Raw genomic sequence first — 68,900 nt, 5'->3', positions numbered from 1 at the left:
GGTCGTGATCGACCGGGCACTTTCGACCCAGGCGGGACGCGCGGCAGGCCGCTTTCGCAGCCCAGGCCCAGGTTGCGGCTGCGCAACGACGCCGCGCGAGAGGCCGGCGCTGAGCCGCGTAGCGGGCCGCCTTTAGTGGGCTGCGTTGGCAGGCCACGGGCGTCGGGCGAGTGGGCCGCGCGCGGGAACGGGCTGTGGGCTGTTTTCGCGGCTGGGCCGTTTTTCGCGTTTTGCACAGTAACTTCTGATATTTTGTTTTTTCTATTTCCAGGGATCAACAGGGCTTAGTGCCGCATAACTGCCGGTCTATATACAAGACCATGCTTATTGTGTCTGCACGCTGTGCCTGCACCTACTATATCCCCATGGTGGCAGCGGCATGCATGCATGTCCATTCTAGGATCAAAAAGCTGCTCAGCCAAGTGTTGAGCTCTAGGCTTGCCAAATGAGGCAGTTCTATGCCAAGGTGCAGCTGTCCAAAGAATATGCCATGCAACGAAGCGCCATCCCGGCCGTGGTGCTTTGTGCGCTGACCGAAACCTGCTGGTATCATCCTCTCCGCAGTCCAGCCTGCAGGCATCCTAGGGCTAGCTCTAGGGCTGTTCGGCCCTTTTCCCAACCTTGCCACGTCACGTTGTTTAGCGTGGCAACCTCTGGACACGAACCAAAATACGTTAATGGTTTTGGTTTGTAACTAATTTTGGTCTGCAAGCAAAACATGACGATGTGCATTCCAGAAAGACGTCGGTTCTCGGTTGGGACTTGGGAGCCAATCTCACAAAGTCCGCTTTGGAGATCAGCATAGCCATAGCGAGGTCATCATAGCCATAGTGAGGTCAGCATAGCCATTTTGAAATCATCAAATCTGTCAACTTCTTATGCGCAGGCGTTTCGGAAAGAAACGGGGAAAGAGCAGAGCTGACCGCAGGCCAGACCGACCAGGTGTTCGGCAGATCCGGTGCTCCATGATTTCTGTGAGGCTAATTTCATCTGACGAACAACAGGAACTTCAGAAATAGAACTGATGGCGCCACAACATGGCAAACGCCGAAACATATTGGGAACACAGAAACATGACATTAATACGACGACAACAACAGAACGGATTACAAGAAAGGATTACAGAACAAGGCTACAACACCTTACACGGAGAAAGAAAACACACATGCTCTTATTAGGCGCATCAGAAACAACAGGTTCCGATCGCTGCTTTCGCTTCTTTACTTCTAGACAAATCGGGCCTCGACCGCACCACCCTTCACAGCACCGCAGATAGGGCATGCCGCGAGACGGACTCCGCATGGATTGCATGCGCAGAGGTGCTGGCACGGCAGTAACAGCATACAAGCAAGACCAAAGTTGCAAACCTTGCAGATGAGATCGATCTTGGTTGTCTCTGCTGCGGTTCTCACCACGCTCGATGCTTCATTTCCAGAGCCTGGAGCATCTGACTGGTTAGATGAGATATGTAAGTTCATTTCCTGCTGCATCGGGGGAGGCCTGTGGATAAGTGACTCATTCGTTTCAAGAACCATCACAGCAAACTGCTGTGCAGCTTCTATATCTCCTTGCTTCCTCTGCAACTCTACATGCAAGCTGGCTACCTCTTCTTTCAAGCTGGCTACCTCTTCAACCTTCTGAATCAGCGCATCAGTTGTCCGAAGGTTCAGTAGAGTTAAGTTCTGTATAGACATTTCCTGCTGCAGAGACACCCGAACCTGCTCGTTCTGTTTTTCCGAAGAAAGAAATCAAAGCAGAAGTTAGACAACATCCGTCAAAAACTTAGAACCAAACCGGTCACAAAAGGTCACTTACGTAGAGTTGGAGGACCTGATCCAACTGCAGCCTGTGCTGCTCAAGGGAGAAGCCAAACGGCACCGGATTTATGCCATCCAAAGGAAGGCCATTTGCTTGTTGCCCCTGAGGTTGATCGGCATGTTCAGAATGGCTATTGAGGTTGTCCATTGCAGATACCAGAGACCAGACTGAAAGGTGTGTTCGATACAGTGCGAAGGAGGAACCTTATATAGGAGCGGAGTCGAGGTGCACAATTAATGCCAGTGAATCCAGAAAGATGTATCTCAAATATACTTATTTAATTCGCAGAAGCGTTTCAGAACGTCATCTGTCCGGGTACTCTTGACTCTTACCTGTCTAATATACATCTCCACTGGAGTTTTGTTCAACACAAAGTTGGTCAAACTTACCGTTGATAATTTAATGACGTATGCTCCATAAATCTTGTCGCATTGTATTTAGTAATATATGCATGGCTTTAATCTAATAAATTTGCTACTTATTTGGTAGAGGATTTGTAGCCCAAAGGCTGGCACTTGCTTAAGCCACGGCGCATGCATGTTTGTTCATTGTTTATATAAATAAACATAGGATATATGCTTTGTTTGGTGTCTATTAAACTTAACTAAAGACTGAAGTTTGAAAATGGTTGAGATTGTTAGCATTCATTGGCAAGCATCTAGTGAAGGAATCTTTTCCGAGCCACCCTCATGCTTACCAAAGTGCAAGCTATATCCAGCAATTGAAGCCAAAAAAAAGGGCAAAAACTTTCTATAAGTAACCGAAGATGGAACCTAGGTCTTGGCAAATGGAGAAACATAGCTCTTTCAACACATTATCTGGAAGTACATGCAGCGAAATATATATCAACAAAGCCAGAGAAATGCCTCAATTTTATCTTAAGTCACCAGGTAAAGTAAAGAACTGTAGGAACAAGATATTGTTATGTTTATACACAATGAAAAGAATACTAAGCACTTGTGAAAGACAATTTCTCAAAGTTGTGAGGGATTCGTATGAGCTGAAACTTAGAGAAATTTAAATAGGTCTACAGGAGGGGATGAATGAGCAAAATTATTCACAATAAAAAATCCAGGATGCTGCCTTACAAAAATGTTTACTGTAGCTAAATTTTTTTTGGGCATAAATTCACCATATACAGAGTTAACAGATCATAGGGGTGCACAAAGGGCATGTGCATGATATAGTTCAAGTTAAGTTCCTATGGAAAATCACATAAGCACCTTGTGAAGAGACCTTTTCAGCATGGCGCTCTGCACTTCATTGGTTCTAGCACTATCACATAAATCATAACACTAATAATAGCATTATTTGATTAAACAACCCATGGTTCTGGGGTAATAAATAATCCGAACACTACAAATTTGAGAATTAATTGTATGGACAAAGTAAAATTGTCTCAATTCTCATTACCTCCAACTCTGTTGCATTCTGTGTACGAAGCAAAGTTGACTTGCGCTCTGATGCCCAGATACATTCCCACATTCCCAACACTACAGTCTTGATATGGATGTCATAGTTTTGGATAAAATTCTTGTTTTAACTATGCCACAAATTCTGCCCGACTGATCCACATGACTGGAAACACACATACATGAAAAAAAATCAGTCACTGGTATGAAGATTCACATAATAATAAGTCAACTGAAAAAAAATGGTCCTGAACAAACTATAGTGAAGAACTGTGACCTGTATGTACAACTTCTCCAAACACGGAAAGCATTTCATCAAGCCAATAGCCAAATCCAGCTCAGTAACCCACGAATTGACAGCCAAAATCTTGACACTGTGCAGTACAGTCATCAAGCTAACAGCATTCAATCCCTTTATCAAGCATTGGACAAATTATCAAGCTGTTTGCAAATGCAGATGCTACAAAAATTCTCTGTAAATGAAATTGAAATTAGCAGCCTGGATAAGAGGCAAAATGGCGCAGCTACCTGAAACTCTGTGCTGCCAAACACAAGTCTGGAGAAATTGGACTGACCAACAGAAAAGCATAATATCTCCAGTTAGCAGTTTAGGTGCAGTGACTGCAGACACATTGAGGCCAAAATATTCAGCGTAGAGCAACCTTTCAAGACAAGGGGCATCGTCGATGATAAGTTCCGAAAAGGCGAAACCGAAGCTCAGACTCTTGATAGCATTCAGCTCGCACTCCGATGCCCCTTAGGCTGCTGGAGGTGATCCGAGCACAACCAAAGCCAGTGCAATTGCTAAGCAGCAAGCACTCCTCAAGATTGGGCGAGACGGGGCAGCTGGAGATCAAGCCGTGCAGTGAGCCCCTCTGAAATGGTTACCTCTTCAAGTGCGAGCTCCTTGAGCTGGGGAAGCTGGAGCGATTGGGCGAGACCGTCGGGGATGTGGCATTTTCTCAAGGCTGCGACGCGGAGGGTGGCCAAGAAGCGGAGCGTAGACGCCGGAGGCAGGATGAAATCAATCTCCTCAAGATTGTCGAGGGCGGGTGACCAGAGCCAGGCGTCCATAGCGGCGGGGCGGTCCTCGAGGTAGCCCGCAGGAACGCAGAAGCGGCGGCACGGGCCCCAGTGGACGGAGAGGATGCGGGAGACGACGCCGGCGAAGGCCTCCCTATTGGAGGGGAGGTCGCTCTGGTCGAGGTTGAGTGGCGCGAAGCACGAGAGGAGCCGCCACCGCGAGGCGAGGTGCGGGCCCTGTCCGTGGAGGGGAGGAGCGAGATGATGCCGCCGATGATGGCGTCGGGGAGGCCGCTAATGCGGTCGACATCACCGGCTCCTCGTTCCCCTCCAGCACCGGGTGGCGGCGCTGGTTCTTGGCTATGGCTGGTCCTCTTTTTCTTTGCTGCAAGTTCGGGATTGGATGCCTCCATGGCCGTCATTGCCGGCGGCGGGGACTCGTCGGCCTCGAGCTAATCCGATCTCTTCTTCTTAGCACTGGATCCAGTCGCCTCCATTCCGTCGCCGGCTGACGGCGGCTTCGGAGCAGCATGCGCCGCCGCTCTGAGGTGTGTGTGTGTGTGAGGAGTGCGAGAGTGGGATGGGCTAGATTTTACGGCCCATCTACAACGCGACCCTTATGACAACAGTATACTCCGTATATCAATCAGGCACCATGTGTCGCGCGTGACGTGCCCGAACTGCATTCTTCCCCTTCCATTGGCGCGCCTGCCTGTAACATCTCTATTTTTGGAGCATTTAAAATTTCACTAAAATTTTGAGCCTTTTCCAATTTATCCAACAAGATAATTTATTTTACTTTATTTTAATAGTTTGGAAACATCAAAACCATTTTTTAATTTAAAACCTCTCATAAACTTCACTCATATGTATCATGCATTTGCTTGCTCGTAGACCCTAACTCCATAACGTGCACAATCCTATTTGAACTCGAATTATATTTGAATTCAAACAAAACTCCAAACCTTCTCGAAAATATGGACCTCTATTCAAACTTGACCAAATTAAACATTCTTTCGAAACTCTATCTCGGCCATAGGCCGAAGGCTAAGCCGGCCGACCATCTTTTTTTTATTTCCATTTCTTTCTTCAGGCTAGCTCGATCTTACTTTGCCCAACTCACACGCCGGCCTAATTCCCATTCAGCCTATTATTCCCTCCTCTTTCTTTTGAATTTTTTTATTTTATATTTTTTTTAACAATTTTGCAAAAATAAATAGTCGAATGAAAAATTTGAAGAAATAGACCTATGCTACCGTACGAAACGGCGGTAAAGAAGCAGCTTGTTGAAACGGCGGTAAAGAAGCCAAGGTTGCTGCACAGGGCTTACACCCATGTCATTGCTGCATGCATCGAGGCAGGGGGACTTCAGCCTTGTCGGTTCATGCCGCATTACTTTCTAAAGGAAACTATATGGCATACTTCGAGGAACGAGATTTATGGATATCGTTTACTAGGAAACTTCGTAAACAATCCTGGTAATGCTACGCGCTATATTCCTGATCCTGATTTAGAAATGTTCCAAGGGGTCGGGCGACGCAACAAAAGATGCATCCGGAACAACATGGATCAACCTGAAGCCGGTCCTGATGTCCGACTCTGCTCCTAGTGCCATGAAATTGGTCACACCTACAAGAACTGCCCTACAACGACATATGGAGGCAGAAGTAGCCAAGCTAGACCATCAAGCGGTGACGCAAATGCTGCATTGCATGGTCGAGGTCAGGGTTGGGGTTGTCATGCATGTAGCAACAATGACGGGCTTTTGCGATTCATGTCTTGGATGTTTGTGAACTCGTTGTGTTTTATGTTTGTGAAGTCATTGTGTTGTATGTTTGTGAACTCGTAACTTAGGCAAACCTTGTCATATGTAATGTCATTTGTGATGTTTGTCGTATGTCGAGAGACTCTTGTATTTCTGAGATTGTGGAATGTAACCTAAGTTGTAGTACTAAGACATTGTAATATTTGCATATTGTGTACTATTTCATTTATGCTGCCTTTGCAATATCTCATGTCTAGTGCATTTTATTTCATTTATGCTTTGCCTCTATTATTATTTTTGGCGCGTACTTATATTTTTCGTGTTCCAGGTATAGCGCAGCAGGTTCCAGAGGGGTATCAGACCCCTGAGTTGCTCGACCCTACCTTGGACTACCTTCACAGGTCATTCATGTAAGTCGTACGGGGTGTGAGGCTGGGCACGCTTCAGGCACATGTCCCGCTTTTGACAATGCCGATCGACACCCGTTGGATTCTGAGGTATATCGTACTTAGTTAAGTAAATGGAAAGTCCTAACATGGCATTGTTTGAACTAATAAATGGTATGCATCCTACAGGTTACGCATTGCAGGCCTCCTCCCTCTAGCGAGGTTGGTTGAGGGAGACGTCGACACGTGGGGGGGGGGGGGGGGGAGGGGGCGGAGAAGTCGACATGGTTCCACTTCGACATGTCATTGCTAGCAACTCTTCTGGACCGTTGGCAGCCTGAGACGCACACTTTCCACCTCATAGTGGGTGAGATGGCCCCAACACTCGAGGATGTCTCCCTCCTACTTGGTCTTCCTTGTGCTGGGCAGGCTGTTGCCGCGGTGGATGTGCTAGTTAGCTGGCGTGAGGAGCTGTTGGCCCGGTTTGCCCCTGTTCAGTGGAACAATTGGGCCGAGCCATACTGGACCTTCAGCACGACACATGGGCCCCCGAAGAAGTGCCTCATGCAGTTCAGTGTGAGTACTTAATTACCTGACTTTCCATATCGTTTTCTCTAACTTTTGTCAATTTGTCAACTAACTTTTATTGTTGTGCAGGTTGAGTACATGAGAGACGACGTCGACGACGCCACAGTTGCGTGGCACTTGGAGGCGTACCTGCTGTGACTCTTCAGGTGGATCATGTTCTGCACGTCATAGGGGAACTCGGCTTAAGAACCTACTTCCTTACGCGAGGGTCATTGTGAAGGCCCCGCTCGATGAGGTTCCGCAGTATAGCTAGGGTTGAGCTATATTGGTGACGACCTACAGGGGCCTTTGCATGGGTTGCTACAAGGTAGACTTGATGGAGCCCATCTTCGTTGGTTTCCCGTTGCTGCTTTAGTTGTGGTCGTACGAGCGCTTCCCAATAGGTCGGTCAGGAATTGACATGGCCCCCCTACCCGGAGCTACCTTTCGACCACGACAACATCGACAGACCCACGATGGGGTCATTGTGGTGTTTGAGGAAGGTACGGTACTACACCTATAATTACTCAATTCATATGGTGCATGCTTTCATGTTTCGATTTGTGAATGTTTTCGTTAATTTGTTTCTTGTAGTGATTGTGGGTTGGGGTCCAAATGAAGAAGTCGTACCCTGACTTTGTCAGTCAGTTCAATGCTCTTGTCGACACCGACATGAGGTGGAGACCGTACCCCGTAGCCGAGGTGCACGCTCGTGCCCCACATGGCCTCTCTTCATTGTGCCATCGGGACATGGAGTACTGGATGATGACGAGGCCACTGGTCTATGACATCCACGTTGAGGATTACGCCTGCACCGTGTGATGAGGCAGTTCGGCCGGTACTAGCACTCCCCGGTCCCTGTTACTCATGTTGTCCCGGCCGCCAATCACAGGCACAGCTTTGATCCAATAAATTTGCTACTTATTTGGTAGAGGATTTTATAGCCCAAAGGCTGGCACTAGCTCAAACCACAGCGCATGCATGTGTGTTCATTGATCTACATAAATAAACATAGGATGTATATGTTTTGTTTGGGGTCTATTAAACTTAACTAAAGGATGATGTTTGAAAATGGTTGAGATTGTTAGCATTCCTTGGTGAACATCTAGTGAAGGAATCTTTTCTGAGCCATCCTCATGCTTACCAAGGTGCAAGCTATCACTACCGGAAAACTTGAATTTGCCGAGTGTTTTTATATTTGCTGAGTGCATTCCTTCAGGCACTCGGCAAACAACACCTTTGCCGAGTGCTGAGTTAAAAACACTCGGCATATAAATTACACTTGGCAAAAAGCATATTTGCCGAGTGTCGGAAATAAAACACTCGGCAAACACCAACGTGACACTCGGCAAAACACCACCACGTGACCACCACGTGCGACGGCCATCAGACTGCGTGTCGACTGTTAGCACTTTGCCGAGTGTCCGTTAGTGACACTTGGTAAAGACACTTGTTTGCTGATTGTCTTGTAGAAACACTCGGCAAAGTCATATGTTTACCGAGTGTTCCTACAAGGCACTCGGTAAAATAATAAGTTTTTTTCACCTCCTGCCATCCAAACTTTTCCTACTCTCCTCATACAACATGTGTTACTATATTTTAAAATTTTGGTATATTTTTCGATCTGTTTGCTATATTTAATTAATTTATTGCACTTAGAGGAATTTTTTGGTATAAGTCAAATTTGAACTGCAAGTGATTGAAATAATGGAATAAAATGAGTGAAAAAATGATATTCATGTTCTTGAGTCGAGTGTGAGGCCTTACTTGGGAAATGAAAGGAAATTTCGAACATCTTGTTGAGGAAACATGACCACGAATGTGTGGCCGAATGGTCTTTAAATTCTATAAAAAGCAAAAAATGTCTGAAAATCATGAGATTTGTCAAGACCTGATGATATCATATGTGGAGGCTGTGGTAAAAAATTGAGAAGATTTCGCACATTTTGCCACGTACGATACTTACAAACGGAAGTATCTTCGAAGAAGAATCATAGTGTTGAGAAGGATCCGGTAAGATTTGGAGTCAAAGTGATGGTCGAATTGGGGTTTGACTTCAAAACTTTTTGTATAAGCAATGTACAACATAGATTGGTTCATGTCAAATTTTGGTAATTTTTTGGATCCATTTGATAATTTTAATTTATTAACTGCAATTATAGAATTTTAATTGATATAAATTGAATTTGAGCTATAATTGCATGAAATAATAGAATAATATTCGTAGAAAAATAAAATATGCATTGTTGAGTGAATTTGACAACGTATTTTCAAAGTACATTGGAACAAATTTAGTAAACCACATTAAGGAAAAGAAGGGAAAATAGTCCATGAAATATAAACTGGGTTTGCTGAGTGTCACCTATACGGCACTCGGCAAAGTCCCTCTTTACCGTTTCAAAAAATTGCAAAGAAAAAAGAAAAGGGGTTTGCCGAGTGCCCTAGATCTAGCACTCAGCAAACCATGACTTTGCCGAGTACTAGATCTAGGGCACTCGACAAAGGTTCGGCACAAGCACCCTGCTGGCCACGCACTCATGCACTCACACACACTCCACTCACGCACTCACACACACAGTCGCACCACCCCGTCGGCGCCCCTTGCCCTGCCACCGGCCCACGTCACCACCACCGCCGCCGTCCGTGCCCGCCCCCGTCGCCGACGCCACCCATGCCTCCGGCCTCCCTTGCCCTCGTTGCCGCCGCCAGCCCCGTGAGCGTCCTCATCGGCCCCCCGGCGCACCGCCCCCACCGCCGGCTCGTCTTGCCCCCACTCCCGCCCGCGCCCCCTCGAGACCCCGCTGCCGACGCTTGCCCGAGGCCGCTGCTGGCCCCACGAGCGGCCTTGCCGGCTCCTCGGCACCCCACCCCTGCTGTCGGCTCGCCTTGCCCCCACTCCCACCCACGCCCCCTCGGGACCCCGCCGCCGGCTCTCCCTACGCCGCCCCTACCCCCCCGGCGGCTAGTGCCCTGCGCCTCCCCTGTTCCTCGGCGGTCGGCGGCCGACGCCCTGCGCCGCCCTTGCCCCCCTCCCCCCGACGGCTGGTACCCTGCCCCCTGCGCCGCCCCTGCTCTCCTGCTGGTAAACATTCTTCAAACAAATTTCTTATAACTAGTAACTGCAACATGTACTTCAAACAAATCATTTTGTTCACTTCATACATCATTTATGCTTGTACTGATTAACTAATTTCTTATGTTCGTATATGCTGCATGTGTACCACTTGATCGTGTTAGCACCATTCATTTATTTATAAAAATAGTTCCCCACTTTCCATTTCCCTAAGTAATTAGTAATTGGTCTGGTCCTATTGCTAATTGATGTGTTAAAATAGGCTCCGCCGCTCGCTGCCCCGCCCTATCGCCGTCGTCCGCCTTGCCCTCCTGCTACCCCAAATCATTGACTTGCCATTGTTTTGCAAGGTATAAGATGTGTATGTGGTTGTCGGCCATCGTGCCATTTGTGTGGTGTGTATGTGGTTGCCGGCCATCGTGCCATTTTATTTGTTGTAGGTTTTGGAAACCTCACCGTGTAGGGGAGGTGCTGCTGAAATTTAGATTTGACACTATAATGTTCCTTAGTTTGCAGGAGAGACTATTGCACCATCCTCGACTCATCACTTTGCATATCTTGTAAGGTGAGCAACAAAAGACCCCTCTTGCCGTATCATGTTCGTATATCACGTAACCTAGGCGTCTCCCGTTCGAAAGAGATACGGTTGGCAGTATGCATATCTATAACCGTATTTGTTTTGAATTGTCCATGTTTCTTGGACAGCCCGAGGATATGTAGATGGGCTTAATTTCCATGGTCTACTCCAATCCGAGATAGAGTTTCAGCAGCATCTCCCTGTTGTTCTCCGGATACACAATCTCCTTGCCAGGACGTGTATTTGGAGAACAGCGGGGAGGTGCTGCCAAAATTCTATCTCAGATACGAGTAGAGCATGGAAACTAACCCCATCTACACATCCTCGGGTGGGATTAGGACCTATCTTCACCTATTAGACAGTATAGGAAACTGTAGATGCAATTGATTTTTATTTTACTCGCTAATATGTTAGAGGATGGATGACCATGAGTGGATGTACACGGGCTGCTCTAGTCAGAGTTCGTTGACTGATGAATGGATTGAGAAGACCAATGGCTTCTTGGAACTAGCATTTGCCAAGGTTAAAGGAACGAGTCTCACTTGGTGTCCCTGCAGCATTTGCGCAAACATGCATCGACAAACAAAGGAGGTCATGGGTAAACATCTTTGCAAGAATGGATTTACGGCAAACTATACCTGATGGATATACCATGGTGAAGCCGATCGTGTGAGAGAGGAGGTCATGAGACAATGCATCAAGGATTATGATGATGATGCCGGGGTAGGAGACATGTTAAATGACTATCATGAAGCACACTTCGATGAAGGACGTAGGGAGGAGGAGCCAGAGGCAACCGCAAAGACGTATTACTGCATGTTGTCTACGGTACAGCAACCCCTTCACGGGCATACCAAGGTTTCTCAATTAGATGCCATTGCACGCCTAATGGCCGTAAAGTCTCAGTTTAGCTGGAGTCGAGAAGCCTTCGATGTTATCCTGACAGTTTTTGGGAGCCTGCTCCCGGATGGTCACATTCTACCAAAGAGCATGTATGAGGCACAGAAAATCCTTCGTGCACTTAAGATGCCATACGAGTAGATACATGCTTGTCTGAAGGGATGCATCTTATTTAGGAAAGAACATGCGGAAGCAAAGTACTGTGTGAAGTGTGAATCGTCTAGGTTCTTGGAGGTAGACTCTGGTGATGGTCACAAGAGGCAGCTCACAATCCCCATGAAGATCCTACAGTACCTTTCGTTCATACTGAGGATCCAACAGCTTTACATGACTGAGGAATCCGTGAAAATGATGACATGGCACAAAAACGGACGTCGATACAATCCTGAGAAGCTAGTACATCCATCCGATGGTGAAGCCTGGACAAGGTTTGATGTGATTCATCGTGAGAAAGCTCTAGAGGCTCGTGATGTACGTGTTGCACTGGCAACAGATGGGTTCAATCCTTATGGAATGGCGTCTACCCCATACACCTATTGTTTCATGTTCGTTATCCCCCTCAATCTCCCCACTGGCATCCTCTTTCAACGATAAAACATATTCTTGTCGTTGATAATTCTTGAACACCCGGGGAATAATATGAGTATGTACATGGAGCCTCTGATTGATGATTTGGTTCGTGCTTGGGAGGAAGGGATATGGACATACGATCGAGCTACAAAGACAAACTTCAAAATGCATGTTTGGTACTAGTACTCCCTGCATGACTTGCCGGCGTATGGGATATTCTGCGGCTAGTGTGTTCACGGGAAGTTCCCATGCCCAGTATGCAAGGCGTCTTTGAAGTTCATTTGGTTGATGAAGGGTGGCAAGTTTTCTTCATCTGACAAACATCGACAATTCCTCCCTCCTGACCATCCATTCAGACGAGACATCAAGAATTTTACAAAAGATGTCGTAGTTCAAGAACCTGCACCATAGATGATGACTGGTGCCATGGTTTGTGCTCAGTTAGACGCTCTCAAGGTCAATCAACTACAAGGTGGTTTTGTGGGATATGGTGAGCAACATGCCTGTACTTAGAAGTCATGCTTGTGGAACCTTCCCTATTTTGATGACCTTCTTCTTCCACATAACATTGGTGTAATGCACACAGAAACGAATGTCACCGAGGTAATTTTTGGTACAATCATGAACATTCCTGATAAGACAAAGGATAACGTTAAGGCTAGAGTGGATCAAGCGAGGTTATGTGATAGACCAAAGCTAGACATGGCGCCTCCTAGAGGCGGCAAGTCATGGAGAAAGCCTAAGGCCAATTTCGTCCTGACGAGGGCCCAAAGGAGGGAAGTACTAGAATGGTTTCAAACGTTAATGTTCCTTGATGGGTATGCAACGAATCTGAAGAGGGGAGTGAACTTAGCTACTATGTGAATCAACGGGCTCAAGAATCATGATTACCACATATGGCTTGAGCGCCTACTTCCAGTGATGGTTCAAGGCTATGTCCCTGAGTATGTCTGGCAAGTGCTAGTGGAGTTGAGAAATTTCTTCCGCCAGCTTTGTACTAAGGAGTTATCTCGTACCGTGGTTGCAGAAATGGAAAGAATGGCCCCTATCTTGCTCTATAAGTTGGAGAAGATCTTTCCACCCGGCTTCTTCAATCCGATGCAGCATATGATTTTGCACCTCCCGTATGAAGCACGAGTGGGGGGGCCTGTGCAGGGCCATTGGTGCTATTCAATTGAGAGATGTCAAAAGGTTCTTCGAACTAAATGTAAAAATAAATGCAAACCTGAAGCATCCATTGCAAAGGCTTACATTCTGGAGGTGTCAAACTTCACAACAAAATACTATGCTGACAACCTTCTGTTAATACTAAAATTTAGAAATATGCTCTGAAAGGAAGGAATCGGCCGATGATGAAAAAAATGGCGAAATCTCCTAACTAAGGCTATCTGCGAGCTGGCCATGGAAATCAGGAATGTGTGCATGAAGAAAGAGAAAGCAAGAAAGCTAGAAGATTAAAAGAAGGAAGTCAACGCACACATGTACACGACAATAGTTCCAACAGTTTGGCATCCAAGGGAAGCGCACGTACGGGAGGTTGTTTTATAGAATAAAATATTCTGGAGATAGAGTTGGTTAGGGATAAGCTTGATTAGAGATAGAGTTGGGTTAGTTAGAGATAGAGTTTTGATTAGAAAATATTATGTACGTGACTAAATGCCAATTATATAACGTCAAAGGCCATCTGTCCTATAAATATAAAGGGTCCTAGCCATTGTAATGATCAGATCAATAAACAAACATATTTACCTTTACTTTTCGGCTTCACGCCATTGCATTAGGAGTAGGAGTAATGTAGCTTCTCGACGATATCCTTCTAGCAAGCTGGGATGGATCGACTTCGATCTCCGGCGAGCTGCAAGTTCCGTCACCAGGTGTTATAGGCTTTAACCACCAGACGCATCGCTGTGGTGTCGTCTAGTTTCATCTGCCAGTTATCGAGTATCTTGGATCTTCAACTTACGGCGCATCGCTTCTATCTCGATCTACGGTATTCACCAGTTATCCTACCTTGATTAAGCTTGCATCGACTGATATTTATCTATTCTTTCATCTTGCCGTTCAGTTTGTTTTAATTAGCTTTAGATCAGTTCATTTAGACGATATATCATTTAATAGCCTGTTACATCTTAATCTTGGCCATCCTTCGAGTGTTGTTGGGAGTAAGTTCCATTGTGATTGGATTCATCGGCTAGCGGGGTTCAGATTAACGTCCTGCTAAATATTTCTAGACTGCAACTACCGGGTGCATTGTTGTGGTTTCACCTATAAATATTGGTGGTGACGTTAGTTTAGATCTCATCGGCTTGTGGCCCTAGCTATGGCGGAGCAACGACTCAATAGCATCCTATTTTCTATCGGCCGTTTGGATTATGGTTATTGTAAATTATATTAAATTGGCTGGATGACCAATGAATCACTCACATTCATCGAGGTACTGGAATCGGCTTCACAGCCAAAATATTTGTCATGATTTATTTTGTTGCACCATTTTCGCTAATGTGCCAAGAGTATATCGGCCTGATGGGCCGGTTGCCTTGGACTTCACAATGACTACCATCTCCTTGTGAGTTGAATGGTCAAACTGACTGGCACGCCCGTGCACACCACTCGTGCCGATTTGGATTCTGCACTGGAGTTAAGTAGATCTCTCAGGTCCTCATGTGCTGATGCAGGGTCCACCACCACTAGGATTTTGCGTCAACATATTTTGGCACGCTCGGTGGAACAAGGGTTATAAGACACACATGTTTATTCAGATAAAAAGAGTATCTTCGGCAGCTGTATCGAGTTCATCGGCCGATTGAAGAGAAGCATCGACGGATTGGTTGTAGAGAAAGGCATCAGCTGATTAGCATCAGTCAGTTGGAATTAAAAAAAAGAAAGGCATCAACCGATTAGCATCCGCCAGTTGGAAATAAAAAAATGAAAGAAAGAAGGGAGCAGCCAGCCGATGGAAGTTCCGGCCGATGGGCAAATGGATAAATGAAAGAAGGAAAAAAAAGGAAGAGCAGCCGATGGGGCACCTCAGCCGATGGGCAAGAAATAAATAAAAAAAATAAGGAGAGAGCAGCCGATGGGGCACCTCAGCCAACAGGCAGGAAATAGATAAAAGTAGACCAGGAAGAGCGGCCGATGTCGGTGATATCCTGCTTGGTTAAAACAAAATCGGCTGCTGGTTCAAGCAAAATAGTATCAATGGCTTGGTTCAAAATAATATCGGCCAAGTATTTACATATCGGTCTCCAAGCTAATGGCGAATAAAAGAAATTGCATCGGCTGAATAAGAGAAATAAGCATCGGCTACCTATTTAACTTTTTCCCACAGCTGATGGGAGAGATGGAGGAAGATAGCCGATGGTGTCCTGCTGCCGATGACGTGTTGCCGATACTTCCATTTGAGTTTATTCTTCTAGCAAAAAAGCATCGGCTGATTGCTTGACCAATAAAAGAAATATTATCGGCCGATTGACTGCTTGGCAAAAAGCATCGGCTGATTGCTTGGCTGATAAAAGAAATAGCATCAGCCGATTGACTACTTGGCAAAAAGCATTAGCTGATTGGTTGGCTAATAAAAATTGCATCGGCCGAGTGGTTCAAGCAAAATTGCATCGGCTGATTGGTTCAAGAAGAATAGTATCAATTGCTTATAAAATATATTGGATATTAATTTCAAAGCATGAAATATTCATACTCTGAAATTAGGGGGGCCTGTGTTGACAACAAAAGCTTGCTGGGTACCTCACCAAGTTTTGGTGTCAACAGTACTATTTTGTGTCCAACTTCCATGTTTCTTTTTGGTAAAGGGAATTTCATCCTCAATTCTGGCATGAATCAAGGGAACCTATCCCGCAGGAAACTTCGACCCTTCTTAGAGAGGGTGCGGGAAATGGAATGCCCAATTTCATTTCTTGGTTAAACACAAGGTACTGTCCAATTTGGCTCGTACCTACTTTGAAATTACAAGTTGCTCATGGGTGCGAATAATATAATGAACTACCCTACTTGAACTTGTAGGGCCAAACTGATGCATCAATGAGTGCCGAGTTAAGACAGTTGCCGATGGTTGTGCCTATAGGGTCAGGTCATTTACCGGTTATGACGTGAATGGATATCGCTTTCACACAATAAGCCACGCGCAGAGTTGGCTCAATCGATGAACTACAAATACTGGAGTTTTTACGCCAGGCTTTGATGGGGTCGAGTATTACGGAAGAATTGAAGAAATATACGAACTCATGTTTCATTGTTGCAAACCTCTTAATCCTATCATATTCAAATACCATTGGTTTGATCCTGAAGTAGTGAGATAGACCCATAATCTTGGGCTAGTCAAAATTTGATAATCATCCATCTTACCAGGAGACGTTGTCTATATTGTGGCTCAATAGGCCACGCAAGTTTATTATCTCTCATACCCGTGTCAATCCGTCGAACGTCTTAAGGGTTGGGATGTTGTGTAAAAGATATCGCCACACAGTAAAGTACCTGTCCCAAACAATGAAGATTACAACATAGATCCTAACACATATGACAGAGAGTTCTTTCAAGAAGATGGGCTCGAAGGGAGTTTTGAGGTAGACTTAACCAAAGCGATCGGAATGGAAGTAGGCAATGAAAGGGTTGCTGATGAGGACGCTAGAGACAAGGTTTAGAATGTGAAGGACTTAGAATTACTTTAGCGATTACATTTAGGCAATAACAGTGATGACGACATTCCTCCTTCGGAGCACGGGCATGATTATATCGACACGTGTGATAGCGATGATGAGACTTATGATCCAGCTAATGCCGATCACGATGATTATTTCTAATACATGTATGTTATGTACTAATTGATTTATTATTTGTCATACCATGTTATTTTCTAAGTATGTTTTCTTTATTTTGCATCTCTTTCTAAGTACATTTTGTTTATCTGTGCTAATTGGTTTACTCTTTTTAATTGTAGGTGATTGAACAATGGTGGGCGGTGTGCAGAGGGTAACATCACTTTACGCAAGATCGACCGATGCTTCTCAAGGGTCCGATGCAGCTCAGGAGTCCAGGAGGGGTCGAGGGAGGGGTGGAGGTAGGGGTCGAGGGAAGAGTGGAGTCAGGGGTCGAGGAAAGGCTCGAGTGAGGTCACCGTTGCCTGTAGCTTCATTGTCGTCATCGTTTGAGGAGGAGGTACCTTTCGTTCACACCTCTGGTGACGAAGAGGAGGTACCGGTGGAGCAGGACCAGGTGGAGGAGGAGGTGGGGGCTCCGGTTCCTCTGGTTCATCGGGTGTATCTGGTTGCGAGGTCCCTCGACCCTCCCGAGGCGACCGATACCTCTTGAGAGACGTCCGGTTATTTCACCCTCTAGGAAAAGGTAAGTAACTTTAGATGTTATCACTATTTTTTCGTTTGATATGTTGAAAAATACAATAGAAACTAATAATTTATCTTAATCACTTGGGTAGGGCTTTTACAAAGGTCGTTGCAGGTGATCACGCATGCCATCCCAATGGCATCTTTGGTCTTTTGTGCAGGCTACACTTCCCTGGCTTGGTGGAGGTCGGAGGAAGGATGGAGCCGACCTACACATGGCAGCACTACGTCGCCGCCCGCGACGCCCTTGATCGGGATGGCAGGGTATTCCCCAACAAGGCGGAGCGGGTCAAGGCCGAGCTGTGGGTATGTCTTCCTTGCACTACATTGCTCAATACATCGCATTCACTAGACATTCTTGAAATAATGACTACATACATCACGTCTATATGCAGGACTTCTTCAGATGCCAGGAGGGATATGAGGCCAGGGTGGCTGCTGTGGCTCACGAAGCCGCCAAGAAACTCGTGAAGGACATGCACTACGAGGCGCGTGTCCAGGTCATCATTGATTACTACGCTAGCTACAGAAGGATGAAGATCACTAAAATTGAGGCAAGAACTATGAAACTGACCTGGGATCAATACTTGCAGGTAAATATAGAACATTAGTACTTATTTTTTTTTTATATTAGTTACTCTTAATTTCATCTTCTTATATGTCATACACTTCATGATGTAGGTGCCTCTGTGGTGGTGCACCCAGCATCGCCAGTGCTGGGAATACATGGTGGACAAGTGGTGCAACCCCGAGTGGGAGGAGACGCACAACGCTTGCCGGGGCCGGCTAATGCCAGGTGCACCACATGATCAAGGGAGCCTCAGCCTCAACCAATACGCAGCTAGATGGGTACATGAATTCATTTCTTTATTATAACGCTCAATTCTGCATAATTTCTACTCATTTTGCTTTTTTTTCGCAGTCGTCACATGGTGGCCAGCCTTGCTCCCAATTCAAGGCACGGGCTTTGTCCCACAAGGGAAAGGCGACGTCCGACATCGACTACAATCCGGAGGACCCACCCTAGTCGTACAACAATGCAACCATCCACAGCCGCCTCAGTGAATACACAACGATGGCAAGGGAGGTCCATGGGCAGATAATGATCCGAGCTCCCAGGATCTTGATGGAGAAGTCGTCATGAGGGTGGGAGGAGGCAAGAAGCATGGCCGATACTGGATTGGCGACAACACAATCAACATGGCCAGTACTCCCACACTCTCCCAGATTCGTGCAAGGAGCACGAGCTCTACCCCGACGATACGCCCAAGGCTGGACACTGCACGCTTCCAGATGGAGGCACTCGAGGTAATTTCTGTTTTATTCATCGTTCATTGATTTTTACGTACTTTTGCTTTGCAATGTAATATTGGGATGAAATATTGTAGGACCAGGTGGAAGTGGAAACGAAGCGTCGGTAGGAGTTGGAGGCGAGGATGGAGCAGATGTTTCAGCAGAGGCTGGAGGCTGAGCGGCAGAGGATGGAGGATGGACAATGGCTGAGGATGGAGCAGATGTTCTAGTACATGCAGGGTTTTGCATCGAGTATGGGTCAACCTTTGCCACTGCCACCGATGCTATTCCCTCCACCTCAACCACCCACAGCTACTCCTGTGAGTCACTTGACACCTTATACTATAGATTGAATACTTTGACTTAGAGAACTTGTTTCTGTCGTCAATGTCCAAATGCCAAATGATATGTTAGCTCAAAGTGAAATATGCTAATGATATGTTAGCTCTAAATGTTTGCTCAAAATGATATGTTAGCTCAAAATGATATGTTAGCTCAGAATGATATGTTAGCTCTAAATGTTAGCTCTAAATGATATGTTAGCTCTAAATGTTAGCTCAAAATGATATGTTAGCTCTAAATGTTAGCTCAAAATGATATGTTAGCTCAAAATGATATGTTAGCTTAATCTTATCTCACACATGCAATCTTTTCTCCTTTGTGCAGAATCAATCGGCGGCATCGAATAATCACCCTCAAGATCCGGATTTGTTGCAGTGGTTCCCAGAGCCTCCGCAGTGACTAGTTGTGACTTAGTTGTGACTTACTTGTTACTTGCCTTTGCATTTGTGGCTTGACCCTTATTGTGAATTATACCTGTGATGCTTATTGTGAATTATGCCTGTGATGTTTGTTTGAGTGGGGGGTTCATTGTACGTGACTGAACCAAAAAATAGGGATTTTATGGCTTCTTTGTCGAGTGTTACACTCGGCAAAGAAGCCAAATCTGTCATTTTGGCCAAAGCTTTACCAAGTGTTTGTACTAGACACTCAGCAAAGCGACCATAAAATCTTTCATATACGCAGTACTTTGCCGAGTGTTTGTCCGTGACACTCAGCAAAGAGAAGTACTTTGCCGAGTGTACTGGAGTTAACACTCGGCAAAGATTAAAATATTGCCGAGTGCTGTTCAGCTTAACACTCGGCGATGTTTAAAATATTGCCGAGTGTTTTCTTCGTAACACTCTGCAAAGTTTAGATTTTTGCTGAGTGTTTTCAGTTAGGACACTCGGCAAAGCTTAGAATTTTGCTGAGTGTTTTTCCGTCGTGGCACTCGGCGAAGCCTCCGTCAACGTCTTCTCGCCGTCCCCATCACTTTTTTTTTGCTGAGTATCAACCTAGCACTCGGCAAAGCTTTTGCCGAGTGCCCCAAAAAAAACACTCGGTAAAGAAACTTTGCCGTTAAAATCGATGCTGAGTATCGGTTGCCAAGTGTTACACTCGGCAAAGCTTTTGCCAAGTGTTTTTGGCTTTGTCGAGTGCCCTTGGCACTTGGCAAACATCCTGTTTCCGTAGTGTATATCCAGCAATTGAAGCCAAATAAAAGGGAGTAAATCTTCTGTAACTACCCAAAGATGGAACTTAGGTTTTGGCAAATGGAGAAACATTGAAGGATGCAAAATAAAGGAGAGAAAAATAACTCTAGAGAATTGAGGAAGGTATGATAGGTGTAAGGCTGACCATCCAGTATCCATCCCATACTCGCTTCCAGCAATGTTAGGGAGTAAATCTTCTGTAAGTATCATCCTCAGTTGCTTGTTTCAAGATTGTTAGCTAGGTTTGTTAGGATGGGGATTATCGTTTAGGGTTTAAGTTTCTGTTAGGTGGTTTGTTTGTTAGCTTGAACGGGGGCACAAGAGTCAACCGGCATAATATATACCGTGGTTGTAGTCCGGAACATCAAGCAATCAAGTTTGTTATCCACAACTATGTGCTCGAGTTACATCTGTCAAGCTCCGGGGAGGAAGGGCTTAACATTAGTTAATCACAGACTTACGTTTCTACTGCAGATAAAACTGTTGAAGTGAGTCAAAAGCCACCTAAAAAAATACTAACCACCACAATTAGGTTAGCTATGAAAAACAGGTTAATACAGAACAGAAAATTCTCTCTGAATTTTAATGACTGTCTCCCTCCCGGTCTGTGAGTGAGGTGATCTGGAGAGAGGAGGATGCAGGTAAGAATTGCCAGGTGCATAATTATATAAAGATGATACAATCAGAACTTAGCAACAAAGTTGAACTACTGGTTTTCGAGTTTAATGGTTGAAACCAAATCGAAACAATAGTTGGATGGTCAAAAATGGATTTTTTCCATAAATTATTAGCAATTATCAAAGATTTAGGAATTAGTCATAATCAATTAATTGATCACAAATCTATTAGTTATGAAATCATGCTGCAAAAAATTTATACCACAACCAAACGAAGGGATAGCATATTCCAAAACAGGCTGCTGAAGCTAGAGCAAATGTTGAGAATAAATTGCAATTTCAGTTATGTTACAACAAATGTATATAGTAACCATAACCCATCGAGGTAATCATTATATCTAAGGAAAATTTACATTGGGACATTTATAAATGGTGAATTTTACTCAAAGTGACTGTTATAGTGGAAATTGGCCAGCGGACATGTGAGAAGTGTGACTACAAGAAGGCGTGAGAAGCGTGACCACAAGGAGGCATGAGATGCGTGACTCTACAGGAGAGTTCAATTTGTACATGTTACCCCCAAAGACCTTTATGTACGACATATTCTAGGAATGTAATAGGTGAGAAAGGGTATTTACGGAATGTAAAATGATCTCCGAGTCACTATAAAAAGGGAGTCCTACCCCGTTTTAAAGGGATGAATGTTTTTCAAGAGATTGCAAGTTTTTCACCCGTTCCATCTATTGTGCTCGAATCTTTTTGAGACCAACATGTTGTCAAGCATTTTTTTGCAGAACTGTTTGAATTGTATTTGAGAGTCCCAATCTATAGTTGATTCTAATGGCACAGGGTTATTCGCTCCGAAACACATGTTTGAAGCGGTTCAAAGAAAACGATCCGACTATAAAATGACAAATACTACATAAGGGTTTTATTTGTTGAAAAGGATCGATAAAAACCACACAACTGGGTTGTGAAATGAAATACGTGAAACATTTGAATCTAAAGCTTCAAGAATGAACTAAACTCAGCCGCGTAGTAGAAAACTGTCACAATGTGGTTTTGGTTCCTTGAGAATTTGAGTTTTATTCTGCTACGAAAGGTTCATTTTTTTTTGTTGCAAATGGCACATACTTGACAAAGATACATGTGCCTTTGATTACGAAATATTTTCCATCATGCGCTTCAGATTTTAGAATTGGGAATATTACTGTTCTTAATTATTCATGTGGAATTCTCTTTTTCTTTCAAGGAGACCTTAACAGCTCTGTGTTCAGTGTCCAGAGAAAAGTTAAGCAGAGCCAGAGCCATCACTAAATACATGAAAGGCATCAGGAATGCTGGCCATACGTAACAGATGGTTTAAGTTACTCTTCCAGTACATACCAAAAGATCTACAACGCTCTGCATTACTTTCAGTGTTCGGAATCAATATTTTGAAGTTTTAGAAATATCTTCATTTGATGTAGCTGGGAGGAGTAGATGATGACTTGTAGATTAAAGTCAAGCTTATGTTTTTAGTTTTTTTTGAATGATTAAAGTTAAGAGTTAACGTCAAACAAGCTCGCATATGTTGTACAATTTCTTGTAAGCCGGCCTTAAACATGCTGAGCGAATTTTAATTACTCCTGTAAACTCGCTTATGACCATTAGACTCAAATTTTTACAAGAAACATCAGAAAACAAAAGGGGTAAACTTCATAAAAATTACTAATGACTTAGTGAGGTAGGCGTGGTGGCATTTAATTTGGAACAATGCGTCCAGGGGGAAGAACTAACTGCAGACGACGCTCAACCTGCGGTACACAAGAGTAGTAACAACCAATCCTTTTAACTGACGTAGGAAAAGCAGCATGCCTATGTACAAAGAAAACTTCTGCTCAGGTGCTCTCGTACAAGGACATGCTAGTTTACAGCGAGCGAGGTAGAAAATTTCCTCTTAATCTCGTGCGTGCTTGTTCTGTTGCACTGGAGGGACGCGAGGGGAAGTGATTCCTAATGTCTTCTATTCTTAAACACCATATCATAGTTGCGCTACAGCCCTCAGCAAGAGGCGAGATGTTTGCTTTTGGGTACAGTATTGTGTGGCTTTGGTAGTAGTTCAGTTGCGGCGACCCATCATCTTCCAGCTAGTTAATTTTGTTGTGTGGAACTACAACCTCTCTGGTTCTAATGTACCTCCACGCTCTGAGGAGATGCAGTTACTGATGCCTCATATTCCCTAATCCTGTCTCAGCTTTTAGCTCCTCTCGTATGTGTTATCGTATATATTTTGTGCGTTAGCCTGAGCATAGTGAAAGACTAAGATAGGAAATGGAGTAAGCGGAACGACATTTGCAACAGTTGGATGATAATATATTATTTTGTGCCGAATTTTAATTTTTGGCTGACAGAAACTCCTGCATAAATGATTTGTTGTCCGTAGCCTGGGAATGTTACATCGTTCATGTTCGGCATTAGGAGCATAATTAAGTTATTTTATCAAATCTTGTTGAACGTACAATAATAACGAACGTTGCACAAGCGTCAAGCCTCAACTTTTATATATACAAAATAATTCAGGAGTGGAACTGCCTCAACTTATATATATACAAAATGAGGGAAGGAGTGGAACAGCACCATTCTGCTCTAAGCACCATACGACTGTCCCACAGTTGCATCCAAGAACCAACGTAGAACAAAAATATCCAAGCACAATCGTTATATATGTGACAGCTTGCAAGCAAATGCATCCATGCAAGAAAAGCCAGAGGTACAGCAACTATTGTAAAGCAGTTTTGCAGACCTGTTTAAAGAGTATTGGAGCATCAAAACCTAAGGTCCATTCCATTGGCACAGGGATACTCCGAGACTCATGCATGTCCAAAGTGGTCTAAAGAAAACGCTCGGAATGTAAAATGGCAACTACTACATAAGGGTTTTATTCTACGAAAAGGTTCCATAGAATTAAACCACCTAGCCGAAATGACACTACATGAAATATTTATCTTTTATGGTGGTTTAAAAGTACCCATCAGTACTCCATCAGTACTTCAAGGTACTTCTTTTGTTTTCACGTCTGATTAAAAATAATTAAAAAAGAGTTTTGTTACAATGATTTTGGAGTACTAGTGCTACTTGTAGGTAGTTTTCTTTCTTATTTTGCTTACCAAAAAAGAATTAAATAAATTTACACATAATTAAAAGGGCATCATAGTAATTTCTCACTATTTTTATTCCCAGTCCCACCAAAATGGTACTTCTTGATACTTCTTTTTGGTACTTAACAGTACTTCCCTTGTTTCCACTATTTGATTTCTCGGGATGGATGGCTTTTATTTCTTCAATAACTCTAAAATATCTCTTAAAAAACTAAAGTTAAGGACTATTTTTTGTAGTTGGTCCCATTAATTTGGTATTTCTTGGTACTTCTATTAAGATACTTCAAGGTACTTCTTTTTCCACTGTTAGATTTCTCGGGATGTATGTCTCTCATTTTTTCCAATCATTCTAAAATTTCGCATATTTCAATCTAAATAAAGCTACAGAAATGAATTAACCTATTCTATGCAGTAGAGAACTATAACAAAGGTTTTATTCGGTTGTACTGGTTTCCTGGCTGTTGTAGTTTATTTTTGCATCTGCGTTCATAAAGAAATATTTTCCATCATATACTGCATATTTTAGATTCTGTTCTTAACTATCCACATAAAATTCTCTTTTCTCTCTCAAGGAGACGTTAAATTAACACTTTAACAACTATGTCTTCTGTGTCCCTATAAAACTAGTGCAGAGCCAGGACATCTCTAATTTAAGGAGACGTTAAATTAACACATAAATGAGCCTGACGATGCTACATATATGTTTTTCCTTTTAAAGAGATAGGAAAGGCTTGCCGAAATGAAAATATATTCAGAGTGAAAGTGTGGAAGAGGAGTTGACCGACCAGCACCCATTCTGCTCTAAGCAACCATATGCTCATTCTTAAGACAACCGCCTATCTGTTGTATGAATAGAAGGCATCAGGAATGCTGGTGATATACAGGTAACCGTTCCCACAGGTCCATGCATGCTTCATTTAAGAATTTTCTTTTGTACAAAAGATAACAAAATCCTGCATTGTATATTATTCAACTCACTGCTGGGAAAGTGCCTTCAGTACTGGTTCCTAACCCCCCTTTAGTACTGGTTGTACAACCGGTATTCCTACTTCGGTACTAAAGGAGTGACCTTTACCGGATCAAATAACCGGTACTAAAGGCCTATTAAAAACAAAAAAATTGTGCTGCACAGCCACTGCACGCCCCATCCGCGCGCTGACTCGCCGGATCTGGCTGGTCGCACCTCAGCGGATCTGGCCACCTCCCACCGCCGACATCCGCAGCCCCGCCAGATCCGGCCGGCCGCACCCTGCCGTAGCCCTAGCTGCACCCCCGCCACGGGGAGGGAGGGAGGGAGAGGGAGAGGGAGAGAGAGAGAGAGAGAGAGGCGTACCGCGGAAGAGGAAGCTGAGGCCATGCTGCCGGAGCCGCCACCCACCGAGGCCGAGCTCGAGCCCGCCATCAGTGCCGGCTGTCGCAGCTGTAGCCTGCAGCCCGAGCCTGCCGTCCGCGTCCTCTCTCACGGCTGTCGCACCTCATCCCGCCGCTGCTCTCCACTAGCACTGGCAGTGAGGGGTGAGTAGAGGGGGAAGGGGAGAGGCAGCAAAGGGGCGGTGGGTGGCAGCTAGGGGCCGAGAGTGAGAGAGGGAGGGAGAAGGATGGCGGCAGGAGAGGGAGGGAGCGGCGACGGGAGAGGAAGAGGTCAAGTGGAGGGGGCGGCGACACAAGAGGAAGGGGAGAGAGTGGGACAGCGCATGGGGGGAGGGGGAGCGGATAAGAAGGCGCGCCGGGGTGGGTGCTGGGACTGAGGGTTAGTACCGGGTGGAGCCTCCACCTAGTACTAAAGGCCCTTAGGCATATTAGTACCGGGTGGAGGCTCCACCCGGTATTAATGGGTGACCTTTAGTACTGGTTGGAGCTCCCAACCGATTACTAAAAGGGTCAGGGGGGCTCGTGGGAAACTAGTCGTTAGACCCGATATTAATGCTCACATTAATACCGGGTCAAAAACCAACCCGTACTAAGGGCTATGACCAATGCTTAGTTTTCCAGCAGCAACTGCCTATAACAAATATTAAATTTTATTCCCGAAACCATATTTGCTGGGTTGTACATCTGCCGCAGTTTGGTCCGCTGGTCCGCTGCACTGCGTACCTGCAGCGTACAGCTTTGCCGTAATGCTCACGGACATCTCAAAGTTAGCCTCCATGTGCTGTCTCAAAGTTCACAAATTTTGCGTTAGGGTCGTTTCAAATTGTGCTGCCTCCTAAGTAGAAAAATGATATTCATGTTATTTGGTCCAATTTGAGACCTGACCCATGAAATGAATAGAAATTTCGAACATCTTGTTCAGGAAACACGACCATGAACATGTGGCAGTAGTATTTTTAAATTATAAAAAAAACAAGCAAAGTCTCAAAATCATGAGATTTGTCATGATGTGATGATATAATACGTGGAGGCTGTGGAAAAAAATTGAGAAGGTTTTGCACATTTCATCATGCACAATGATTACAAACCGAAGCATCTCAGAAGAAGAATAGTAACTTTGAGAGGATTCGATAAGATTTAGAGTCGAAGTGACGGTCGAGTTTGGTTTGACTACAAAACTTTTTGTATAGTCAATAGAGAACATATATTAGTTCGTGTGAAAATTTGGTATTTTTTTGAAACTGTTGGATATTTTTAAAAAAAAATTTCAAAAAACCTTTGCCGAGTGTCCTACGTGGGACACTCGGCAAAGAAAACCCTTTACCGAGTGTCCACGTAGGACACTCGGCAAAGGGCCAAACCCACCCGCGCCGCATAGCAATTAAGACCCCCCCCACCTGTCCGGCGGCCCGCACCAGACCCCCCACCCATCCGGCGCACCCCCGGCCGACGCCCCCCATCCCCCACCTTTCTCTCCCGCTGCCGGCTAGCCGCCGCCGCCGCCCCTTCCCTCCCTCTTCCTCTCCCTCTCCTACCGACGCCCCTCCCCCTCCTCTCCCCTCCTCCCTCCCTCGCGTGGCCGCCCTGCCCCTCTCCCCAGATCAGGCCGGATCTGGCGGGGAATCCGCCCCTCCTCCCCGGATCCGGCGGGGACTCGCGTCGGGGGCCCCGGATCCGACGGGCGTGGATGGTGTCAGCGGGCGTGGATGGTGGCGGCGGCGTGGATGGTGGCGGCGGGCGTGGATGGTGGCCGACGGCGGCGGCGGCGTGGATGGTGGCGGCGGCGGCGGCGTGGATGATGGCGACGTGCTGGTGGTGCGGCTGACGGTGTCGGCGTACCTCCTCTGGATCCGGCACCGCCGCCTCCCCCCTCCAGATCCGCCCCCTCCCCTTCCCCTCCCTCTCCGACGCGGGCGGCGCCCCTCCCCTCCCTCTCCGGCACGGGCGGCACCCCTCCCCTCCCTCTCCTCCGGCCCTTCCCCTCCCGGCTGGCGGTGGTGGTGGTGCTGGCGGCTGGTGGCTGGTGGTGGTGGCTGGCGGTGGCGGCCGGTGGCGGTGCTAGCGGTGGTGGCTGGCGGTGGTGGCTGGTGGTGCTGGCGGTGGTGGCGGCGGCGGCGGAACAGTTTTTTTTATTTTGTTTCAAAAATTGGATGTCGAGTGTTTTCTGGCCACTCGGCAAAGACTTTGCCGAGTGCGCGATAGAAAACACTCGGCAAATCCGTGTTTGCTGACTCAAAGTTTGCCGTGTGCCGTTTGCCGAGTGTTACACTCGGCAAACGGCTCGCCGTGTGTATTTTGCCCTTCGCCGAGTGCCCCTGACCATTTTCTAACTAGGCTAACGTCCTACAGTCAACACGGCTCTGGTACCACTTTTGTCACACCCGATTTTAAGGACAAAATTGAGTGCATTAAATACATGTGTGCTAGGATCAAGTTACACACATGTACGACAATAGTGAATAACAAAGACAGTGCTAAAGCGAATAAAGAGAGTATTAAACATTATTACATGACCAAAAGTCTTAATAAAATATAAGCCTAATTTATCACGCAACGAAACTCCAAAGACGACGACGACACCACAGGCAGCTGACTGAAGAACCGTACGCCTAGAACTCCTCAAAGTCGTGCATATACTCCTCCCAATTAGCTTGGTCTGAACGGCGGTTTTGCAAGGGTGAGTACACTTATGGTTGGTACTCAACAAGTCATGGGGAATAGTGTAGTGTAAGGCAAACCAAGGTATGGCTAAGGTATGAATAGCATCAGCTTTTAATTAAGTTGGTCAAATTTTATTAGCAATTAACTAAGTATAAGTTTATACCATCCAAAATTAAACATGATCATAAATAGATTAAACAACATATGCATGAAATGACAACAATTTAAATCTATCTTTCGATAATCGACACGAGTAAAATCGGCGTCAGGAGAGGAAGAAATTGAAAGATACAGCAAGATACAGGGGTGACAGTTGGAAATCGGCCGAATGGCGCTACAGTTGAAGATCGGTTGGTTGGTGCTACAGTCCAGGATCGGCCGATGCTACAGTCTAGGATTGGCCGATTGATCTTTAGAATTCTGCCTCGCTTGACCTCTGAAGGTTTAGGATCGGACGCGCCCGGTTCCCGATCGGTTACTCCTTGCCGATGAGGAAATCGGCAGATTGGGAGGTTGGAATAGTTGGGCCGGTATGGGCTTAGAAAGGACTATAAAGATGAAGAGGGAATCAGCCCATGAAGCGCATAATAATCGACCTAGTACGAATCGTACTTGTAAATATTCGTTTTCCGTTTAAATTAGGGATGGAGTTCTAGTCAGATAAGGAGTCGTCTGTACGGGGCTATAAATAGCCACCTTTGTAGATCTGTAATCATCAACAACTCAATACAACAAACTACTGTTTCCTCGTACTTACTTTCAAGCAGGCGACTTCGCCAAATACTTTTCTTCTTTTTCACGAGTTCATACGGGTTGGCGGGGCTGCATCAACTTGACCTCCGGCCGATCTTGTAAGTTCCATTTACCGAGTAAATTCTAAGCTTTAACTTCGGGCGCATCGCTGTCGTTTCATTTAGATTTATTCACTAGTTATCGATATTTACTAGAATTGTAGGTTTTACCTGTTGTTCTAGTTTTATCACCAGTTATCCAGCTAGGAATCGGCAATTTTGGCTTTTCTCGTATTTCGTCACTTAATTTACCTATTTTACGCATAGCCAACTAGATCTGTTCCTAGTGTTGCTACTGTAGCGTTGTATTGATTGCTCCAGCAGTTTTCATTCACGCTGCCCGGTAATCGGCTGCTTCATAGCCGATTTCTTTATTATGGCAAATCGACCGATTCGCCGATAAGCTTTCTCGAGATCGGAAATTTAGCCGATCGCGACCTCTGGATCTGACACGTCTTTTCCTTGCCAATCAATAGGTCAGATTGGCTGGCACACCACGCGAACCGCACTAGGGCGATCACCCGAACAGGAGTTAAGCAGATTCTCCCGGGTCGTGTGTTAGACGCTGGGGATTCTGCCGGCCGATTTCTAGCGCCAACAATTATCATGTGAGAGTCCAGGACGCTCTTAACCATGAGCACGGCTGATCGATCAGTTTTACACTCTGCAGAGGTGGCACATCTTTACCCACAAGTCGCGTAAAAGTTCAAAAGAACTTTGGACCCAACCATGCGGTGTTTGCAAGGCACCATACCACACTTCCAAGGTGTGATTGCATGGGGACGCTACGAGACCTTTACAAAGATTCATTAGTCAATGGTAACCCGCTAAGGTTTCGGTGTCTGGCATGCACAACCTATCACAGGCAAAAGATGCAATGACTCAGTCCCCCCTCTTGCCTCATCACGAGTAAGGTCACCCCAGACTAAGGTTTCTAATTATTCAGCCAAGACCAGAGCCATTTAGTCTTGTGGTAGCACTGTTTTCTTGGGTGGTCGCTCCATATTCTGATTAATAATACATGATCTTGTATTAATGAAGGGTATAATAGTAGTGAAGCAGGATTAAACATTGTGTTTAGTTAACCCACCATGTACCAAGTAAGCACTAAGCATGAGCTACCCAACATAAAGGTAAACCGGTTGGTCAAGGCAAAGGTAAATCAATCTAGGCGAACCTTAATTGGGACCCATCAATTTAATCTTAACATGTGCATAGCATAAATGTTGAATACGAGAAAGTAAAGGTGTATAGGACAAAAAAGTAGTGATCAAGGACACGACTTTCCTTCTTGGCCTTGCTCTTGCTGTTTGTACTCCTCGAAGGCTTGGTCTTCAACTCCCTCGAACTGCGGGACGTCTACACGCGTCACACGAGCACATACAAGCAAACATGGGCAAAAAGTAAGAAACAGTACACCAATCACAATTAAACAGAGAAAACAAGCTTGAAAAGTTGATCTACGCTTTAAAACGAACACGAGGATATAAAGAACGCGAAAAACGGAGTTAAGATGCAAAAGATAGGATTAAAACAAGATCCAGGGGCTTTTCTGTGAGAAAAATAAAACTTTTAGGGTCAAACCGCGAAAACCGAGGGCTTATACATAATTACGCGTATAAACCGAAGGTCTAACGTGCAAAAACTCCAAAATGGACGTCGGGTTGATTTTTAGAAAACTCAGGGTTTAAAACAAAAAGAGTGAGTGCAGATCTGGAATTATTTTTCAACGCGATCTGGACCGCGGGTTGATTTGCGGAAAAGGTGGGGGCTTAAGTGCAAAAGAGGTGCGGCGCGACGCGGTTGACCGTTACGCGGCCAGATTGACTCGCTACGAGCCGTCGGATCTAGATCCGACGGTCGAGGTCGTCGACGACATCGCGGCGGCGGCAGAAAAGGGTCAGCCGACGGCGGTGAGCGGCGGCGAGGTCGCCGGAGTTGGCCGAAACAGCGCTCCGGGGCTCGGTTTTGCCCGCGGATTGCACCAGAAGAAAGAGGAGGACACAGTGAACTCGTTTTAGCGGTCCACAGCGACCGAGGCTCACCGGAGGTGGCGCTTGGCGGCGAAACAGAGGCGGCGGCGCGGGAGCTTGGGCGCTAGGGTTTCGGGTGCTGCGGCGTGGGTGCTTGAGGCCGGGGAGGGGGCGGCGACTTATATAGGGGCGGCGCACTTTGAGATAGAGGCGGCCCCAGTTCAAATCGGTCGGGGGAAGGCGGCGCCCACCCGGAGATCTCGCGCGGCGGTTGCGGGCGGAGGAGAGTCCGGCTGGAGGTGGGAGACGATGGCGGGTCCCACCTGTCGGCAGTAGCAGGCGGTAGGCGGGCCGAAGCGGCTGTTGGGCCGGCATGGTCTCACGGGCCGCGGAGGGAAAATGCGGCCGGTGAAGGAGAAAGGTGGCGTGGGCCGGTGACGGGTGGAGCGGGCCGAGCGGCGGGTGGCGCTGGGCTGCCGGAAGAGAAGGAGGCGCTAGGCCGAAAGAAAAAGAAGAAGGGAAAGGAAAGAAGGATGCGGCCCAGGAGGAGAAGAAGAAAAAGAAAAAGAAAATAAGAAGAGGGAAAAGGAAAAAGGTTTTGGGAAATTGAATTTAAATTTGAAATTCAAATTTTGATTCAAACTCAAACAATCAAAAATTATGCTCCAGCATGAATGCACAAATAACTCCTATGATGAATTAATTAATTAAAGAATATGAAATTAAATACCTAGAATTCAAATGACATCCTAATTTGAGCAAATTTTAATGAATCTGAATTCTCTAAAATTTTGGGTGTTACAAGACGGTGGCGGCGGCGAGCAACTGGAGCTGCCCCCGGTGGCGTGGGCATGTTTTTTTATTTTTTCTAAAAAAATTGTGCTGAGTGTTTTTTGACACTCGGCACATCCTTTGCCGAGTGTCCGTCAAAAAATACTCGGCAGAGTTTGTTTGACGAGAGATTTTTTACCGTGTGCTCTTTGCCGAGTGTTACACTCGGCAAACACTTTGCTGAGTATTTTTGAGGTTTCGCCGAGTGCCTGGGTACTTAGCAAACATCTTGATTCCCGTAGTGTTTCTCCTCTCTCCTAAGCAATACTTGCACCTCTAAAAATGATATTTCATGATATATAGGCCAGTGGCAGTAAATTTCCCCACATTGTTTCTATATTTCTCATCAAAAGGAATACCATGAAACCGAGGAGGAATAACATTCGTAGCATTGCCATTTTAGTTATTGGAAACGCACATCTTTTAAGGTCACAAGCTGTAACGATTCAAGGAGCCATGGGCTCATCAGTTCATGCAGTTCTTGGAGTGCTGAGTTCTGGGGCGAGACCGGATAACTTCATTTATGTGAAAACATGAACTCTTAGGGCCCATTTGTTTCTGTTCTGAATCTCATTCTAGCAATTGGATTCAATAGGAATTAAATTATATAGAATTAGATTTATTTTAATTTTCTTGTTTGGATGTACAAAGAAACTAATTCTTAGAATTAGATTCCAGATATTGTTTGCTTGATTAGAAATTCAAATGGAACAACATGCTACCAGCATAGCTCTCTCTCTAACACATGGAGTTGTCAGACATTCAAATGAAGTCTAAATCACACAACATGCTACATTTCAGACATTTAAATGAAGTATTCCAAGCTCCATGGTGTCAGTTACAAGCATCCAACACATCACTTGACAATCCAATCATGACAGACATAGTATCTAAACTTTCATATAGTTGAAGCCACATATTATTACAAGACAATGCAAGTTCAATAGATATTATCCATCACTTGATAATATAATTTATAGATGAACTAGTTTCTTCACTTATTGAGTTGTTTCAGTAGCCACCTCTTCCTTATCTCCACCAGAAGCGCCAACAAAGACTCATACTTGCGTGCATCACCAGTCAGGATATCAAATAGGTCCAACAAAGTGTCTTCGTCCAATCCTTCTACCTCATCCAGTGTGTTTAGAATTTCTTTTGATGTTGGGCCTTTAGGTGCTTCCTCCTTAAGTGCTTCAACGAACTTGTCCATTTTTTCAACCATCATAGAGGTAAAAGAGTCACCAGACCATTGCCTCTTTAAACTTCCTAAAGTTGTCGATGATGTGGGCTCTTTGTTACTAAGATCTTCCTTACTCATGTCTTTTGAGCTCTCAGCTGCAGTCTTTGTCGCTTCACCGGTAGCATGGTCTTTGCCAAACACCAAGCTAATTTTGTCCTAGTATAAGATAATCTTGTGCATGTACCCAGTAGCTTCTTTATTTTTCTACAAATTACAAAAGAAACATTTTTCTTTCAGAAAAGAACAAAAGAAACATTCTACTACAACCAACAAAAATCACACTTAGTACGGAGCTCAAAACATAACTGCACAATTGTATGCCTGTCTGGCAAAGGACTAATTTAACTTGACAGCAAGACATGGGGCAAAAGGATCTGTAGATCAGGGAAGAAAAACTTCAACACACTTGACAGTTCAAGGAAATTGTAAACAAGTTAGTGTGCAATAAGCAAGTTAGTGTGGATATGTGCACGAACAGACTCACATTAGTGTGCAGGAACAGGCTCACATGTGCAGGAATAGACTCACATTAGTGTGTATCATCAGACATGTGCAGAAAGTAAGTTAAGCAAGTAAAATAGTGGTTTTTGAAACTTACCACCACATATGCTTCCCATACAGAATCACTATCAAAAGATATTTTGTTCTTGTTCCAATCCCAACCAAATCCACTTGATTCCAGCATACTATTGATGATAGTGTAGTGCTTGTCAAAGGTCTTGTTCCTTGACATGATGTTATCTTTTGTGATATCCACATATCACTTAGCATTTGTTTCCATTTAGCTACATCTCTCTCAGCCACTTCATCCGGATCAACGATATGTCTAGGTCTCTTACGCTGATACCAGTGCACAATCATGCTCATGATAGCATAAACAAATAAAATAGCCACTCTTTTTCTCTTCTCCTATGCTTCTCTCTCATTTGCTCCATGCTTGTATTAACAAAGTCTATGTTGTTGTCAGGCATCTAAAGCACATATACAAAAAGGAATGTTTTAATTTATCATCAAAAAGGTTCATAATTAACTAAATTTCATAATTAATTGAAAAAGTCAAACATAACATAGCACTCTACTGGCCAGCGCACAAAAAAAAGAAGATAGGAACCGGAATGGCTAACAGCAAATTAGTAGTAACAGGAAGCAGCCATCAACCAGGAAGCAGAAATAAATATGTCACAAATAGTTTGATCCATATCAAAGCAGAAATGAATATAGTACTAGTGAACTAAGGATTCTAAACAGGCCATATGTCACAAATAGTTTAATCTAGATCAATGTAGAACTAGCTATGCACTCATGGTCCTATCACCTATGTATTATCTGACTGGTTAGGTTCATTTTAGAAAGCAAATGCTCAACACTCCTACAGCAACACATTTCACTATATTACTGTATCTACTTTAGATTGGTGACAAAGATGAAACGAATGTCCTTTTCACACACCACAGTACTGGCCATCCTAAATGAACCATATACTAGTGTTCAACTTCATTACCTTGACCAGAACTCATTTTAATCAAACAACATGTCACTTGTAACCAAACAGCATGTCACTTCTAATCAAACAGCTACTCATAGCATTATTTGGGTGATTTTCATGCAAATAAGATGGAATCCTACAAATCCACAACAAATTAGACGCATTACCTCAAATTGGCAGATTAATTTTAGAACATGACTTGATTAAGATCTAGGAATAGCCGTACAGGTACATCTAGAGGACGCAACCACCAGATCAAGGCACAAATAGTAAGAACAAAGTGCAATCAGGGAGGAGAAGAGATGTTGCATGAACCTCGGCATCGAGGTACTCGAGGACAGCAGTGAGGTAGACGGGAGTGCTGGCCCTGGAGATCCTCAACGTCACCTTCTTCGCCACGCCCAGCCCTGGAGCTCCTCGACATCACCTTCTTCACTGCGCCCGGCCCTGGTAATGCTCGACGTCGCCTTCTTTGCCGTGCTTGGCCTTGGCTCCGGCAGTAGGAGGAGAATGGTTCGGCACTAGGAAACCCAAGCTGCCATGCCGTAGGGAGGATTCTGTAGTAGGGAGACGGAGGAGGGGGTGGCAGAGGAGGGGACACTAGGAAGTGGAGGAGGGGGTGTGGCACGGGAGGTGGCGGTGCAGCGCTAGGGGAGTCGGGGGGCGGCAGCACGGGGGAGAGGCGAGTCGGGGTCGGGGAGAAACGATTTCCTATTTTTAGGGTCAGAATGTATCGCAGGCTAATGATTCGGACGCTGGAAACTTGAGGAAAGATCGTTTCCAATTCTGGGTGGAGCCAAACCGGCTTACCCCTGGAAACTAATTCCAATTCCATCCAATTCCATCGAAACATATAGGCCCTTAAATTAATGATAACTATAGGTTCAATACATTTAAGCAGTTGAATCATGAATGCCTTGTTCTGTGTGTATTTAAATTTTAAATATTTTAAATAGATTTAGATATATCTACACACACGTACAAGCTATGGTTAAGAGACTATTGATTGTATAAAAGTTATATTTCAACCACAACTGAAGATAACTACCTTCCTTGGAAAGTACAAAGAATATATATTCAAATAGTGAAGATACAACATGTTAACTTTGTTTCTCGCTCAACGGTGTAAAATAAGTCTAAGCATCTACAAACATTGAAAACAAAGATGGGTTGTAGCATCAACAAATAAAGTACTAATACATTTATTAGAAAGATTTATATATGATGTGGTCCAGTATTTTAGTCGTGAATTTCACCACTGGCGATGGAGTTAACTATCCAAACCATGTTTGTTTTGCAATCCTATGTGCTCGAGAATGGTAGCAATGGTGGTATGGCCATGTACATCCACACATTTTATCCTATAGATAGACATCCGTCCACGTGTCCCTAGATACAAAACTGGCTAGGCTGCACCAGTATTTGTCTGTTTGTACTCTGAGTCTTGCGTGTGAATGCATGTAATAATAGTATGTACTTGTACATGTCTTTGGGCATGCCAAGGTGTGTACAGTTGTCACATGTGTGTTATCACACGTGTGACTTGGAGAGATATGCTAGAACTACATTGCATCTTTGAGATATGGACATGCATGAGTTGATATCTTTACCTTATCATTAAGAAATCATTGTTTGACTATCAAAGTAACTCATACAATTAATTGAGATTAGGATGAAAAGATTCTCTACAAGGCGTATAAATACCTGACCTTATGGTTGCTATTATCCCCATTCCAACAGCCCTATTCTTAGTTCTTACTACCAAATATTGTGTACAACAAACGCAACCACCGCAAATGGATCCCATGTTCAATGGTGAGTGGAGTGCCTTGGAGATTGAGATGGTGAAATCACTAATTGCTAGTCACAATCCCAACAACAACTTTGTTGATGGCCCGAACAAAAAACACAATGACATTGTGAATGACATCCAATCTTGGTTCCCCTGGAAGGAGAGGCATCAGGTAATTGAATTCTATGTTGAGCTTGTGGTGGAGATGATGAGTCTAACACAGAGTGGAAACCATTCTGTGGTGGCAATCGACAACTCGGTGAACAACAACTCCGGGATTCCAGTGGAGGATCCAAGTATAGACAACATGGATTTGTTGTTTGCCCATATGACAGATAAGATACCAGAGGCCATGCAGATGGTGGATGAGGTGTCTAAGAGCAAAGCAATCATTCCTCCTAAGGGGCGGAATAAGGGGAGTTTTTGGACCAATGAGGAGCACAGGTTAATATTTTTTTAAATATAATTAAGTTGATCCTTGTGCATACTCATAATTTGCAACTCTTTTGGAAAAGTCATGGATCATATTTTTTGTGGATTAGAAAAACTTATTATAAGCATGTGGTGTGAGGTATTGATTATGATTGGAAAGATCTGAATTATTCATCCTAAGCTCACCAATATTTCTCACTGCAGGCAGTTCCTTTATGGCCTGCGCAAATACGGCCGCGGCAAATGGAAGGACATCTCAAGGGAATTCGTCACCACCAGAACGCCGGTGCAGGTCTCCAGCCATGCGCAGAAGTACTTCCATAGGCAGAACACCTCCGAGAAGCAACGCTACAGTATTAATGATGTCAGCCTCTATGATGCTGAACCTTGGGCGCAGAACGACTCTTCCAACTGGGAGGCGCCTGCCTTTGCTGGTGGTGCATATAACCCAAACTACTATGGGTCCGGTAGCCAGGTTGCCACCAGGAACAACCTTGCACAGGTTTGGCCACCCTTCATGTACAGTGCTGATCAGGCAAGCAGTAGCCAGGCAACTACATGGACTGGCCAGCAAATGGGGCCTAGTTCTTCTGCAGCTTTAGCAATGGAGGATGCTGGAAGCCAGATGGCCTGGATTGGCGATCAGCAAGGAGGAGATATTCTCCGTGAGCAGTGGATGGACATAGATAAAGTGTAGTATGCAGTAACTAGTTGTTACCTATATATGGTTTAATATCCTACTATGTGTCTGGAAAGCTTGTTGAAGATAATATATGCATGTTGAGTGTTGTTGGTACTGTTCTATACAGGACTTATCAACAATTCATTGCAACGCATAATGCAATGAACTAGTATCGATGTGTTCTTAATATATGTATACAGTCTGCTAATTATATTGTGGTTTCTCATCATGTCCATCGTTCATATATCGACGATGTCTATATGAACATTACAACTTTTTGTATTAGATAATGACACGAACATTACAACTACCATATTTACTGCTATATAATTATTTATTCTCATTGCTCAATGTATTATTTTCTTCTGATTTGTGTATATTTTGCTGTATGACTTCTTTGATTTATTTATGAGAGGGCTCAACAACACATAATAAATCAACAAAGATGAGAAGTATAAGATAACTTCATTGACATATAATTTTCATGCCGTAAGCCATTATTAGAAACTGCGTTTATGTAAGGATTGACAACCCATTAGAGTCGCTCAAGCATAGTCACGGTGGTCTCATTGTTTGCTATTAGAGTGGCTTTGGTGTACATATGTTCGCTGATCGTGACATATTGATAGACCTGATATGTTCTGACAATGCTTAAGCCCATACATTCATCTCACTCTCTAATATATACCTCCCAAGATGTCACCATATCATGGAAAATACTGATGCACAAACAAGTTTGTAAATGTAGTACAGTAATAAAATAGCTGGAGCCCCCTACTGGGTCCATGTTTTTCAGCTAATAACAAATTTACATGCATGTATCTAAAACAATAATGTTCGCATGATAACAATCTCGTGTCAAACAAGATGGGCACCCAACAAGAATTGGTTGATATACGTTCATAGTTTGATATGTTTTTTGCAAATTATAATGTGGTACCATTACAGTGATCCCTGTACAACCATTAGGTAGAAGAGCGTTTCAGCCAATTTTTGTAGTTGTGATATAACTTACTCCAGTAAATCTGATAAAAGCACATGCTTGACCCGCTATGCAAGTTGTATTAACTTGAGTACGTGGCGCTACCCATCTCGTTTCACAAGTCAAGGAACAGATTCTTTATTGCTTTCATCAAGCCACCTTTGGTTTGTAGCACCTTGCAAATTTCGAGCATGTGGAGTCTAGGTTCTTGTACACCAATAATCTCGTAGTACACGGCTGATATGTACACATCAATACCAAATTACCTGAGATCAATAGACAGTTGCGAAAAAAAAAATCATGTATCATTCATCACTACGGAAACCTCAAATTTGCCAAGTGTTTTTTTTTTGCCGAGTGTTTTTTTTCGAACAGTCGGCAAACAATATTTTTGCCGAGTGCTGACCCAAAAACACTCGGCAAAAAAAACACTCGGCAAAGGAGGGTTTGCCGAGTGTAAAAAAAACACTCGGCAAAGGGGGAGTTTGCCGAGTGCTTTTTTTGGCCCTCGGCAAACCCCTTTTCTTACTCACGCACGCGCCCCACCCGGCCATAAACACACGCGGGCCAACCCCCCACCCACCCACGCGCCCCTCCCCCCTCCCGGTCCTTCCCCTCCTCAGCTCCCTCTCGCGCCCCCTCCCCTCCTCAGCGGCTCGGCAGCCAGATCCGGCCGGAGCTCGGCGGCCTCCTTCTCCCTCCTCCCTCCCCTCGTTCTCCCACCACGCCTCCCTCTCCCCACCGGCGGGCGAGATCCGGCGGCCAGGCGAGGTCCCTCCCCCCCTCCCTCTCCCCACCAGCGGGTGAGATCCAACGGCCGGGCGAGGCGGCTCGAGGGAGGGGGCTCCGGCGGTGGTAGCTCGAGGTGAGGGTGCTCCGGCGGCGGCAAGATCCGGGCTTGACGGCGTGTGCTCGAAGAGGGGGCTCGGCGGCGGCCAGATCTAGAGCTCGGTGGCAGCCAGATCCGGACTCAGCGGCGGTGGGTCGAGGGGAGGAGGCTCTGCTGCGGCGGGCATGTGCATGGTGGTGGCGGCATGTAGGTGGTGGAGGTGGCGTGGTGGCAGTGGCTGCAATGTTTTTTTTATTTTTCAAAAAGCTTTGCCAAGTGTTCGATATAAAACACTCGGCAAAGAAACTTTGCTGTAGCTTTCTTTGCCGTGTGCCCTTTGCCGAGGGTGAAGAGTTTGCCGAGAGTTTTTTCTGGCTTTGCCGTGTGCCTTGGGCACACGGCAAACCACCTGTTTCCCGTAGTGCATGTCATAGTTAGTATATATGAAAAAGAAACGTGGAAATAATAAATGATCTTATTAGGTATTGACAATGAATAGCAAAAGATTAAAGCCTTGACCCTGAACACTAACCAGATCAATTCCGTGATAAGGCGGTAAACATCCTGGCAAGAACGAAAAGGTTCTATATCAGTAAAACATGTAACGTTATTAATGCTTAGGTATTCACGACCTTGAACATAAATCTTACTATGAAAGCACTGTTATCCTTGAATGACAGAATAAGTAAGAGAACTGCATTACCAAGCAAAAACATATAGTATTAACATATATAGCAATTATTCCAAAAGGAAAATGGCTAAACAAATCGCATGTATATATACATTAAAAAGAAGATTAGCTAAATTGAGATCAAGGGATACATCCTAGCTGAATAGATGACATGTTTAGTTGAACCCATATGAAATTTAGAACATAATTATAGTTTGAGAGAGTGTTTGTACAGAGGAGAAACATAAAAATCAAGGACCGGAATGGTATTTACTTTTAGCATCGCCAAGAGGACATTTCTAGAAATTCTATGTAAGTAAAGCTATTCCTTTGAACCAATCACAAAATCCGGAAACTTTCAGTAGGATCCAAGGCTCCAAATTGATCTGTGTTTTACTCCACTATATATGAAAGAAATTGCAGGTATAGACATAAAGTTCACAATTAAAACTCACCTAGTTGTATCCTAGTGCAGGTATTGTTTGCCTTCCCATTTCTCTTCAGTTCTGCTGCTAAAACGCTCAGCTTGTAGATTAGGAACCCAAGAATTATGTCGAAAAAAATGATTGGTACAAATTTTCCTAGCTGGCAGAACTTAGCAATCATTAATAGTGGACCTGCATAAAAACACTACTTAATAACTCATGATCCATTTGTTGTCAGTTTATTTAGAGGTGCACGTACTCGTGAGGTCAAAGAGCTATTTCTTTTTTTTTTATCGATGGTAGCACCATCATTTAATAAAACTAATATGCATGGCAACTGTACCATATTCAGATTATGTTTGGAAGCAGGTGGATCAAGCAAGGAAATCACGCATCAGCTTATTTCTTTTGCATATATTTTAAAGCACGACCCTATGGTTGATTTCAAGTAATTAGCTCTTTGAATGGAACACAAATAACCAACATTGACAAAGCAGTGGCATGTTATACCATACGCATGAACAGCACGGTTATACTACTCTGTTGTCTCTATTAATTCCTTCAGGAAGATATGAGAATAGGTTTGGTTAATCAGAAACAATTTCATTTCTGAAAAATGAACTATCAATTCAAACTAAAAATGGCTTCAAAATAACCGGTTTAGGGTTTATTCGTATAGGCTCCCATGAAGTCAACGCAGCACGGATCGGATTAGTAGGTACAAAAAAAATTTCATAAGACCATCAGGGAAGGGTCCTGATCACAACAATAAACTGTATAAGCAGTTAGTTTAGTGAGTGTTTGGATACTAGGTGCTAAACTTTAGCAATGTCACATCGGATGTTCGGATGCTAATTAGGAGGACTAAATATGAGCTAATTATAAAACTAATTGCAGAACCTTGTGCTAATTCGTGAGACGAATCTATTAAACCTAATTAATCCATCATTAGCAAATGGTTACTGTAGCACCACATTGTCAAATCATGGACTAATTAGGCTTAATAGATTCGTCTCGCGAATTAGACTTCATCTGTACAATTAGTTTTGTAATTAGCTTATGTTTAATACTCCTAATTAGTATCAAACATCCAATGTGACATGTGCTAAACTTTAGTTGGGAGTATCCAAATGGGGCCTTGCTCTATTTTGCTTTGCATTCCACTACTTGTTCAGCCCTTTAAGAGATCGAGAGTGGCCCGCTCCGGGCATTGATTGTCTGGTGGCTACTGGCCTCAAAGATTTTGCCGCGCTGAATTCATTATTTGATGCTCTCTCCATCCATCAATGTATGATGTACTTTAGAACGAGATAGTTTTCAACCTATATCTGACTAGTGATTTTTCATTATATCATCAATATTTGCTCCAAAATCTAGATAAGCTGTTTATAGACCCTGGATCCACTAGCTAAAACTCAGCTAAACTTTAGCTGGAGGCTAAAATGTACACAATCACTTTAGCGGTTGTAACACAGCTATAACATGTTTAAAGATGAAATTGCCCTCTATTTTTCCATGTCCGTATTGGGCTCAACAAAAGTAAGGGCAGCATGATAAATAAACACCAATTAGCTAGAGGATCCAAACAACCCTAGCTAAATTTTAGCTGGCTAAATTAGTTGGCTAATGTTTAGATGGGTGGATCCAAACAGGGCGACAGTAGTTCAAATATCAACTAGCTGATACAACTTGGTGCACCCAACATTTTGTAAAGTTTGACCTTTTTAAAAACAAAATGCACCTTACATTGATGGAATTACGGCATAAATCATAAGACAATTTTGATTTAAAGCATAAGATCAAGTGCTGTAGTTGGGTTGACTTGTATAGGCAGGGATAAATGAGAATTAACCCTAGGTAATTTTTGGTGAAATTTAAAAAATACTAAAACCATCCATCCAAAGAGTGTGGAATTGTTTTCATTTCCTCTTCCTTATCTTATTATCACTCTTATTTTTGATGGTACCTTTTCTATTTCTGTTTTATCCCAAATACAGGGAAAACTGAAACGAGCCTGAAAAAAAATGGAATTTGCCATTATAAGGATCTACCTTTTCTCCCATTCGAGTTTCTTCCAAGGCATCAACAACATGCAAATGCCACTAGCTGTTTATTTTGTTGGTCAAACAGCACGGTCATGAGTCATGACCCAATTAAGTAGTATGATCTTGATATACACAATCCTTTTTCATTGGGCTGTACGCCATGCTCATGCACTTAGACGCAGGCTGAGCCTCCTGAGCCGCTCAGGTGAAGTAAGCCGTCCAAAAGGAGCTGCCCCTTTTGCAAGTATTACTCCATGGACATGTCCTCTAAACGAAGCTTATCCAAGCAAACAAATCTGGACAAGTTCATTGAATTCTTTCCCCGAGCTTCTTGGACAAAACGACCATCGCAATCCATCCCCATTTTCCTTTTTCAGCTAATGGCGGCATGGACAAGTTACCCAGTTAATACATATACCAAGCTTAGCTTTGCCATCGCCACAACTCCAACGCAAACTAGCTGATCATCACAAACTTCAGGTCACTCATCAAAGGTCTTGTCAACAATGGAGGTAGTCTCACCATCCAAGCTAGCGTGGATCCCGCTGGCGTTCGCCGTCGCGGCCGCCGCTGCCGTCGCGCCGTGCGCGGCCCAGAACACGGCGCAGGACTTCGTGAACCTGCACAACTCCCCTCGCGCGGACGTGGGAGTCGTGATCGTGACCTGGAACGCCACGGTGGCGGCGTACGCGCAGAACTACGCGACCCAGCGCGCCGCCGGCGACTGCCGGCTGGTGCACTCAGGCGGGCCTTACGGGGAGAACCTCTTCTGGGGCTCGGCGGGGTACGCGTGGGCGGCGTCGGACGCCGTGGGTTCCTGGGTGGCGGAGAAGCAGTACTACAACCACGCCACCAACACCTGCTCGGCGCCACCCGGCAAGTCCTGCGGCCACTACACGCAAGTGGTGTGGCGCGCCTCCACCGCCCTCGGCTGCGCCCGCGCCGTCTGCAGCAACAACGCCGGCGTCTTCATCGTCTGCAACTACTCACCGCGGGGCAACATCGTCGGACAGAGCCCTTACTAGCCAGCTGCGTGAGGAGCTGCAGCGTCGTACTCTTATTTTAACATCCATGCATGTTTTATGCGCTCCATGTATGCAAATTCACAGATATATATATCGCTGTGAAATTTATATATGATGTGATTAATATGTTCATTAATAAAACCACGTGAATCAGTGAGACGTATTATCTGGTGTTGAGAATATTGTTGTTACTCGAAAATGACCCGATGCGAGTTAGTGCAATGAAGTGTGAATATTGGCTTTAACTGAGGTAAAGATGTAGCCAAAATGCATAATATAATTTACTAATAGATAGCCAGTTGAACCAGTCGAAATGGAAATATACGGATCATCTAAGGCCTTGTTCGTTTCACCGGGATGGGATTCCAGCCAGAATTACTTCCAAGTCCGGTTTGAGTGATTCCAACTGTGTCACTCAATCCGGCCAGAATTTATCCCAGTGGTGAGGAGGTATGGTTTCAATCCGGGCCATCTAATGTAGAAGGATTCCAATCCAGACCGGTTTTCGTTCCAGGCCAGACTAAAATAAATAACACTTTCAATGCAAGTCTGGTTTCAAACCGGGCCACTTCAAATCACCCGGAATGGACCTCGTTCCAGGCCAATCCGGTGAAAACGAACGAGGCCTAAATCGGAGCACGTATGAGAAATTTATGTCGATTGAAAGGTTCAAATAAAGAGAGGAAAATATATGGTGCTAATTCGCTTTTAACGGTGGGCCAAATTGCAGATTGAAGCTCACCATTTTGAGCTCGTTGAGGCGACGGTCACATGGTACCTATTTAGTATAGGGCACGTTTTTATACCAACACGTAATTTTTCTCCATCATTTACAATAGTGTCCAAAATGTCATACTTAAGGACGAAGGAAAAATACTGCACCAGTTTCCCTAAAGCGGTCCATTTACATGGAGGCAAATGAAATGCCTCCACAGGGATAACAAACCACGTGAATAGAATCGAAAGGAATTAAGGAATAACTTAAAAATAGCAAAACTCTTTTCGAGGTTTGGTATTTGTTTGCGTACTACCTAAGTCAAACTATATAAAATTTGGTCAAATTTACAGAAAACAAAATCAGCATCTCCCACATCAAAGAAGTAAAGTACAAAAATATACTCATAATAAATCTAATTATCTTATTGAATATTATAGATATTACTGACATTTTTCTATAAACTTTGATCAAACTTTTACTTAAAGCAAACTCATAATCCCTAAATTCAAAAGAGATTTGCAATTATGCATAGCGCATGAATATGACTTGGTCGGTCCGTCGGTGGTACAATAGATGAGAACAAGACCAAAGAAATCTTGGCTACTGCCCAGTCAGCGTGAAGACGACGCTCGCATACCTCCCTCCTCTCTCTAATGAGTAGTCTAATTTGTTAATCAGTCGGCAGATTGTGGGCTAAATTCAATGCAGCTCTGGTATTCTTTCAGCCATATTTTCTCATTCGACCCATAAATATTTTATTCCACTAGAACAGATATTTTGCTTCATTTTAATTTTTTTTAAAAAAACAGGATAGATTCCGAGCATGGCTTTTGAAATGAAATTATGAGCCGGATTAATTGTCATTTTACATTCCGAGCGTGAAGATATCATGGCTTGCTTCGGCAGGTGTACCTTGCTGCGTGGAGCTCGTTGTTGACGAGACGCCAAGTTGTGAACCGCAAGCGCACGAATCAGTCATAGCTCTTCCCTCAGAGTACTCCTCTAATGTTTATCAATCCATGAAACTTATAGCACAAGATTTATTTTAACTAGCATTGTTCGTGTAGACTTAGTGTTGATGGATGATTTAGATCTAATTTACTAAGCATGTACAGACAAATAACAGATAGAGTAGAGGTAACCAATCAAGAGCAATCTAGACTATACATAAGTTATAATTCTGAGCATGGATAGCAAAGCAACACATATATAATCCTAGTAAAAAGCATCTTTTAAATCTACACCTTCGGTCCGACTCCCGAAACCCCCTACCTTACACAAGAAAGATCCTGTCACGATCCCCTCTATCAGGATAGGTAGATTAAAGGCACGATCGAAAGAACATGTTATACTCATCGGTAGATCAGGCATGAGAATCCGGTCACCATGACCACAAGAATATCCTAAGCAATCTATCATCGATTAATAAATTGAAAAAGAAAGCAAACCCGATAAAGCATAGAACCATTGAAGGATGTATTTAGATCGCTGAGAACATGAACACATCTATTACTCCACCATGAATGATTGTACATCACAACATTACCACCGGGATCCTACCTTGATCTTGATGACTCCTAGCTCCAGAACTCCAGTGTGATCTTCCTCGCAGGGTGATCACACCGGTAGAGGTTCGCCTACGCTAACCCCTGACAACTGCATCGCCCTCAGCTCTCGAGAGAGGTGTCCCTCAAGCTCCTTCTGCTTCTCTGCTGCTTCATGTCGATTATGTCATCCTCAATCTTCAAGCTTGGTGGTTTTTTGGGTATTTATAATCCAAAGAGCGCGTGGCAAAAATTGAAAGCTGAGGGGACGATAGAAACCCCCAGGCCGATCGGCCTGGTCCTACGTTTTGGTCCCTCGCATCCCGCTTCGTCTTCAAGTCTCCTCAGATGCTTTGGGATCTTCTTTTCACATGCATGTGGGCCTGGTACGTTGGTAGCTTTAGGATGAGATTGATCTTCAATGACTTTTCAAATCTCTGCTTGATCTTCTCTGGTTCCTTTTTGATCCTGAGCTGATCCTTGCCATATCTTCATAATCTTAGCCCCTAAGTAATGTTGGAGGTTGCTTTCCAAAGATGGGCACCAGAGGGCGCCAGAGGATGCCAAGCCGATCAGCCTGGGCTCCTCTAGGCTAATTTGACTAGCCCCTCCCTGGGCTCGTTGACCTTCGTCTTCATTTGGTTCGATGCTCGTTCAGAGTTTTATCCAAAAATATGGTTTTTAGCTCCAATTCCATGCAAAATAGAACATGCTCCAAAATATGTTGCATATGTTAAAATGACTGATTTAATAGGTGTGCTCTTCATGGCTGCACACTCAAGAAAAACAGCTTGACGGGATTTCTTGCCAATGAGGAATTGCGCAAGAGCAATAACTAGCAAGAGGTGCTTGCTGATTTTTTTTTTTTGCTGGAATTTTTGTGTATGAGTTGAGTTTTAAAATTTTCAGAGGCTATCCAGCAGTGTTCTTGGTGTGTTGGATGAAAAATATGATGAAAAATGAAGAGAGGGGGGTACCTACCAAAGGGGGATGCCGGGAGGCTTAAAAAGAGCTCAGGCCGATCAGCCTGGTGCCTTCCCTCCTCCTTTGCTTATCTTCTTTCTTCATATGATTGCTTGTCCATTATAGAACTGAATTTTCAGGTCTTCACATGATGGGCACCTCCAAGTCAATCTCCTCCGCTCGTTTGTGTTGTCATTTTGTTGAAAATCATGCACCTATGTGTCATAGCCTTCTTGTTTTCTTAATTTCACTCAATGTCTTGTTCTTTGAGCTGCAACAAATAAGTATGGCAGGTCACTCTTTGTTTCTTTATGCAAGTTTGGTAGGTGAGAGTGCCGCCATGATTATTCCCGTGATCACAAATCAAGCCATTAGTGTTAATGAAGCTCATAAATCCTCCAAATTATATTTAGATTCTTAATCCTCCTCCAATTTTGGAAATTAAAAATTAACTCAGAGCTAGCAATGAGTTCAAATATATTTTGGAGTTTTTAAAAGCATCAAAAATATTTATAAGTCGAAAGGATTTTTTTGACTACATTAATTTCGGTTGCACCGGTATCGTTCATTCTCATGAATTGAGATGAACCAATTTCGATTCCAACTGCGGGTAATAGGTTTAGGTTCTAATTTTGGCTAAACGTGAGAGAGGAATTTTGAATGAAATAAATAAAAGTAGATCAGAAAAATTCTAATTCTAGGAAAACCTATGAGTTTTTTAAGTTTAAGCAAACCAAAATCATATGGTTACGCGAGTCCTTACATGTGTCAAAAATTTACAAAGTAAGAACAACGCGGGCTCTACTCATGTGTTTATCATGAAAACAAGTCATGTTAAACATCATGGTCACAATGAAAAGTCTGATAGGATGTGGATATTTGGTTCTGATTTTTAATGAAAAATCAAATAACAATTGAGTTGGCTATGTCATTGGTTTATGAAAAAGAGAGCAATAGAGTATGACTGAGCGAATAAAACTCCAAAAATTGTCTTGACCGAAGGTTCCACTTATTAAATGTTTACCAGGTATGACGCAGCAAAATTTGCGACTCAGTTACTTGAAACTTCAAATGTCTTTAGGGTTGTCCTCCTAGTAGCTTATTCTTGACTCGCTGCGGGTTGCGTCTCGCAAAGAGCTTGGTTTATACTCTATAGCTAGACTCTTCAATTCTTCAATTCGAATCAGTGCTCAGTGTAGGCGCTGCAGTCTTTGGAACCCACTTCTTCACCATCTTTAGCTTCGATGTGGGGGCATGTTGCATACCTCAAAGCGTGGGTGAAACTTGAACGCGCTCATAGTGCCATTAATATCAAATTTGATCTTGCCGTTCCCAACGTCTATGTTTGCTCTTGCAGTCTTCAGGAACGGCTTCCCAGGATGAGTGGGGATTTGGCTCCTTCTTCTATCTCGAGTATCACAAAGTCAATAGGGATGAAGTGATTCCCGATCTTCACAGGTACAGCCTCAGCAAAGCCTTCAAGGTAGCGAACAGAGTTGTCTCCTAACTTTAGGCACATAGCGGTTGGTTCTGGCTTCGGTAGGCGTAGCTTCTCGAACACAGCTTTAGGCATCATGCTAACACTTGCGCCAAGATCATATAATGCTCTTTTGAAAATCAGCGCTCCAATTGAATACGGGATGGTTGGGCATTCTAGATCTCTTTGATTCTTGGGAGCTTGATTATCGATCATAGCACTGCACTCTTCTATCATCTTGATGTGAACTGCGGGATCTCTCGCTTGTTCATCAATATATCTTTGAAGTAGCGAGCGTAGGTGGAAACTTAAAAAGCATCAAGCAGTGGCATATTGATGTTCAACCTACGCACAACTTCAAAAAATTTCTCAAACTATTCATTAGTTTTACCTAGATGATGGCATGATTTCGCTGGCAGAATCTTGGTGTCATCTTAATCGACCATCTCAAACTCTAGCTCTTCTATTTCAATCTCCAGAGTTGGGGTAGGTGTCTTCTCCTTTGAACTTATCTCAGCTTCAGTAGCTGGTTTAGGCTTCCTAGCTCCTGCCGGATAGTATGGATCTTCGGTCTCCTTGCCCGAGTGAGTTTGAATAGCTTTAGCTGTCTCAGGATTCTTCGGTTGTCCTGGCAACTTTCCTTCATTGCTTGATAAATGCCCAGCTAATTGTGAAACTTGAGTTTTGAGCATCTTCATCATGTTCATCACTTGGTGGTTTGAACTTTCAACCTCTGTCACCTTGCTATCAATATTTTCAAAAATCTTGTCCATAGCCTTGAACTTAGTGACAGTGTCTTTGTTAATCTCGCCTTGCTCCTCCATGAATTCCTTCAGCTGAATGCGTAGAGGCACTGTGTTCTGGATGGATGAGCTTTCATTGAATTGAGGTCTATTATGTCCATACCAATAGTTGGATGGTGGAAACCATTCTCCCTTCTTCATGTAGTATAGCAACTTTGCTTCCTCTGAACAGTTTGTTCCCGACATGGCCGTACTCACCACACTCCTTACATGTTGATCTTGCTTCTGCTGCCTTCAGGTCTATAGCTTGAGTTTCTTTTATCTCCATCTTCTTTAGCCTCCTCATCACTGAGTCAATCTTCCCTTCAAGTAGTTGATCATGCTCCACATGCAACACACCTTAAGTGTTTCCAGCTGGTTGAACTGGGACCAAGCACCCAGATGATGCCCATGCATCATTGTCTACAACCTTCTTGAATAGCTTGAAAGCTTGAGTCGGGGTGAGATCAATGATTCATCCTCCAGCCGATGCATCGATGATCACCCTTGATGCTAGCGTCAGCCCTTGATAGAACTTCTAAACTAGATCCTCCCTTGGAAATTTATGATTCGGAACTGGATGGACATGGTCATTAAAGCATTGATAGGCTTCAGCAATAGTTTCAGATGCATATTAAGCAAAAGTAGGTATCTTGCTCCTCAGATTCTAAGTCTTAGCTGGCGAAAAATATTCTGTTATAAAGGTCTTCATCAACTCATCCCAATTCTGAATTTTTACTATAGGTAGATTGTAGAACCACTAAAGTGCTCGTCCAAGTAGAGAATAGAGAAACAACCTTGCCCTTAGTTGATTCTGAGTAACTCCATCCATGTCGAAGGTGTTGCATAATTGCGTGAATGCTTGTAGATGAAGGTTAGCATCCTCATTACTAGTGAAAGGTGAACTCTACACCATCCTCAGTGTTGAAGCATGGATCACGAATGGTTGCCCAATGCCACCCAACTCATGGATAGGTAAGTCAATGATGTTTGGGATGCATAGCTCCCCGATAGTGTGCTCTAGCTCAGGTTGATCTCCCATTGCAGGTGTTTCAGGTACAACTGGTGCCCCTCCTGGACTTGATGGAGGTGTCGACTTTGCAGTAGTTCTGTAACGACTCAGGTTCATCAGCCGAGATAATCCTAAGATAAGTTTCCTAATCTGCCGTGTCCATCAGCCGACCCCTGAAACCCAACCCAAAAACCGCCGGTTCTCTCTAAGTCCCAAAGACAGTGTTCCTTCAAAATCTTGGAGCTGTGGAGAACCAGAGACTGAACGGTGGACCCACAACCAGATCCCCCGGTTCCCTCGAGACAAACGCGCCAGAGCAGCGTGCGCACCGCTTCAGAGCTTCCCCGCCGCGTGGCTCAACTTCTCCGACGCGCGTCGCCTCGCCTAGTCGTCGGCCGCGACAGGATAGATCAACGCGCCTCCCTCCCAATCGCAGCGGAAGCTCCTGCAGCCCTTTTTGCCTTGCCTCGTCTCGCTCGCACCCTCGCCGGCCACGCCAAGGTGCCCTGTCGCCGCCGTGGCAGAGTTTTTGCCGCTGCCGCGCCAGACCGCCTAGCGTCCCGCACCCATCACCTCGCCCGGATCCCCGGCCGCGCGCCCTAATGTCTTCCGGCTTTTCCACCTCTCCACAATCGCGCCGCCCACGAGCGCGCTCCATGATGATGCCGCCCTCGCCAACCATGACTCCGGCAAAGACAGCTCCTTTTTCCACATCGCCAGTGATGTGCCCCGGCAAGCCGCTGTTTTGCGCTCACTTGCGCCGCCGCTCGCCCTGTCCCCTCGCCTGCTACGACCTCGCTTGCAGTGCCTTCCTTCCTGTCACGCCAGTCAAGTCGCCGCCCACAATCCACCGCTTGACGCGACCAGACCCTGCTCGCCTTCGCCAACTCTTAATCCTGGCAAAACCGCGCCTGCGCCAGCTTTGTCTCCAGTGCCCAATGGACAAAGATCCTGTCCCCAAAGCTATGCGCCACCGTCCATCGCCACTCAATCTCCACCAAGGCAGAGCACTCCATCCTTTTCTTCCCGATCTTTGTGCTGCTCAAACTCTCTCTCTCTCTCTTCCGCGCATCTATAAAAGGGAGTACCAGAGCCCCCACCGGAGTTTCCTTCGCCATCGCTGTTTTGCCGCCCCATACTCTGCTCGCACTTGAGCACTGCCACTTGAGCTCTTGAGAAGTTCCCCTCTTCGTTCAAACCCGCTTCTCCCCAACCCACCAGCCGCATGTTCCTTCGCGCGGTGCTAGAGCTTGCTTGTTGTCCACGAGAAGCCCCGCTGCCGGAGCACTGTTGAACCTCGCCTCCATCCAAGCCTTAGCGCTTTAGTCTTTCTACCCAAGTCTGTTCCTTATGGACCCCAAAACTTCACCAATAGATCGGAAGGTAAGCTGCTGACCCCTTCCCGGTTCGCCCGATCCCTTTTTCCGTCTCGCCCGACCCTGTCTGTTTCACCGACCCTTATCCACCCCGCCCGAGGGCTCGGCTGTATCTTTTTCTTTGATCCGAGGGTATCTGTGTAAAATATCAGGGACTTCTCTGTGTTAAGTCTAAGGACCCCGGTACAGTTATTCCTTAAGTTTAAGGGTCAGATCATAAGTTTATCCCCATCCGACCTTTTTATCCTGTTCTCCCCCAACTGAAGTTGGACTCCCCCACCTTTCCTGTAGCTTTGCTACAAGTCCTGGGCTAAATCTTGCAAGTGTTGTTGAAATAATCGTCTAAGTGCTAACTCCTGCATTTGCATTCGTGTAGAGCTACATCTCGCCGACAGCACCTACGAACTGCATCTGACACCAGAAGACGGAGCAGTAGCTGAGCTGCCGACTGACGGAGCTGAAGCAAAACCCGCCGAGGACCAGTTTGCCTCCACCCCGCTTGAAGGCAAGCCCCGAAGCATGAACCCAACTTTCTAAACTTGCACATGCCTTCCTTCTTATGTATGTGCATTTACGTATACGAGTTGTCTGAAACCATAGATGCATGACTTAGTTCCTTTGACCTGAACACTAGTCTGTTGGGTCCGAGTAGTTGCAATGCTTAATAGGACTCGGTAAAAGTCGAGTGATTTCCTATCACTCGCGAGTTATAGGAGTTGGTTGTTTTTCTTATGGTTACAACTATAGGGATGATGGACGGGGCAGGGTTTGGTGAACTCTTTTGGTGGTCGGCTGATCGCCCCGTCTGTTTACTTGAATCTGTTAAGGCCCGACAGTGGTGGTGTTCGTGATCAAGTGTTTGAAAGTACTAATCTCATACCCATTATGGGATGGGGAAGCCTAATACCTGATTGAACCTGGACGTGAGCAGTTCGATCCACTGTCTCTGGAACAGAGTTCCCTTGCGGCCGCATGTGGTGGCAAGTGTGGTCACGGAACGGCAGAGGCCGGGTCTGTGGAACCTTGCACCAAGGGAAGTGGGCCCGACATGGGTCAGGGGATTAATGGGGAAGGCTGACACAGGAAGCGACCCTCGGTGGTGCGCGGATGTTGTGAGGTTAGGTTCGCCATGCATGGTTAAGGAACTCGAATCGATTCGTCTGCCTCTCACAGTTTGAGACTGCTTGGTCGCTATGCTACACTGAGTAAAGAAGGAATCTGATGATGACATGGTCTTGATGTTGAGCTTATACACATAATGTTTGGATCTATGCTTGTTTAGTATAAGTTGCCAATGTAGACTAGTTAATGAACTTAGAATCTGAGCTAAAACCTTGAAAGTAAGGACCTAACATAGTTGCTTTTAGCAAACAAAACCCCTCAGCCAAAGAGCCTCGCATGTCTAGAAGTGGTGGAGTAGTTTTTCCCACTGGTCGGTTAAGTCTTGTTGAGCTTAGAAGCTCAGCCTTGCTTGTGGCATCTCTTTTCAGGTGAAGTTGAAACTTCCGAGCTTGCTGCTGTTGGCACTTGGCTGCCCCAGCTTCCTGCTGGGTGGACGGTCGAGTGGGATCCTTCCTTGGACGGCGAGGAAAGAGATCACTGATGTCCGGTTTGGCCTCACCAGGGACATCCGACCTCGGTGCTAGCTTCCCCTATATTTTGTCTTCCGTTATTTTTGAACCTTGTAAAACTCTGATTTCAAACCAGTGTGTAATGAATTGTTGAACTAATTGTGGATCTATTATATTCTCTGGAACCACTCACCTTCGTATGAGTTATGCTAACTCGGTCCTGTTAAGTGGTTAAATTGGATGAAATCCGAGGGATCGTCGAGTTAACTTGATTAAGGCATGAGATTCGCGTGTTAAGCGACTTAACCGTGCTTTAGTTGAGTTAATCCGAGGTGTTCCGCCACAAGTTCACTACTAGAGAACTGACCTTTCATCCAACTTTTTTATCCCGAATGACTTTAGACCCGGGACTGAAGTGCCTTTAGTCCCGGGTAAAAAAATGAGGCACCGAAAGGAAAGCGACAGGAGGGGCTTTAGTCCTGGTTGAAAAGATCTAGCAGCGAAGCCTCCCTTTTATCCTAGTTGGAAATTCCAACTAGGACAAAATCCCCCTTCCCTTTTGTTCCGGTTGGTAATTCCAAACAAATCTTTTGTCCCAGTTGAAATTACCAATTGGGATAAAAGGGAGGCTTTTGTCCCGGTTGGTGGCTCCAACTAGGACAAAACGCTCTCCCCACGCCCCAACCTTTCTCCACGTTAATATCTTCTCCTCTCTCTCTCTCATTTTCCTTATTTCAACCCTTTTCCTTCTCCATCGGTGTAGGCGCCCCCTCCTCTCCTCCTCTCTCGTGCAGCACCCCCTCCCCTCCCACTCTTCCACTCCCACCCCCCTCTCCCTCTACTGCCCCTCCGCTTCGCCCTCTACTCGGCCCTCACTGGCAGTGAGGAGTGGCAGCGGGGCGGTGGCGGGTGAGGATGGAGCGGAAGTGGGCGGAGGCGGATGGAGTCAAGGGCGGGCAAAGGCGGCGGCGAAGCGGAGGCGGATGGAGCCAAGGGCGGGCGCGGGCGCGGGCGGCACCGGTGGAGCGAGCGGCTTGCAGGTGTGGTGTTTTTTTATTTTTTTTCAAATTTTTTAAGTCCTAGTTGGTAGCACCAAACGGGATGACTAAAGGGGGACTTCAGTCCCAGGTGGATGATCCAGGACTAAAGGACCCCCCTTTTGTCTCGAAAAATTAATCCCAGTTGGGCATTGGAGAGATATGGCCCTTCCCAACTAGGATTAATGCTCAGTTTTCTAGTAGTGGTTGATGATGTTCCCGACACTTCCAATTCCTCCTTGACAGCTGAAGCCTTGATCTCCAGCTTCGTTGCTTTTTCTAATCGTATCCTTTGTCTGTAAAGTTTTTCTGGATCATCTACAAAATTTTATGGTTTGTTAGAGAGGTAGCCATCCATCTCCTTTAGTGTTAGTAAAGCAAAACAAATATATACAAGAACTAGATTAAAGTTTTTATTGAGATTGAACAAAAATAAAAAGATTAAAAAGAAAAGACTAAAAAATCATGAACAAAATCTATTCTAACTAGCAAAATCATGAACAAAAATAATGAACAAAAATATGAAAAGACTATTAGCATGCCAAGTTGTGAACCCCAAGCGCACGGATTAGTTGCAGCTCTTCCCTCAGAGTACTCCCCCAAGGTTTATCAATCTGTTGAACTTATAGCACAAGATCTATTCTAACTAGCATTGTTAGTATGGACTCAGTGTTGATGGGTGATTCAGATCTAATCTACTAAGCATGTACAGACAAATAACAGATAGAGCAGAGGTAACTAATTTAGAGTAACCTAGACTATGTATAAGTTGTAATTCTGAGTATCGATAGCAAAGCAACACAGATATCATCCTAGTAAAATGCATCTTTAAATCTACACCTCCAGCCCAACTCTCGAAACCCCTTATCTTACACAAAAAAGTTCTCGTCATGATCCCCTCTATCAGGATAGGTAGATTAAAGGCATGATCGAAAGAACATGTTATACTCATTGGTAGATCAGGCATGCAAATCCGGTCACCACGACCACAATAACATCCTAAGCAATCTATCATCAATTAATAAATTGAAAAGCAAGCAAACCCGATAAAGCATAAAACCATAAAAGGAGATAGTTAGATCGCTAAGAACATGAACACATCTATTACTTCACCATAAATGATTGTACCTCACAAGATCACCACCGGGATCTTACCTTGATCTTGATGACTCCTAGCTCAGAACTCCAGCGTGATCTTCCTCGCAGGGTGATCATGCTGGCAGAGGTTTGCCTACACTAACCTCTGATAACTCCATGGCCCTCAGCTCTCCGGAGAGGTATCTTCTACTTCTCTGCTGCTTAACGTCGATATATGAATGACGGACACGAGGAGAAGCCTCAGTATAATTAATGGACTGTATACATATATTAGGAACACATCAATACTAGTTCATTGCATTATGCGTCACAATGAATTGTTGATAGCCATGTATAGAATGATACCAACAACACTCAACATGCATAACTTGTCTTCAACAAGCTAGGTAGCCATGGATCTTAGGATATTAAGCCATAGATAACAACTAGTTACTACATACTACACGTTATCTATGTTCATCCACTGCTCAGGGAGAATATCTCCTTCCTGATCGCCAGTCCAGGCCATCTGGCTTCCAGCCCCCTCCAGTGCTAAAGCTGCAGAAGAACTAGGCCCCATTTGCTGGCCAGTCCATGTAGTTGCCTGGCTACTGCTTGCCTGATCAGCACTGTACATGAAGGGTGGCCAAACCTGTGCAAGGTTGTTCATGGTGGCAACCTGGCTACCGGACCCATAGTAGTTTGGGTTATATGCACCACCAGCAAAGGCGGGCGCCTCCCAGTTGGAAGAGTTGTTCTGCGCCCAAGGTTCAGCATCATAGAGGCTGACATCATTAATACTGTAGCGTTGCTTCTCGGAGTTGTTCTGCCTACGGAAGTACTTCTGCGCATGGCTGGAGACCTGCACCGGCGTCCTGGTGGTGACAAATTCCCTTGAGATGTCCTTCCATTTGCCGCGGCCGTATTTGCGCAGGCCATAAAGGAACTGCCTACAGTGACAAATATAGAGTTTACGATGAACCAGTTAGATAATAATACAGATCTTTCCCATCAAAATCTCAAGATCTGTAAAAATAAAAATCAAATCTTGGCACCTGATAATAATCAATACCTCACACCACATGCTTAATAAGTTTTTCTAGTCCCAAAAAAATGAGCCATGAATTTTCCAAATTAGTGCAAAATTATGAGTATGCACAAGGATCAACTTATATCTAAAAATATTAACCTGTGCTCCTCTTTGGTCCAAAAACTCCTGTTGTGCCACCCCCCTTGCTGAGGAACGATTGCTTTCCTCTGAGGCACTTCATCCACCATCCTTGTGGCCTCCGGTGTCTTACCTTTCATATTGGCAAATGACATATCCATGTTGTCTATGCTTGGATTTCCCACCAGAATCCCAGAGTTGTCACTCACCAAGTTGTCGATTGCCACAACAGACTGGTTTCCACTCTGTGTTAGACTTATCATCTCCACCACGAGCTCAACATACAATTCAATTACCTGATGCCTCTCCTTCCAAGGGAACCATACTTGGATGTCATTCACAATATCATTGTGTTTCTTGTTCATGCCATCGGCATAGTTGTTGTTGGGATTGTGACTAGCAATGAGTGATTTCACCATCTTGATATCAGAGGCACTCCACTCACCATTGAACTTGGGATCCATGTGTTCAGGTGGTTGCGTACGTCGTACACAATATTTGATGGTAAGAACTACGAATAGGGCTGTTGGAATGGGGACAATGGCAACCATAAGGTTAGGTATTTATAGGCCTTGTAGAGAATCTTTATATCCTGGTCTCAATTAATTGTATGAGTTATTGTTTGTCAGAAAATGATATCTTAATGATAAGTTAAGGATATAAAACCATGCATATTTGTATCTTAGCGATACAATGTAGCTCTGGCACATCTCTCAAGTCACACGTGCAATAGCATATATGTAACAATTATTGTACACACCTTGGCCTGCACATAGACTGCTCCCTCGAAATCCACAAAGGACATGTACACGTATATAGCATTACTTACATTCATATGCAAGACTCAGAGTACAAATGGACAAACACCGTTGCAGCCTAGCCAGTTTTGTCTCTAGGGATATGTGGAGGCATGTCTATCTTTAGGCTCAAATGTGTGAATGTACATTGCCATACCACCATTGCCACCATTCTCAAGCACATAGGATTGCAAATCCAGTGCCTTGTTTGGCTAGTTGACTCCATGGTCAGTGGTTAAGTTTCAGGACTAAATGCTTAACCACATGATATATAACTCTTTCTAATAAATGTAATATTAGTTTATTTCATTGGTGCAATTTAAATGATTGTGAATTATTCAAAACCTGCAAATCTTTTTTGTGGTATGGAACTTAATAGTTTTGTCGTATTTATGTGGCTTGAGAGTGAAGTAAACTTTTCACAATACTGGTGGTTAGAACTATATATACTATGGCCCAGGTATTTCTGCTTGACAGTTTCTTGTTTTTTTTTCTTGAGAGCTTGTTCTTGGTAATCCAAGAAACAACGGCTCAAATGGATAGTTCTCTTGTACATAGGATGGTAGCTAGGAAACCATGTTTTGGTTGGCTACTATCAGTTGACCATATCCTTGGTAAAGAGGTTCCATGTTGCACTGCTTATTAATCACCTGATATCTCTCTCTTTCTAACTGAATGTTAGTGTGTTACTACTACATAAATGATCATGAAGTGATCAGATCATACATGCATATCTTCTCTGCTATGTAGCACTTATTCATTTTGTCTGATGTACACGTATACTATCCCCTTGACAGTGAATGTCAGCTTTTGACAAGTGATAGTGAGAGCTGTATATTTTTATGGTGTAAATATAATTCTTGCTAGAAGGTTTTGGTATTCTTGTTTCTCAGGAACTTACCTAGGTGATCCGTGAATGTACATGGAGTTTGTTTTTTCATGAGCTAATCTATTTGCGTGCGCGCAACTTTATTTTTGCGTATTGTATTGCACAAATGCTAGTAAACAACTACCCGGGTTAGAAAAAAAATGAGTTTCCATGAATTAATGTTTTGTCATAGACTCATGGCGAGTTAGATTCAGCCCACCCATCTCAATTTTCATTGTTTATAGATGCTTTGAGTTAGTTGACACCTTAGAGTGAGAAATGGAGTTAATATGTTGTATCTTCACTATTTGCACATGAAGTCTTTGTACTTTCCCAGCAAGGTAAAGAGCTTTTGTGTACTGTAGTTATCTTCAGTTGTGGTTGAAATATAACCTTCATACAATCAATAGCCTCTTAAATTAAGATAGCATTGCGCGCACGCGTACGTTTGTGTATGTGTATATCTGGATATATCTAAATCCATTTAAAATTTAAGTGCACCAAAGTTAGTGTTCTTACTACACACGTACAGAAGGTATTCATGATTCAACTGCTTTTTTTTTCGAAACGAATGATTCAACTGCTTAAATGCATTGAACCTAGAGTTATCATTTATGAGTTCAAGTTTTAACATAAATGATCATACCTATAAAATTACCTTACCTATTTTGTTTATTTAGAACTATAGCACCATACACTACACTGTTGATGGAAGATGTTGGATGCACGTGCAGCATACTATCATTGATACAAAGGCAGAACTAACCTTATGGGCAGAACGTAGAAACATCTACACATAGCTTGCTGTTTCGGAAAATAATTCATTCACATGTAGCACCCCAAGGAGACCATATACATCAATTTAAGCGCGTAGGAAGTATAAAGACGTGATACTAGTCATGAGGAAACAACGCCATTCCATCTTATTGGCTTTCAACAAAATAATAACTTAGTCACGTCATAACACATTATATTTGTTGTGTGTTGAGTGTGTAAGCATCAGAAGTGTGTGTCATGCTAGCTAGTAGTGATGATAAAAGAGATGACATGCTGCCACGAATTGATGAACATCATGTCAGCTACTGCCTTTTAACAGCAAATGGTGGGGGAGGCTAGAGGCTCGCTACCTTTGCATGTCGGCAGAGGAGGAGCTACGTACATGCCATGGTGTACAGTTCCGGGTTCCCTGCTGCCATTTTGCATTTCCATACGGATATAGTTATGAAGCTAATGATTCGTAGAATCGTTGTGCTTCCTAAGATAAAAACTTAACCTAATTCTTCACTTGCTATTTAGAAATGCACCATGATCTGAGAAGAGGAGGGTTGGTTCTAACAAGCAGCAGCAAACGAGAAAGGGGTGGCGGAGAGGGAGACCCTGCAGTGACAGGCGGTGAGTTTTATACGAGGCGTGGCTGTGCGAGGTGGGGCCGCTGCTTGATGGCGTTATTTGCCGGTTCCTTTCACTTGTCGAAAGCTTTTTCTTCCTAACTTTTTAACCTTTAGAAATTTTACATCCTGAAATACGATATAAGAAATGGCAGGAGAACTGAAGTCCATATTCGCAAAATATCATCGCATGAGTTGGGATTTGTTTATCAACGTGACGATAAAAGAACAATGAAAAAGTCTATTTTTCAATCTTGATCTCGGTTTGATTTTCAATCATAAATCATAGAGTAGGAGTATGCATTGAACGGCCAACTTTAAATTTGGTGTCAACGTGTCTCAAAGTGCCTATCGGAATCAAACATAACTTGAATTGGAAGACCAAGGTCCAAAATGTCCTTTTCTTCTTTTGAAAAACTAATGATTAAAGTCACATCATTTGAGACAGTCAAAACTGGGCAACCTGGAAGAATGAATGGAGTTTGAACTAGAAAGTGAGCAAAGAAGCTAAACATTTCAAATGTGTAGAGATTATTTTGCTCTAAGATAAAATGGTCAGTTCATTTCCAAGAATTAATTTGTTCAAAAAATTCAGGTTTTGTGTCTCTATTATGGATTTTATAAACTCAAGAAAACTTGAGCAGGAGTTTGTGTGTCTATTGTGGGTTTATAAACTAAAGAAAACATGGCATAAAATCTGCTCATACATTTGTATGAATTCGTTTTTATAAACTTCAGCTGATTTCTATAAAACATGCAAAAAGAATTCTTGTAAACAATATTAGCCACAAAATTATGCAAAAATCATTAAAATGTAATAAATATGTCATTTAAAAGAAAATATTTGGATATTCAAATCTCTTAGAATCATCAATCTCTAGAACATACTCAAAAAGCACATAAAAATGGGAAAAAGATTGTAAGAACTTTTCATCATGACTTGTAGTTAAGTTTGAACAAACTTTTGTAGCATATTTTACAAATTCGTTTGGAAAAAGGAAAAGGTGTGTTATTAATCCCTTAAGTATCACGATAGTGTGTCATTCATCCCTTATGTGTAAATTAATTAGTGCCAATCAACCCCTTAACTAACTAAACTGGTGCACTAATCATCCTCACCATTGCTTAACAGCTATTTAGTACCATCTAACAATGGTTTAGGCCACGTAAGCATCTAACTAATCACTGCTCAGATACATCATATCCTGAGTCAAACCAATCTCTATAGCAGCCCTGTGTGAAAACGGTTTCATTAATTTTCCTATAAAATGTTTCCCTTCCCCTTTGTTGTCGGTACCCCAACCATTGCAAGCTTGTCAGCGGCGACAATAATAGCGTCGGAGGAAGAGGATGGGAGTATCCTTTGGTCTTGTGAGATGGTAGAATACGCTGAACTTCAATTCTACATGATTCTATTAGGAAGTTTAAATTAATTTTACATGATAGCCAATTTCCAGAGTTTTCTAGAAATTTTGCCATGATGAGTCTATTTTGGTTTTACTTTGTAGAACAACAAACAATGTGGCAGAACACACTTTGCACGAGACAAGCAGAATTATTGATATCACAAACACAAACTGAATAAACCATACATGTCAAGGCTTGTAAAATTAATAAAGGGAACACAAAGGGCGGGTGGAAAGTCACACTTTTGCAATACATAACATAATGGCTGAAAAGCACATTTTTTTCTTTAGAAAACTATGTACCAAACATGGGATTTTTGCATATTTTTAAAATTTAGAACAAAAAGTTGTAATTCGGTGCTAGGTAGAGGATGGCCCAATTGGCCGCAAGGGTTAGAAAGAGGGCAATGCGGAGGTGCAGTTGACCAACCCGTGCCACTTCGCTAGATTTGGCCATGGTGTCCTTTAACTGGGAACTGGGAACCGGGAACCTATCTGGTGTTACTTGTGCTCAGCAACATTTGTTGTTTGATAGGGGAACCATGGGTCTTTTCTACATGTCCGAACAATACTAAGCAACGAGAAAACTAGGCACTAGCGCTTAAAGTACGAATATCAACAATAGCAAGCAGTGAAAGCAGATGATGGCCGTGCAATTAGAAAAGGATGACCGCAAATTGTTAGCAGCTTTGACAATAGGGCGCCTATTTGGAGGCAATCTATCCTCCAGACCACACTGCAAATTTTACCATCCTGACTGAAGGTAGTTCCAACCCAGTTACCCAGGCAAACTGCCACTATGCCGGAAGGGGTCGGACAGGATGAACTACACCTGCTCCTGCACAGCATTTGCCCACGAATCTGACCTGATTCGCTAGCATTCACAATCATCACATACTATATCACCTAGGGGCGAAAGGAAAACCTAAGTAACTTTTATCACTTATTAAGCCGACTACCTGCCATCCGAGCAGAAAACAGAAACGGGAAGAAAAAAGGCATATACCAGATCACCTTTAACCGATATCATAAGGGAAAAGAAAAAAACAACCATCCATTCTCCGACAAACTACAAAAGAGACTGAACCACCAGAATGCCGAAAGAAGCCATGGCATGGGATTTACAGAACTGACTGATGCACAATTGGCTTCTCATCTGTCTTTTCCTCAATTTCGCACACCAGCCTTGGCGGCTTCATATACCCCTCTTTTTTTTATCTACAACCCAATCCTGTACAATGCTGGACGACTCTGCAAGGACCTGCCAACACCAAGAATCCAAGTATTATCAGGACTGAATGAGGTTAACAGATACTTGAAACAACTGAAGACAAGGCAACCAACATGCTTACCCTTCATGTAAGTTCCTACACCGAAGGTTGGCGAGGCAAGGTTGGAGAGATAAGGACAGCCTCGCCACTTGTGACTTTGTCTGATGCAATCTCATCCAGACGTTTCCATGCTGCCTCCTGCTTAAGCTTACGTGCCTCCTCTCTAACTTTGTCTTCTTCATATGTCAGCATACATTCAGCAAACAGCTCAGCCTCACGCTCGGAGAACAACTTCTGCACATTCAGACTGAGGCTTCGCACGGCCAGGTTCCAGTGCCCGTTTATATTTTTCTCCAATGCAGGTAAGATGATAGGCAGGATCACCTTACTGTTTTGACTAATCAAATTATACACGCGGTCATTGTTCCACAAAAACAATGCTCTCTCAGCAACCTAAATAAAGTTTGAGCACATTACAATAGATAAATATATATGAAATTAACATAGCAGGGAAAAAGAACATAATGATACAGTTATATAAATATTGGGTATCAAGGTCAGGCCACATTTTGCCCCGTCCTGTGCAAGTACACAAATAAAATTTTAGAATTGAGTATTCATATTATAGACATCAATACATGATTAAGTCATGCTTCCATATGAATATAAATTACCAATCCTGGAGGAACAAATAAATTTATAAGCACACACTACAGTTAACAGCAGTCACTCAAATTTGGTTATACATGTTTTTCTAAGAGAGTATCCCCAAACCTTGTTCTCCCATTCCATAGGTATAAAATAAAAAAATCAAGCAGTACCTTATAAATATTACAATTTTAGATCTAACAAAATTAAGTATCTTTTCAGAAATGTATCATTTTAGAGTCAAATATAAATGACAAAGAACAAGATCATAGAATGCTCACCAAGGCTACATTAAAACAAATGAAGCTTCTAAATTTGCAGCACATGCACATAATGTTTTTAACAAAAACAGCATAGAAATCCGTAATGAGGTATGATTTACTACTAATGACTAGATGATCCTTTGATGAGCTTCCCAAAACAGATCTAGACAATTCCAGATAGACGTGCAACGTATAGAACTAGGTGTGATGTGTGTAATTTTGTTTATACTCTTCATTAGGTCAATGCTTTATCATGATATTGCAGACCACTGATGGCAGCTGCTCATGACAGATACACACTTCCTCTGGCTGTCAATAGCGAATCCATCTTTTATTTTATGCAGTTTTGCGAGATAGTGAGGATCAGTAGTAAATTTGTGAAACAAGCAAGGAAGCAGCAAAAATCATAAAATTGAAGTTTCTTTGTTTCCTATGCTAAGCCTGAGATCTGGGCCAGCCCTGTAGCTGCCATGCCAGTAAAATGTTGGAAACCTCATCTTTAAGGAGGAAGTCTAATGACATGAATGCATGTCAAACGATGGGTTGGCAAATCACATGAAGTGCCTACAACAATCTTAAAAAAAAAACATCCAAATTCACTACAAATGCACCTAAGAGGATTCTGGAGTCTGGACCAGGGAATGGTTGCCTAACATAACTGCACATTAAGTAATCAACCAATATTTACTTAAAATCTTAGAAAATGCAACTAATTTCAAATCCATACAGATAGAAAGGCCAATTTTCTGTGAGGAATAAATTACTAGACAAATAAATTAATTAATTCAGAATGGAAGAAGCTGAATGGGGCCTGCATTCTGCTGTAGGAACCTTAGCAATTCAAGATGTCTACAAATAAAAACTATGTTTCCTAAGTTCGAATTTCATTTACAGCTCTAGAACAAACTGACAAATATGAGCGTGATGATATGCGCATACAAGATACGAGCAAACACATTTTCAATGCTAAGAGGAAGAGGTAAATTGCAAATCAATAGAAGAAACAATTAAAATTTGTTTTTTCAGTTATTTTTGAAAAGGATGTAATACTGTTATAACAAACCAACAGGGAAATAACCTTAACCCAAGCAAAAAAATTATGATTGCTTCAGATGACACCTAATCCGATTTTGATAACGTAAAAGTACGCAACAATTCAACCAAAGGTGAAACAGGTAATAAAGTTGCAAACAGGGAATATTCATCAAGGATAAGGTGTAAGATATTACCTGGAAGTGAGAGCTGTTAAAGCAGCGAGCAACCTGGGAGAAAATAGGAACCATACATTTTTGAAACTCGCTAGGTTGTGTTGCTTCTAATATCTCTTCCAACTCACCCAAGAAGAGTACTTCTTTTGGGCTGTTTGTGACAGGCCAACATTTTATGATGCCCCTAATAATAGTATCTGCAAGCTTTTCATCTTTTTCAACAAACTGTGTAATGCAGTAAGACAACTGCCGATGGTACATTGAAATGCACCTTGGCTTGTGAAGCGGAATTAAGGTCCTTACTAGGAACAGTTTGTGCTCTTCCTTGAGTGGCAAAGCAAACCCATTGATGATACTTCCTAAAATTTCCAAGAGCTCTGCTATTCCATTGTGCTTTTCAGTTTCATATATGAACTGATAGAATACATTATTGATAGCTTTCCGGATAAATGGCCGATACACCATGAACTTCCCATAGATACGGTGAAGTACTGTCTTAAGGTAGTCCCTCTCCCTAAGGTCCTCAGAATCAAAGAGCTCAAGCAGCCTTAGAATAAAGGAATGGTCAACATATCTTTTAGCCAATTTAGCATCAGTTTCTGGAGATTGAACAAAATTCAAGAGCAACTCATACACAATATGCAAATGTGGCCATGCAGGGTCCATCAATGGTTCATCCTCTTCTAAATCAAAAGCTTGAAGCACCTTTTTCTCCCTGGGTGGGATAACCAGCGTCCTGAACAAGTTTTCTGAAATCATTTTTGTGATTCCCTCCACAACAATCTCAGGGAACTTGGTGTTAGCTGTTTTGACATAATCAAGTATATCCATCATTGTTTCCCCCTTTATTTTCTTCTCCCTCATGTTCCTTGTCGGATCCGTAAAGTCAAACTGGGTGCAGCACATGTTCAACTTTACGATGAGCAGGTTCTGTTTCTCCGCATTTGGCATATCCTTAATGCTCGGCAACGGCCGGAAGTGAGAAGAGAACAAACCATCATTTATCCTCGACTCCTGGAACCCCATACGGTTTCCACTCCCGCAGGCGTGTCCAGTACTCGACAAAATTGGCTGCTGGCCACTCTGGTCGGCAACTCCAGAACCCGACTGCTGGTTCGACACGGCATGCCTCCTCCCACCAATCAATTCCTTATCTGCACTTTTGGACGCCTTGCGCCGCCCAAATATCTGTTTCATCATACTACCAACCCAGAACAGCTGACGCCACCCGAATCAACACGGATAGGAGATTCGGATCCCCCTGGAAGAAACGGCAAAAGGCACTCCTTGCCTCTTCCGTGGAAACAGGAGCTACTACCACACACCAAATCCTAACCCCTCACTTCTAGTCCATGGCATGCTCTGATTGCACAAACCAAAGCTTCAGTCTTGCTGACTTATCCTGCCTAATCCAGCCACTTCAACCTGCAATAATGTTTAATAAGGGTCAGGTAACCGGATGAACAACTCAGCCAGGCAACCACTGCACAGAAATCGTAGCACTAGTGCAACCATATCTCCATAACAACCTAGGACGCTCATCCCCTACTCCCTCTTCACACACCCAACAAGAAATTCAACCAAGAACTGATTCAGGCACAGAATGTAAGCAGTTACACAGAGCACCCCCTCCCCCAAAAATCTCAGCATCCCAGGTGAAATTGGTTCAGGGAAGGACGAAAGGAACTGACCTGAAGCGATCCTACGCGGCGCGGGGTCCAGGGAATCCGGATTAGTCGAGTGGCGACCGACAGCGACCCTCTGAAAACGAAAGCAGAGCAAGGCAACGGTCAACACGGAGTGCGGTTGCGGGGCCCGCCCAGGGAACTACGGCGCGGGAGGGGCAAACAATCCCCCACTCCCCCGCGCGCCGCATCCCGCTCCGGGGCGAGAACAGCAAGAACAGGGCCGGGCGGACGGACACTCACCTACTTCCACCAGCGGGCGGGGCGTGGCGACGGCTAGCTCATCCTGCAGCGGCGGAGGTGACGGGCCGGTGCCGGGCCCGACGAGCTCGCTTCGAGGAGTGAGTCGAGTGCCGACGGCCACGGGACGGGAGGCGGTGGAGGGCGAGAGGTGGAGGAGCCGGGAGCGGAGCGCGGCGGCAGTAGCAGGGAGGAAGAAGAGCACGAGGGGAGGAAGGAGGGGGAGTTGCCTTGTTGGATCTCCTGGGCTTGGCTTCCACGACTATTTTAATTCCCCTTTTCCGTTTCTGCCCCCCGGCTTTTCTTTTCTTTTCTTTTGAGCCACCTCTCTCGTCCAGAAGACGGCCGTAGCAGAGCAATTTCGGCCGGTAGCCAAGGCCAGCGTGTCCGTTTCCGCCCTTTACACGGTGTGTGTTTTTTTCTTCACCTTTCTGATGGAAAACACGGCAGGGAGTGTGTTTGTTAGAGGCCATGTTTGCTGGCAAAAGCGTGAGACCCAAGCGCGGACAATGGCGTTCTGTTTCACCTTTTCTCTCAGTGGATCATGACTCACCGGATGCTTATCGTATTCTACGGTGATGTGGCGGACACATGAACATCATGGAGAGTGCATTGGAGCCATTTGATGTGAGGTGTGGCGTGGATGATCTTTAGATGTTATGTTATGTAGTAAGATGCTTGGTGGTTGAATTGTTTACGGAGTTAGAGGTTTTGGAATGGTGTAGTTGGCTTCCTAAATCGGGATGGTGCCGCACTGATGCGACAAGACGAAGCGTATTTTTTAAACTAATCCGATATATACTTGGTATTCTTCCGTGCAGACGGTCAATCCCTTTTGTTACGCTTGATTTCATGTTATCCTTTACGTGGATCCTTTTGCATCGCAATATGACAACTCTACTTCTTTGTCGGGCGTTACCATGAGAACCTAGCTTAATCATTCATGGCAAGTAGCAAAACCTCGACAAATGTATCCTACATTGTCGTCTTCTAAGTGGCCGTACGTCACTCCAACCCTCCCTCCTGTGCCCCAGCATGCCATCAATTCATGACATTTAGCGTATCGTTATAAAAGTTTCAAAATTCTATAAGCACCACCACAATAACCAACTCCTAGTAACAATGCCAAGAAATACCATCTCGATGGTTAAGATTAATCGGAAATTTTATTAACTTTAAAAATATAATTATATAAAAAGTAATATTTTAGAGGAAAGATGAAGTAGTTGATAGTTGAGTAGAAATAAATATAAAGATAAATGCATATTTACAGAATGAAACAACTACTAATTACTCAATACATTGGAAGGATTGCACCGAAAGTTGGGATAGGATTGTGAGAAAGGGCTAAAGTAGGTTACAGTTTCATAGAAATGAATATATTGAAGAGGAATTTAATGAGTGGAACAATTGCTAGAGAGACTTGAGTTGTATGATTGTATCCAAGTTGATATTCAAGAGATATGGAAAGAATATATTACAAATTAATATATAGTATATCCCATTTGTATTTTTAAGAGTTAGAGATTTGAGTTTTGTATCCAAGTTTATATTCAGGAGATATAGAAGAATCTATAACAAATTAATAAATATTTTTTAAGAGATAGAGATTTGAGTTGTATCCAAGTTGATATTCATAGAGGTATGGAAGAATATATTACTATATCCCATTTCTATTTTCTAAGTACCCCGATGGATTTCGTTTTAATTATAGTATCTAGATGAAGATACAGAATAGACTTGCTCTATCTTGTTGCTTGATACATAAGTTGAGTATGTAATCCTATGCAATACCAATGCGTGGGACAAAAGCAAAGACATGTTATGTTTTCCTTTTCTTTGAATGGCTTATGAATCACCAAATGCTTATCATATCCTAACGTGATGTGGTGAGCACACGAACCTCATGAAAGCCTTAACACTCCCTCCTATGGACACATTGTCTATCAAATTTTGCGTCACATTATGGACACCTATCAAGTGCCACCATGACACCCTGGTTAATAGTTGACTCCCAGTAACAAATCCTAGATACATCATCTCAGTTATTATAATTAACCAAAAATTTCTTTACCCTAAAAAAGATAACATGTATGTAAATGGAACATTTGGAGAAAAGACGAAGTAACTGATAGTTGAGTAGAAACAAATGCAAAAGGTAGAGGAATTTAATGAGTGAAACAATTTGCTAACTATAAAATATAATGGAAGGATTAGAGGATTGTGGAGATTGCTGGAGTAGGTGAAAATTTCATAGAAGTAATAAATATATGGAGGAATTTATTGAGTGGAACAATTGATAGAGACTTGAGTTGTATCCAAGATTATAGTCAAAAGATATTGAATAATTTATTATAAATTAATGTATACTATATCCTGATTATATATATCCTTTAGTCCCCTCATGGATTTCATTTTTAATTGTAGTATATGTAGAAGAAGATACAAAATAGACTTGTTTGTCTTTTTGAATGACACATAAGTTGAATATGTAATCCCTAAATATATTTAAACATATGCATTACCAAAGCATGGGACACAAGAATAGACAACAATCTAGATGTTATATGCATGGCTCATTGCCGAATCTTTTATGGAATTTGTTATGCAACTTAACTTCAATCTAACACGACAAGAAACAAAACCTTATTGTCATCACTTAGGCCCCGTTTGGTAGGGCTTCTCAAAGTGCTTCTCCACCGGCTTTTGATGAAGCCCTACCAAAGGGTCAATTTCAAAACGGCTTCACCACCAAAGCCGAGGAGAAGCCGCAAAACGGCTTACACTAGAGAGGAGAAGCCGAAAAAAGTGGCTTCACCGGCTTCTCCTCTCTCTCCAAGCATTAAGGCCCCGTTTGGTATAGCTTCGGTTTCTCATCACACGGCTTCGACTTCCAACTCTTCTGTGGAGTGAGTTTTTTATGTGACAGTGAAGGCCGTCTGCAAACGCTGGGGGAATCTCGGTGAACAGAAAGAAGATAGGGGCTAGGTGAGACTGCAGAGGCGGTGCGACATTTGGAGAATCACCACAACGCAAAACGGACTCACCCTCCGATGCCTCTTCCCGTGTGAGTTGCCATATCCATCGACCCCACACTCCTACCCGTTGCCGCTGAGAGTGAAAATTCCCTATTTTC

At 43.8% G+C, this 68,900-nt stretch overlaps 5 protein-coding genes across 9 annotated transcripts; 2 read left to right on the top strand and 3 right to left on the bottom strand.

Annotated features, from left to right (window-relative positions):
- Window positions 1–1,055: 1,055 nt before the first annotated feature.
- Window positions 1,056–4,847, bottom strand: LOC101752759 (probable BOI-related E3 ubiquitin-protein ligase 3). Of its 4 annotated transcripts, none has more exons than XR_002676588.1 (5): window positions 3,759–4,847; window positions 3,508–3,642; window positions 2,022–3,396; window positions 1,816–1,920; window positions 1,056–1,727 (listed from the first exon to the last, which is right to left on the bottom strand). XR_002676588.1 is itself a non-coding variant. In XM_004955889.3 (5 exons), the coding sequence occupies exons 3-5, from the start codon at window positions 3,293–3,295 to the stop codon at window positions 1,227–1,229; spliced, it is 771 nt and encodes a 256-aa protein (XP_004955946.1). In that variant the 5' UTR covers window positions 3,296–3,396; window positions 3,508–3,642; window positions 3,759–4,847; the 3' UTR covers window positions 1,056–1,226. The 4 variants fall into 4 exon arrangements, 3 of the variants coding, with proteins under 3 accessions (XP_004955946.1, XP_004955948.1, XP_004955947.1); XM_004955889.3 differs by having other exon boundaries at window positions 1,816–2,021; window positions 3,232–3,396; XM_004955891.3 differs by having other exon boundaries at window positions 3,232–3,396.
- Window positions 4,848–36,179: 31,332 nt separating this feature from the next.
- LOC101770235 (transcription factor SRM1) lies at window positions 36,180–37,304 on the top strand. Its single transcript, XM_004959088.1, has 2 exons — window positions 36,180–36,619; window positions 36,812–37,304. The coding sequence occupies exons 1-2, from the start codon at window positions 36,180–36,182 to the stop codon at window positions 37,302–37,304; spliced, it is 933 nt and encodes a 310-aa protein (XP_004959145.1).
- A 5,392-nt stretch (window positions 37,305–42,696) lies between these two features.
- Window positions 42,697–43,410, top strand: LOC101786902 (pathogenesis-related protein PRB1-3). Its single transcript, XM_004955888.2, has one exon. The coding sequence runs from the start codon at window positions 42,747–42,749 to the stop codon at window positions 43,263–43,265; it is 519 nt and encodes a 172-aa protein (XP_004955945.1). The 5' UTR covers window positions 42,697–42,746; the 3' UTR covers window positions 43,266–43,410.
- An 11,872-nt stretch (window positions 43,411–55,282) lies between these two features.
- LOC101769431 (transcription factor SRM1) lies at window positions 55,283–56,454 on the bottom strand. The gene is made up of 2 exons (XM_004959087.1): window positions 56,012–56,454; window positions 55,283–55,772 (listed from the first exon to the last, which is right to left on the bottom strand). The coding sequence occupies exons 1-2, from the start codon at window positions 56,452–56,454 to the stop codon at window positions 55,283–55,285; spliced, it is 933 nt and encodes a 310-aa protein (XP_004959144.1).
- Window positions 56,455–61,375: 4,921 nt separating this feature from the next.
- LOC101786253 (serine/threonine protein phosphatase 2A 57 kDa regulatory subunit B' theta isoform) lies at window positions 61,376–66,044 on the bottom strand. Of its 2 annotated transcripts, XM_004955886.3 has the most exons (5): window positions 65,768–66,035; window positions 65,531–65,600; window positions 63,861–65,264; window positions 61,802–62,173; window positions 61,376–61,710 (listed from the first exon to the last, which is right to left on the bottom strand). In XM_004955886.3, exons 3-4 carry the CDS (start codon window positions 65,037–65,039, stop codon window positions 61,817–61,819), a joined length of 1,536 nt encoding a protein of 511 aa, XP_004955943.1. In that variant the 5' UTR covers window positions 65,040–65,264; window positions 65,531–65,600; window positions 65,768–66,035; the 3' UTR covers window positions 61,376–61,710; window positions 61,802–61,816. The 2 variants fall into 2 exon arrangements, with proteins under 2 accessions (XP_004955943.1, XP_004955944.1); XM_004955887.3 differs by lacking the exon at window positions 61,376–61,710 and having other exon boundaries at window positions 62,031–62,299; window positions 65,768–66,044.
- Between the last annotated feature and the right edge of the window lie 2,856 nt (window positions 66,045–68,900).

This window comes from Setaria italica, chromosome II (assembly GCF_000263155.2).
Source record: "Setaria italica strain Yugu1 chromosome II, Setaria_italica_v2.0, whole genome shotgun sequence".
Taxonomy (NCBI): Eukaryota; Viridiplantae; Streptophyta; class Magnoliopsida; order Poales; family Poaceae; genus Setaria; species Setaria italica.
The sequence above is the reverse complement of the archived record's forward strand: the minus strand, read 5'-3'. Positions and strand labels throughout refer to the sequence as shown.

Excerpts from the sequence above, each read along its gene's own strand:
- LOC101752759 (XM_004955889.3), bottom strand. The coding sequence starts at position 3,295 with ATGTATCTGGGCATCAGAGCGCAAGTCAACTTTGCTTCGTACACAGAA. Across the intron at positions 2,022-3,231 it reads AGAATGCAACAGAGTTGGAG|GTTCCTCCTTCGCACTGTAT; the intron begins GTAATGAGAATT and ends CTCCTATATAAG. Across the intron at positions 1,728-1,815 it reads ATCAGGTCCTCCAACTCTAC|AACGAGCAGGTTCGGGTGTC; the intron begins GTAAGTGACCTT and ends TCGGAAAAACAG.
- LOC101770235 (XM_004959088.1), top strand. The coding sequence starts at position 36,180 with ATGGATCCCATGTTCAATGGTGAGTGGAGTGCCTTGGAGATTGAGATG. Across the intron at positions 36,620-36,811 it reads TGGACCAATGAGGAGCACAG|GCAGTTCCTTTATGGCCTGC; the intron begins GTTAATATTTTT and ends TTCTCACTGCAG.
- LOC101786902 (XM_004955888.2), top strand. The coding sequence starts at position 42,747 with ATGGAGGTAGTCTCACCATCCAAGCTAGCGTGGATCCCGCTGGCGTTC.
- LOC101769431 (XM_004959087.1), bottom strand. The coding sequence starts at position 56,454 with ATGGATCCCAAGTTCAATGGTGAGTGGAGTGCCTCTGATATCAAGATG. Across the intron at positions 55,773-56,011 it reads TGGACCAAAGAGGAGCACAG|GCAGTTCCTTTATGGCCTGC; the intron begins GTTAATATTTTT and ends TTGTCACTGTAG.
- LOC101786253 (XM_004955886.3), bottom strand. The coding sequence starts at position 65,039 with ATGATGAAACAGATATTTGGGCGGCGCAAGGCGTCCAAAAGTGCAGAT. Across the intron at positions 62,174-63,860 it reads TTAACAGCTCTCACTTCCAG|GTTGCTGAGAGAGCATTGTT; the intron begins GTAATATCTTAC and ends AACTTTATTTAG.